The sequence below is a fragment of the Primulina huaijiensis genome, chromosome 12 (assembly GCF_012295235.1).
Source record: "Primulina huaijiensis isolate GDHJ02 chromosome 12, ASM1229523v2, whole genome shotgun sequence".
NCBI classification, from domain to species: domain Eukaryota; kingdom Viridiplantae; phylum Streptophyta; class Magnoliopsida; order Lamiales; family Gesneriaceae; genus Primulina; species Primulina huaijiensis.
The window spans coordinates 18,736,782-18,808,870 of NC_133317.1; the positions used below are offsets into that span (position 1 = coordinate 18,736,782).

General features: G+C 36.6%; 3 protein-coding genes and 1 long non-coding RNA gene across 11 annotated transcripts; 3 read left to right on the top strand and 1 right to left on the bottom strand.

Moving 5' to 3' along the window:
* Nucleotides 1-28,881: 28,881 nt before the first annotated feature.
* LOC140990443 (WRKY transcription factor 22-like) lies at nucleotides 28,882-30,910 on the top strand. 4 transcript variants are annotated; one of them, XM_073460129.1, is made up of 3 exons: nucleotides 28,882-29,543; nucleotides 29,619-29,735; nucleotides 30,377-30,910. In XM_073460129.1, the coding sequence occupies exons 1-3, from the start codon at nucleotides 29,101-29,103 to the stop codon at nucleotides 30,906-30,908; spliced, it is 1,092 nt and encodes a 363-aa protein (XP_073316230.1). In that variant the 5' UTR covers nucleotides 28,882-29,100; the 3' UTR covers nucleotides 30,909-30,910. The 4 variants fall into 4 exon arrangements, with proteins under 4 accessions (XP_073316230.1, XP_073316231.1, XP_073316228.1 ...); XM_073460130.1 differs by having other exon boundaries at nucleotides 28,885-29,543; nucleotides 29,622-29,735; XM_073460127.1 differs by having other exon boundaries at nucleotides 28,886-29,543; nucleotides 30,365-30,910.
* Nucleotides 30,911-32,123: 1,213 nt separating this feature from the next.
* Nucleotides 32,124-34,253, top strand: LOC140990720 (probable NADH dehydrogenase [ubiquinone] 1 alpha subcomplex subunit 5, mitochondrial). Its single transcript, XM_073460555.1, has 2 exons — nucleotides 32,124-32,511; nucleotides 33,758-34,253. Exons 1-2 carry the CDS (start codon nucleotides 32,193-32,195, stop codon nucleotides 33,952-33,954), a joined length of 516 nt encoding a protein of 171 aa, XP_073316656.1. The 5' UTR covers nucleotides 32,124-32,192; the 3' UTR covers nucleotides 33,955-34,253.
* On the bottom strand, nucleotides 33,757-34,780 carry LOC140990721 (uncharacterized). Its single transcript, XR_012177687.1, has 2 exons — nucleotides 34,159-34,780; nucleotides 33,757-34,051 (listed from the first exon to the last, which is right to left on the bottom strand). It is a non-coding gene; the product is annotated as an uncharacterized lncRNA (long non-coding RNA).
* Nucleotides 34,781-39,633: 4,853 nt separating this feature from the next.
* On the top strand, nucleotides 39,634-44,048 carry LOC140990444 (uncharacterized). 5 transcript variants are annotated; one of them, XM_073460135.1, is made up of 9 exons: nucleotides 39,634-39,767; nucleotides 40,145-40,291; nucleotides 40,579-40,852; nucleotides 41,216-41,366; nucleotides 41,630-41,852; nucleotides 41,942-42,033; nucleotides 42,520-42,655; nucleotides 43,245-43,576; nucleotides 43,721-44,048. In XM_073460135.1, the coding sequence occupies exons 1-9, from the start codon at nucleotides 39,727-39,729 to the stop codon at nucleotides 43,969-43,971; spliced, it is 1,647 nt and encodes a 548-aa protein (XP_073316236.1). In that variant the 5' UTR covers nucleotides 39,634-39,726; the 3' UTR covers nucleotides 43,972-44,048. The 5 variants fall into 5 exon arrangements, with proteins under 5 accessions (XP_073316236.1, XP_073316233.1, XP_073316232.1 ...); XM_073460132.1 differs by having other exon boundaries at nucleotides 39,640-39,767; nucleotides 40,043-40,291; XM_073460131.1 differs by having other exon boundaries at nucleotides 39,663-39,767; nucleotides 40,022-40,291.
* Nucleotides 44,049-72,089: the final 28,041 nt, after the last annotated feature.

Sequence of the window (72,089 nt, forward strand, 5' to 3'; positions counted from 1 at the left end):
TTTGAGAATTATTTTATTAGAGATTTTATGCTTTATTTTGAAATTTAGTATTTGAATTATTTTAAAACTGACGTATAATTTTGTGGGTGAAGATTTATGTATTTAAGATTTTTAAATATTGGCTTTTATGTTGGATGTTCTTGAAGTTAGAAGGAAATGTTTATAAAAAAATAAAAAATTTCCTAGTATTTATTTAAAATTTAAAGTTTAAAGTAAGGGACGTTTCATTTGGTATCAGAGCGAAGGATCCCGAAAAGGTTGTGTTACTGTCACTCCGAGAAGTTCAAGAAGTCACGCCTCAAGTCTGTGAGTTTTACTGCTTAAAATGTTATATGCTGAATTATAAATGTTTCTATGATATGTAAATTAGGAGGCTAGACATATTTTAAATTTAAATGCATGTTGGTTACATGGTTTGGACGGCATGTACAGTGATGTCTCCCAGACGTGCTATTCCCATGAATACTGAAAAGGAGATGCGTGATGAGGTACCTTGACCACCCTCGGATGCTGCTGCATGGTGCTCGATGGGATTGCTCGTTTATTGGACTAGCATGCTGGGAATGCTGCCAGGGGTCGTCCGGATGATATTTACATGTAGTTTCGGAGGATGGATCCGAAGGATTTTTCTGGTACTATTGATCCCTTCATGGCTGAGGGGTGGATTAGGTCGTTGGAGGTGATATTCCGTTATATGAACATGGTGGATGCTGACAGGGTTCGATGCGCCATTTATTTACTGAAGGATGACGCATCTCTGTGGTGGGAAGGAGCTGAGAGGGGGGTGAATCTGAATACCCTCACATGAGAGGACTTCAAGCGGATATTTTATGAGAAATACTTTACTGCTGACGTGACGTCTAGGCTGAAGCAAGAGTTCACGAGTCTCTAGCAGGGGGAATTACCTGTTGCGGAGTTTGTCAAGAAGTTTGATAGGGGTTGTCACTTTGTGCCTCTAATCGCTAATGATGTTGCTGAGAAACTGAGACACTTTCTGAATGGTCTTAATTCTACTGTGCGTCGAGATGTGCTATTGGGAGACCCAGCGAATCATAATGATGCTGTTACGAATTATAATCACTTAAAGATATTGAGTGGGAGATGCAAAGAAAGAGACCCCCTCCATCACAGCAGCAACAGCAGACCAAGAAGCCATTTTTGGGACCACCAAGGCTGCCAGGACAATAGAAACCACAGGTGCAGCCACAGAGAGCAGCTGTCCCGAAGACTGATGAGAGGCCGCTTTGCAAGGAATGCAAACGCCGACACTTTGGAAAGTGCATGTGGGGCACCTACAAGTGCTTCAGGTGCGGAGGAGACGGTCATAAGGCTATTGATTACCCGAAGCAAAAGCAGCCCGTGACTGGAAGGGCTTATGTGATGCATGCTGAGCAAGCAGATCCAGACACTACGCTTATTACAGGTATTTCGGCTATTTAAGCATTTTATAGTGCTTTATTGCTCGGATTAATAAGCATGTATCCTAGGATTAAATTGAGGAGGATTGAGAACTTAGGGACCGAACTATGTCGATCTAGAAACTTAAGGGACTATTACACAATTTTCGAAATTATTGAGGGTAAATTACCATAATTCGAAATTTTGAGGGCCATTTGGAAATTTTTGAAGAATATAAAGGCGGTTTTGGCAATTTTTGAAAATAAAAAGGCCATTTTGCAATATGTTCGAGACATTAGGGACTAATTTGTTAATATGGGAAACTCGAAAGGGCCTAGATGATAAGAAATTTTTGAATCTTATGGCCTTGTTTGAGTATAATGCGACTATTATTACAGACAGAATATTGTTAGCAGGTGTAACTATCTACACTTTGCTAGATTCTGGAGTTACGCATGCTTACATATTTGAATCCTTTGTGAAACGATTGGAAGTCTTGCCGGAGGACGTGGAGTCGGGATTCAGAGTCACAGTGACTTCGGGTGAGCATATGATCTCTACAAGCATGGTTAAGGATGTGGAGCTCAAATTGTAAGGTCCAAAATTAAGAAAACGTAATCCAACTGCATGCGAATCTAGGAAACATGAACAAATGAGTAATTAACTGATTTTAATTGCTAATTGATTATGTGACATGCATGCTTATATGTTAAATATGATTTTATTATCATCATGCATAAAATTGTATTTTTAAGGAATATTCAAGTTGCGATCGAGGAACGGAGACCGAGGGCTGAAAAACGTAAAATATTTTATTAAACAATTATTTTTAATTGTTTAAAATATAGTTGATGGTTTTTCATATTTTTGAAAATAAAGAGTGTTGAGGTGATTTTATACGCCGGGACGTAAATTTTATCGGTGTTGAATTTTCAACAAAAATACGAACTTTTTGACAATCCGACTAATAAATTCACAAATTTATTTAAACAAAACTATTTTTAATATTTTAATTAAGCACTAATGGGCCTAATTAATATGCTTAATGGGCCTAAGCTTAATTAATGATTTATTTACTGTATAAAGTGTTAAACCCATCCCTTAACCCACACAATTCCTACGCCACTTTGCAAATTTCACACACCAATTCTCCCTTGTAACAATATACACGACACACACCTAAGATTAATCAAGGAAAAGTTTGAAAAACTCAAGAGAGTTTCAAGCCAAGGTTGTCGTCGTTGTTCTTCGTAACCGTCAACGAGAAATCGTGCGTTTAAATCGCAAAAGCACGTCATATTCTTTCCTTCAAACATCCATCACACCATAGTATTTATTTAATTATGCTTTTAATGAAAAACAAGTTGCACTTTGTTATATTTTCGTTTTTGCATCAAACATGAATTTTAAAGCATGATATGTAAACCAAAAACATGATTTTTATGATCTAAAGGGGCTGCCATGATTAGGATATGTTTGAGGAATGTTTTTACATGTTTCAAAGAGCCCTAAAGCACACCAAAAACGTTACAAAAAAAAAAGAACAAAGCTGAAATCGTATGAATAGATCAGAAGTAGGAACCGTACGTGAGTGGGGTTGGCTTGTATAAGATGCTAGGGCTCGTGCTTTGCATGGGTTAGTGGGGCTCGACCAGGGCTCGTCCAGGGTCAGGGGTGGTCTCGGTCTAGGGTTGGGTTGGGTCCTAGGGTGGCTAAGGTTTGAGTTCTAGGCTTGGGGAAGGAGCCCACCCGAAGTGGGACTCCTCCCATATTCATGCGCAGAATCTGTTCGGGAGAGAATAGGGGCTTGCGGCTCGGTCTGGGGGCAAGCTAGTTTGTTCATCAGGGTCCAAGGGTCATGGGCAGTGGTCGGTCATAGGAGCTCGCTGCTGGCTCGAACCAAGAGTGCAAACCGTGAGGATGACAGCAAGGGACGCTCATGTTTGTGCTTCTGGTTCAGGGGCTTCGCTGCTAGGTTCTAGGGAGTGGGCTGGTCTGGGTATGATCTGGGCATGGTCCATGGGTTGTTAGGGACAGGTGGGCTCGGTGGTGGCTCGGCTGGGAGAGTCCTAGTTGGGTTAGGAGTCCTAGACATACAAGGAAGCACACACACACAAAAACAGATTTTGGGGTCAAATTCCAGCAAGTTTTTGAGCTGTCCAGGGCTGGTTTTTTGGGCTGGACTTGCTCAATAGGGTCCCTAGGTGGGTTGGCTAGGTTTTGGCTCAAGGTGGCTTGGGCGTGGCTCGAGTAAATTAGGAGATGGCTCACTGTGTATGATAAGGTGTCAATTTCGAATTTTATTAGACAAAAATTGAATCCATGGATCCACGGGGGTGGCTCATAACTTGGAAGGGTAGAATAAATCTTAAAAATGTTATGTTAAAAAATTGGGATCAAAATAACGAGTTTTGGATTTATTCGTGATTTAATCGCCGCCCGAAACGCTAATTAACGAATTAAATGAAAAGCCTAGTTTGAAGCTTTATAAAATTATGAAAAATTATATTTAAGCTTAAATAATTAATAAAAGTCTATGTTTTAAATTTGGGAATTTTATATTAAGTTTTGGTTTAATTCGGGATTAAAACGCGTTAATACGTCATATTTAAAGATTAATCTAAAAGTCATCGATTTAAGCCAAATAAAAATATGAGAAAATTCATGTAAGCTTTAATAATTATTTGGGACATGTTAGAGTCAATGAAGTTAAGAAAAAGTCAAAATCGAGGAATTTTACGTCTAGGGGTAAAACGATCTTTTTACACCAAAAATTAGTAAACGTCATGGCAGTGCTCTAAATGCTGTTTTTATGATATTTTGATTATTTTGAAATGTTTATGAAATGTTACATGATTAAATTATGATTTTTAAATGTCTATGAGATTTTTATGATTTAAGGAAGATATTTAAAAGACATGTTGCTTGCTTGGGTTCAAAAACAAAATTATATGTTATGCATGATTTTTATAAAGTAATGAGAATGTAAACGTTGAAGGAAGTGAAGTAATTGTGACTAATTCGATAATGTTGGAGATATCGTAAGGGTGACGGTCCTAGTGGGAGCCCGACGATTGTATTTCCATTATTACGAATATGAGGATATGAGGTAACAGTATGAGGTAACGGTAAGAATGAGAATATCGTGAGGGGAAAAGGCCCCAGAGGGAGCCCATTTATGGGAAAAGGCCCCAGAGGGGGCCCCGACGATCGTATTTCTATTTGATGAGGATAGGCCAGGGCCTAGTTGATCGGTGAGAGTGTTGCTGGTGTCCCCCGCCATCCAGTACTGCGGTTTCATGTAGATGGATCCATCGACTTTTTGAGGTTTGAGGAAAGTCACAATTAACGATCTGAATTCAACAAAGGAAAGGAAGAAAGAAAATGTTTATGATCATGTTAAAGGTTTTTATGTCATGTTGAGGAAAAAGGAAATGTTAAGTTTATGTTTGCATGTCATGAAAATGTTATTTTTACGTAAAAGTATTTTCACTGTTATATGCGATTTTATAGGTATTATTTGTCATAAAAATTATGGTGTGTTGAGTCTTTAGACTCACTAAGTGTGATGGATGGATGTGAGTTTGAGGGAGGACTTGATGGGTGATTTTGCTGGACTGTGGGTGCACACAACCCGAGGACCAGCGCTTGTACTTTTTCCGCATTTAAGATTTATGATTCATGATTTGCGCTAAATATTTTAAGACTATTTATTTATGCTTTTGAGAGATTTTTGAGAGGTTTAGTATGGGCTATACTTTTCAAATTTATGGCTTTTTAGGTTTGATGAAACATGCGACGATTTCATTTTTATGACTATTTCACTTGATTTTTAAAATACTAGTTGGTTAATGTTTTCTTTTAAGGCGTAAAATATTTTATAAAAATATTTCATGTGGTAAATGTACATGGCCGAAAATTTAGTGTTTAAACAAAAAAAATTTCTAGTACTTTTTAAGCAATAAAAAGGGCAGACGTTTCACAAATTACAGAAGAATGTTGATCGAGCGGACCTTTTTGTGTTGCCGATGCCTGAGTTCGTCATTATTTTGGGCATGGTTTGGCTCACACTGAACAGAGCTACTATCGATTTCCAGCAGAGGTCAGTATCTATTAGACCATCCAACGGTCCAACGAGAAATTGTTCATATTCGAGGCTACGCAGAATTGACAGATGTCGCACATTATTTCTTGCATGCATGCAAGGACTCTTATTCAGAAGGGCTGGCAAGGTTTTTTTGCCAGTGTTATATCCATGCCCGACGCTGGCAGTTGATCAATAAAAGATATGGAAGTTGTCAGGGACTTTCCGGATGTGTCCCTTAACGATGTTTATGGCATTCTTTCCACTCGAGAGAGAGGTGGAGTTTGCTATTGAGTTGATGCCGAACAATGGATGATAGAGAAAAAAATTCAAAAAACAGGTATTGTGCCGATCTTTAAGGCACCGCATCGTCTAGCACCTGCTGAGATGAAAGAGTTGAAAGATCAAATTCAAGAGCTGCTAGACAAATGAATTATTCGCCCTAGTTTATCTCCATGGGGCATGCTGATGTTATTTGTGAAGAAAAAATATGGGAGTACGAGACTCTGCATTGATTACTGAGAACTGAATAGGGTGACAATGAAGAAAAAGTATCCGTTGTCGCGAGTCGATGATGTTTTTGATCAACTGCAAGGATTTTCGGTATTTCAAAGATAGATCTCCGATCAGGATATCATCAGCTGAGAGGAAAGGAGACAGGTGTGCATAAGATGGCTTTCAGAACGAGCTATGGGCATTTTGAATTTTTGGTGATGCTCCTTTTGGACTGACTAATGCTCCATCCATATTCATGGATCTCATGAATCGCGTGTTTCAGCCATACCTTGACCAGTTTATCATTGTCTTCATCGATGATATTTTGATATATTCCAAGAGCCGAGAAGAGCATGATCAGCACTTGAAGACGACTTTCAAAGTATAGCGAGATCGAAAATTATATGCAACTTTCAGCAAGTGCGAGTTTGGGCTAGAGAAGGTGGTATTCTTAGGCCACATCATTTCGAGAGAATGAATAGAAGTCGACCCATCTAAGGTCAAGGCAGTTAAAGAGTGGCTGGTACCTAAAAGTATAACGGAAATCCGTAGTTTCTTAGGCTTAGTAGGCTACTATTGCAAGTTCATCAATGGTTTTTCGTCCATTGCAGTACCCTTTACCTCTTTGACAAAAAAGAATGCAAAATTTGTATGGGGACTGGAGTGTCAAAGCAGTTTTGATCAGTTGAAGCGGGAGCTCACTACCACGTCATTTCTAGCTATGCCGACAGAACAAGAGAAGTATCTAATGTATACCGACGTTTCGAAGCTAGGATTGGCCGTAGTTCCCATGCAACATGATTGGGTCATCGCATATGCATCTAGACAGTTGAAAATCCACGAGAAGAATTATCCGACGCATGACCTTGAACTTGCAGCAGTCGTATTTGCCCTTAAAATTTGGAGAAACTAATTATATGGTGAAAAATGTAAGATATATACGGATCACAAAAGTCTCAAATATTTCTTCACTCAAAAGGAGCTGAACATGAGACAACGAAGATGGCTAGAACTTGTAAAGGACTACGACCGCGACATTAGCTATCATCCTTGAAAATCTAATGTAGTTGCGGAAGTTTTGAGCAGAAAAGCGACAGTCTTGGCTCAATTAGCAGTATAGAAACCTCTGCATACGGAAATTCAGAGGTTCGAACTTGAAGTTTATGTTAGGGGCGAGGCCCTTAATCTCACTTCTTTAACAGTACAGTCTACTCTGCGAGTTAGAATTCGAGCCAGGCAGAGTAATGATGAGCAAATACAGAAATGGAGATAGCGAGATTAGTCTAGAGGTCGGATGTTGTACACAGAAGAGGATGGCATTGTCAAATATCGAAGACGACTATGGGTTCCTTGTGATACCCTTGTCCCACATCTTAAAAATTAAAGATTTAAAATGAGTTTATAATGGCTTACAATAGACTTCTATAGCAACTTAGGTTAATCATTTTCGTAAAGCGAGGACGAATACGAAGCAGTTGCTATAGGGGCCCATTGTGCAGTCACGCAGGCGCGGGCCCGGGCTTTGAGCGTGACATAATGGTATCAGAGCCGGTCACCGGCATGAAACACTGGGAAATAAGTGCTATGTGGGGGCAAAGTGCTACGTGCATGAGAACCACCTCTTGAACCTGCGGGGCAAAGTGCTACATGACGGGAGCCACCTCTTGAACCTGTAGGAGCCACCTCTAGATTATCAGCGCTGGTGGATCGGGGAGTTAGGCCGCGACAAGGACGTCGCCTTCTGAAGGAGGAGTGATTGTGATACCCTTGTCCCACATCTTAAAAATTAAAGATTTAAAATGAGTTTATAATTGTTTACAATGGACTTCTATAGCAATTTGGGTTAATCATTTTCGTAAAACGAGGACGAATACGAATTAGTTGCTATAGGGGCCTATTGTGTAGTCACGCAGGCTTGGGCCCGGGCTCGGGGTGTGACATTCCTAGTGGAGATTCACTTAAAGTTGAAATTATGACAGAAGCCCATAGTACCCCCTATTCTATACACCCTAGAAGTACAAAGATGTACAAGGACTTGCAACTTTTATATTGGTGGCCGGTTATGAAACGAGATATTATGCGCTTCGTATCCGAATGCTTGACTACCTTGACGTGTCAACAATTGAAGGCAGAGCATCAAAAACTAGCAGGAATGCTCCGACCACTCCCCATCCCCGAGTGAAAATGGGAGAACATTACAATGGACTTTGTGGTAGGTTTACCAAAGACGGTAAAAGGATCCAATGGCATTTGGGTAATAGTGGACCGTCTTACTAAGTCAGCACATTTCCTACCAGTAAAGAAGAATTTCTCCATGAAGCAGTATACAGAGCTGTATATCCGAGAGATAGTCAGACTGCATAGAATTCCAGTTTCCATAGTGTCAGACAGAGGCACACGATTCACTTCATCATTCTAGAAGAGTTTGCATGTAGCCTTGGGGACCAAGCTACTATTCAGCACAACATTTCATCCCCAGACAAACGGTTAGCCTAAGAGAGTCATACAGATTTTAGAGGATCTACTCCGAGCATGCATGTTCAATTTCCAAGAGAGTTGGGAACCGAAGTTACCTCTATTGGAGTTCACTTATAACAGCAGCTACCAGTCATCCAAAGACATGGCTCCATACGAGGCACTCTACAGAAGGAAATTTAGATCGTCAATCCATTGGAAAGACGTAGGAGAAAGAGCTATGATGGGACCCGAAATAGTTCAGCACACCACGAATTTAGTCGACAAAATCCGAGATCGGATGAAGACGGCTCAGAGTTGACAGAAAAGCTACGCTGATAAAAGAAGACGGGATCTCGAGTTTGCAGACGGTGACCACGTATTTGTGAAAATAGCACCTATGAAGGGTGTTATGAGATTTGGCAAGAAAGACAAACTCAGTCTGAGATTCATCGGACCATTCTAGATACTCAACAGAGTGGGAGCACATCGAGTGGCGTTGTCACCTAACCTCGCAGAATCACAATGTATTCCATGTATCGATGGTCTGTCGGTACATGTCGAATCCCTCACATGTACTAAATTTTGAGCCACTACCTACAGCTTACACCAAACCTGTCTTATGAGGAGAGACCTACTCAAATTTTGGACAGACTGGAGAGAAGGCTATGGAATAAGGTGATAAAGATTGTCAAAATCAAGCGGCTGAACCACTCGGAGGAAGAAGCCACTTGGGAGACCGAGACCGAGACTGAGATGAGGAGTTGTTACCCGGAGTTGTTTGGCAAGTCATAATTTCGAGGACGAAATTTTATTTAAGGGAGGAGGATTTGTAACGTCCAAAAATCAGTCCACGTAAACCGCATGCATGCAAATTGTTTAAATTGCTTATTTATTTTATTTAATTGATTTTAAATGCTTAAATGATATATTTTATGTGATTAAATGTTTAAATTGCATGATTTCATAAAGTTGATGATTTTGTCCGGATATTTGATATTAGGCACGGGAAAGGAGACTGATGACAGGCAAGATGAAAATATTTTAAGGGTCGACAAAATGATTAAATAGGATAAAATTTTCTAAAAATGCTAAAGTCCAAATTATTTGACAAGTCGAACCTTATTTTAACCGGGAAGCCGATTTTAGTCAAACAAAGGATTTTTCAAAACTATTTGAAAATAATTTAAAAGGATTAAAATTATTTAATACAATTTTCTATTAAAAAGATTCTACAGTTTTAAAAGTATTTAATACAATTTTTAAAACTATTTGAAAATACTTATATATCGCTCTTTAGCAAAGAGTTGAAAGGATTGGTTTTGCAACTATCGTTGTAGCTACTTCTCCAGATTCTTAGCTTTGGGGTTTTAATCAGCCTGCAGCAGACTGAAAATCATCTACAAAGATGCACAGCTAAATTGCTCGCTGAACAAGATTTCAGTTGCAAGCCTACTTGGTCAGCTGTTCTTCAGACGAAACTCATCCATGTTGGGATGTTGGTCGATTTAATCACCAGCTGAATTCCACGTGAGCTTAGTCAGAGTCTGCTCGACCAGTTGAGTAAGCACAAAGGTCAAGTTCAAAGCAGTTTAACTCGTTTTTCTAGAAAATTGAACTCACAACCGATGCAGCATTTGAAGCAGTCAAGACAACCAGCTGATGGTATATCCAGTTCTGTCACATAAACTGACCGATATCTGATGTTGTTTAAAATATGCTATTGTTGTAGCAAGTTTCCCTTTATGTACTCAAATGTAAATACAAAGAAATTTATTTAAATAAACAACATTTTTATTTAGCTGTGTTTCATTGTGACTGAATGGATATTTCCAGATTTCTTGTTTACGATGCTTGAATGATTATAACCTTTGAATGAATGATTAGATAAGTATCTTTCAAATACGAGTTTACAATCAGTCTCTGAGGGGGAGTTTTTTTCCTCTATTTCTAAATTGTTTTCAAAACTTCTTTAATTCAGTTCTTGAGCGGGAGCTTTCAACAATGTTTGAATGTACTAACCCTTGAACTGAATATATTGTGCTTAACTGCTCAAGTTTTGTGATCATCAAAAAGAGGGAGATTGTTGGAACTTTTCAAGTTCGTAATCTTGATTTTGATGTTAATAAAATTTGTTATTTTGTGTTACTAATAATCTACCTTAGTGTGCAGAAGTTAGGATTGGTCACGAACTGTTTACATCGCAAACTGAAGACTCAACTGATCGCACAAACTGAATCAGTCTAACTGTTACGTCAATTGAGCAGTCCAGCTGATTGTCCAGTTGATAGGTGGTTCAGCAGGAGAACCTCAGAAGCCTGGCCAGCCGAAGGAGTGTTCAACTGATGAAAAACCCAGCTGATCAGTTCAACTGAACGAGAGTGAAATCAGTTCAACTGACGAGTCAACTGATTTCACCAGCCCAACTGAAGATCAGTTCAGCTGACTAGTTTGAAGCATTAGTCAGAACCTTTCAGTTGTAGATGAATATAAACTCTTTCTAGTGGATTTTAGCTATACAAAAAGGTACAAAACCATTGTCCAGTCAAAGGACAATAATGGACGTTGCATCTGAGCATTAAAGACAAAACGTTTCAGAAGGGCAATCGGAAAGTCGAGACACAAAGTCCAATAAACGAATTCAAGATGCAACAGATACAATAATTGAGTCTCACTGTACGATCAGTTTTTCTGCGTATATAAAGAGAAGATCAGTGAAGACTCAATATACAGAGATAAGAAGCTTCAACGCAAATAAGAGAGAAAAGAAAGGGCACGCACATTGAAAATTAGCTTTCAGAAGCAATCAGCCCAGAGGGACACTTCAACGTGTTATCAGCATAGTGTAGAAGCTTATTTCCCTCAATGTGTGAGAACATCTTTGTTCAATTCTCACACACAAACACTCTCACCACCACTCAAATACAGTCTTGCACAAAGACGTTAAACTTGTGTATGTAGTCTTTGACACATAGACGTTAAAGAAGTGTTGGCTGGAAGGTGGTGCCTTCAGTCGTAGCTAGGAGTTCAGTTTAGGCAGTAGTGTAAGTCCTAGCTGAGTGGGTTTGTACAAGCAGTTATATAAATCAAAGTCTTCTGATGGATCTTACCCGTGGAGGTAGAAAGGGTGACGTAGGAGCAGTTAAAGTCTTCGAACATCCATAAACATATCTTATGTATTTAACTGATAAACTACTGTTTTCAAACTATTTGGATTAATTAGAGTATCCGTCAGTTCAGTTGTCACCATAACTGAACTGATGAATGAAAAAAATAATCTACCATTTTTCAGTTATTCAGTTTACATAAGTTAAAATGTTTTCTTATATAACAGTCTTCTTCACGAAGGATTACTTCGAGTTTCTTTCGCTTGCTTTTAAACCAAATTCGATTTAATTCATCGGTGTTAATATTCTTAGAACACGAGCTATTGCAGCTCATTGGAGAATATACTGTTCGAAATATCTTCAAAGGCATTAGCACACTCGATCCTTCACTTATTTAAATATTTTTAAATGCATGCTTATGACATGAATATGTGCTTTTATTTTTAAGGAAAAATATTTTTATTAAATAAGTATTTTTACTTATTTAATGTATGGTGAAATTTTATGGAATTTTCGAAAATGGGCTTTTAATTTATTTTTACGCATCGAGCCATATTTTGAACTGATATTCAATTTTAGTAAAACGGATGACTTTTTCAGGGTTCATGTAATATTTCAAAAACGTACTTGAACGAAATATTTTACGAGTGGCTTTTTGGGTTTAATGGACCTATTTTAATATATTTTGGGCCTAGACTCCTACACATCCTCATTAATTTTATTTATGGGCCCAATATACACTTATTTTAATATCAAACCCTATCCCCGAAACCCTAATCTCCCAACCTCATATGTTCGGCCGCCCCTCACCTCGTCAAGGAGCTCCCCACATGAGTCGCAGCAGCTTTGTCACGCCATCTTCAAGGAAAAATCGTGAGAGTTGTGATCCCGTCCCTCCGGTGTTCATCTTTCTTGTCATTTCTGTGAATCTTCGAGCGTTTAGACGCAAAGGCACACCCTATTCCATTCTTTTCTAAGGGAGAACCAATCGATTCATGTGCTTGTGGCTCGGTTTTTTAGAGTTCGGGTGGTTCATGTGTATTCGAGAAAATGGGGTTGAAGGTCATGGCTAGGACAGTGCAGGAAGGTTTGGTTTTGGTCTAGGATAGGTTGGTTCGAGCTTGGTCTGGGCCAAGTGAGTGTAGGATGGCTTGGCTTTGAGGTGAAAAATGGGGTTTTCGCTCGCAATATTAGCGCCGCAACGCTACCCTTTCAGCGTCGCAGCGCTTGATCTTCGGTTCTTGTAGCGCCGCAACACTGATGCATGGCGCCTAGGCGCTTACAAGCGCTGCAGCGCTACTCAGCCAACGCCTAGGCTCTAGTCTTGCACTTGAGAGTTTTGATTTTGATAAGCATGGTTCGTTTTGGGTGTTGATATGTCAATGTGTCTAAGGTTGTTGATGGTTTAATTGGATCTACAGGATTTGGTTAGGAGCCTTTGAAATATGGTTTAAGTTTGGTTAAGGTCGGACTAAAACGGAGACTGTAGTCTAAGTTTTAAGCGAATTATAGAAGTTAAGGTTTGAACTCGAGTTTACGTCTAAGAAATGGTTACAATTATGGTTTAAGGCGTTTGATAAGTGTGATTGGGAACCGATCATTTTTCCAACTGATTACGTTAGCAGTCCTGGCATTACCCTAACAACTGTTTATGCATATTTAAAATGTATATGTTGATATTGAACATGAATTTTTATGTTAATGTTAGAAACAAATTGCATGTTTGATTTTAAGAAAAGGTATATATATGCATGAGTTTTACAAGTGATGAAAATGATGACATGTTTTCGAAAGAAGTGAGTTGGTTGTGACTAATACGAACACGAACATGTAAGGCGAAGTGAAACGTCTGCTTAATCGTTTTGCTTAAAAAGTACTAGAAATTGTTTTTTTTAAATCTCTGGTAATTCGGCCATATACATATACATATACATAAAATACTTTTGTACCATTTTAAAATAAAACATCCAACTAGTATTTGAAAATGTAGGAGAAATAGCCAAAAAAATGAATTCGTTAATCGTTTTACAAAACCTAAAAAGCAATAAAAATGAAAAGTGTAGCCCATATTAACCCTCTCCAATTTTTAACGTAAAATCATAAACTTAAATGCGGAAAATAGAAGTGCTGGTCCTCGGGTTATATGCACTTTCAGTCCAGTCAGATTAGGCATCCAAGCCTCCCCCAACATTATTATCATACTCACCTGCATCAATCACACCTAGTGAGTCTAAAGACTCAACACATCATATCCTTGATAACGAGTAATATGTAATACATGTCACATACAACGGTGAAAAATACTTGTACTTAGAATATCATTTTCATCATAAAACATAAACTTTAAACATAAACATTTTCCTAAACGTGTACAATCATAAACATTTTCATATTATCATAAGCATATACATATCATCCTCAACATATACATATTCATATTCATGTTCATATAAGTGTTTTGTTGAATTCAGATCGTTGATTGTGACTTTCGTGTTCATATACGTGTTGGGCGATGGATCCATCTACATATAACCACAAAACTGTGCGGCGGGGACACCAGCGACACTCTCACCGGTCAACTGGGCATTGGCCTTACGTATTAACATATCATCGTGTTCATATATATATCCGTATCCAAGGAAATACGATCGTCGGGCTCCCACTGGGACCATAACCCTCACGATATCTCCAACATATCATCGTATTAGTCACAATCCTTTCACATCCTTCAACATGTTATCATCACTTAATAAAAATCATGCGTATACGTATCGTTTTTATTTTTGAAACCAAGCATGCAACATATCTTTTAAATGTCCAATACTTAAACCATATTAATCCATAAAAATTTAAAAATCATAACTTAACATGCAAAAATTCATAAACATTTGAAATCATCATAATAGCATATAAAACAGCATTCAGAGCACTACCATGACGTTTATTAATTTTTTTAGGTGTAAAAAGACCGTTTTACCCCTGGATGTATATTTTTACGTTTTTGAATTTTTCTTAATTTCTTTGACTCTAACATGTCCCAAATAATAATTAAGCCTAAATAAAAATTCTCATAATTTTATTTAGCTTAAATACTAGACTTTTTAATTAATTCGTAATTAGTCGTTTTGAAAGCATTTTAATCCCGAAAAATTCCAAAATTTAATATAAAATTCCTAAAATCACAATTTAGATTTTTTTATATTATTTTAGTCCTTGTGAACTATGACTCGACCCCCATGAGCCGTGTTTCGATTATTTTATCTTTTCAAATCCTTAACTTGATCTATTTGTTTCGACCCCTAGCCATGGTCTGATTTTCTCGAACCACGCCCGAGCCAAGCTTGACCAACCACTGACCAACACCCTTAGGCACCTCACTGGACCCTAGGAACTCACGGAAACCGCCCCTAGCCCCATAACCGAACCACATCAGCTTTCCCATGAAGTGGCCGAGAAACCCATGTAGACAAGGACTCATGTTTAGGTGCCTAGGACTCTAACCATCGACTCGGCTCTCAAACCAGCCTCTCCAGCACTCACCTAGGACCCTTAGGACGCACCCTAGCCCAGCTTTTGAACCCCAGGCCGAGCCCTTGACTCCTGCGCAAGCGCTGAACCCTGCGCGCGATGCTTCCCAACTCTCGGGTGGGAGTCCTAGCTCCTTCCCCAGCCCATGACTCGAGTCCTAAAATGGCTAGGACTCTATCTTTGACTCCCCCACGGCCTTGGCTAGCCCTGGAACCAAGCCAAGCCATATAGACCCAAAAACCGAACCATGAACCCTATGACAGCAACGTTGTCCACCTGCTTGTGTCTTTCGGTTTGGTGCAGCGTTTGTGTGAGTTTTAGGACTCAAAAAATCGTGTAAAAGCATGCTTGTTCGATTCCTAACCCATGGCAATCCCTTATACCTCATACAAACATGTAGAAAAAACGAAAATAAATCAACACATCACTTGTTTTCCATAAAATTCATGCATAAAAACTTATTATGGTGTGATGATGTTTTGAAGGAAAGAATAGGCATGCCTTTGCGTATTTAACGCACGAAAAACCGTTGACGATCGCGAAGAACGGGGCAAGACCTTGGCTTTGAACTTTCCTTGCAAATTCTCGATTTTTCCTTGCTTTTGATGTGTGTGTGTCGTGTGATGCTAGGGAGAGATTTGAGTGTGAAATTCTGAATTTGGGGCGTGGGGTTATGGGGTTTAGGGTGGGGTAAATACTCCCTTAAATCATCTAACAAGGATTAGGCCTATTAAGGGTTTAATTGGGCCCATTAGTCTTTATTTAAATTATAAAAATACCTTTGTTTAGAATAGTTTGTGAATTTATTAGTCAAGTTGCCAAAACATTCGTATTTTTGTTGAAAAACCAACACCGATAAAATTTACGCCCCGGCGTATAAAATCACATCAAAACCCCTTATTTTCAAAAACATGAAAAATCATCACTCATATTTTAAATAATTAAAATTAATTATTTAATAAAAACATTTTAGTTTTTCAGCCCTCGGTCTCCGTTCCTCGATCGCAACTTGAATATTCCTTAAAAATACAGTTTCATGCATAATGATAATAAAATCCTATTTAGCATATAATCATACATGTCACATAATCAATTAAGCAATTAAATCAATTAATTACTTATTTTTCATATTTCTTAGATTTGCATGCAGTTGTGTTACGTTGTCTTAATTTTTTGGACCTTACACCAAGGCTCGGTGGACGAGTAAAACTGTCGCTGATATCTCCGTCGTCGGGTACCGCGGTTATACGTAAATGGATCCATCGACTTAGAGCTGATACGAAAGTCACATCAAATGATTGGAGAATGAATGAAAATGCAGAATGCCTAATTTCCTAAAAATGCACATGCATGTTGATGTTGTCATGGATGTTGTAACATCCAAGGCAACATCCGACAGTGATCAGAATCCACACATGCTGAGAGATTTCTAAGATTGGAGAATCTCTCGAAGTCCAATGCTTTTGTGAATATGTATGTCAATTGGTTATTTGTCCTAACAAATTCTATACGGATCAAACATTTCTCTACTAAATCTCGAATAAAATAATGTCTAATGTCAATGTATTTTGTTCGAGAGCGTTGTACTAGATTTTTTGAGATATCAATTGCGCTTCAATTATTACATTACACAATGAGAATGGGATTTCATTCCACAATCCAGCCATCTACTTGTTTCGTCCTACGAGTTGCACTGTTATGACTCGATGTGAACACCCTCCTTAACGACAACTACAACAACAAAAGACATCCAAAATACCTCAACAAAAAGGACATTAAGGATTAGATTGCACTTTCTTCCACACGATTAAAGCTTAAATTCACTTCTTTAATATTTATTTTTCTCAAGTTTGAATCCAGCACCTCTTGGTCCACTAGATCAGACCTGGAGTAATGTATTCAAGTTTGTCGGATATGGTAGCCAAAAAGTTTACTATGGTGATTCCTCAGATGAAGGCGTTGTTCATGATGATTATCGTGGCGACCCGTAATGGATTATTGGTGTTGGCCGGTCCATCATCTGTACGTACTGAGCTTCTTGCCATTTTCTCTCCCGCCTATTCGCAATCGACCATTCATATTTTGAAATCTTCCATCACTTATTGTCTTTAAAATATTACATCCCATCGATTTTTAGGTAACGTTTGGTAGATATGATGGGATTAATAATATGTAGACAATACAATGGATTATAAAGTGGTATCGCATGAGATATAATACCTTGTATAAAAAAGATTTTTGTTTGCTTCCATTGTTAACCTCGTGATTGATTGAGAAGGAAAAATATACTTTCTCGTTTTACCCTTGATGACTATATTATTTACAAATTTCCTGGATATACACAACACATGATCTCTCTCGCAGATTTAAAAGCCCAGATCTATGGATTATACTATCGCTCTCCCTCGATGGTTTAAATTTCTTCCATCTCAAATTTGAAGCGAATCCCCCTGATATTTGTGGCAAACGATCTGGTAATGTCATAATTTCTATTAAATTTGTATTTTGGCAACTGTTTTTCTTTTATACCTCTATTATTCGTTTTCTCGAATTCACATCGTTACCAATGGGTTTTGGGGTGATCTCCTTCTCATTGTTACTAAAAAATTTATTTTGCAGGTTTGTGGCTGATTTTACCCTAGACAACCCAGAAGTTTCATTTGAAACATAAATCGAAGGGCACAACCAGCTACTTATCCAAAATTACTTCGATGGTGATTTCTTGTTTTGTTTGAGTAATTACAATTTTTTGCAATTCTATTTCTGCGTTTCCTTATTTTTTTTCAAAGAAAGCCCATTTCTTGTTACGTTTTCACCAACACTTTCGTACATATTTATGTACTATGTACGTGATATACTTGTCTTCTTTGTTTTTCAATTACTAATTATGTCACACGATGTACACGAATGCAACAATATGTTTTGTTACAGTTGTTTGATTTCTTCAGATTATTGTAGTCGTCAATGTTCTTAACTATTTGCAAGTTTAATTAGTAATTGAATACATTTTGGTGTAACATATTATCATGTAATATTCTGTTCTGTTAAATGCAGACCAAAACCTATGTGGTTTTCGTCGGTAGGAAGCCTGGAGTGTACGATAGATGGTCTGAGGCAAACGCCCAAGTTTGTCGTTTCCCTGGTACGTGTTACAAAGGTTATGAAAGTAGGGCAGCTGCAGAGGATGCATACAACGCCTCCTTGCCAAAACCAGTTGATGTCAACAATTTGAATGACTCTAATTGCTCAAGTTCTACTACTACTGAACCTTCTACTACAGAAACAAATCAAACTAAGACATTAGCCGACCTAGTAAAGGAAGTATCTGATTTAGGTCGTGAGAATCACAAGCTAGGCATGAAATTGGAGAAGTTGTCTGAGGAGATAGGAAAGTTATTGGAGGGAATGGAAAATGGTTCTGTTAGTAGATAGTTTGGAGTATTAAGCTTGGTTCGGATGTTTTTAGTTATTATTCAATCAAAGTTTGAGTAGTCAATGTTAGTCTTAATTTGAACACTTTACTATTGAACTTGTACATACGTATGTATTCCCAACTGTGGCATGTAATGCTTTTTTTGCCTGGGTTTCGAAGAAGCAGAAGTGTTTTCACCAGCTGACGAACTGATTTTGAGTTTTTTGGGTGTCACACATAGGTTGCATATCCAGGTATGTGAAATTTATTCTTTACTGTGAATAAATGGTTGTTAGTAATTAGTCATTTGGACTTTTTTGTGTAATGGATACTAATTGATTGCAAATAAATGGTTGTTAGTAAATTGGTTCTTCTTCCAATCATTTGAATATATGTAATAAAAATACAAATATGTTGATCATTTATATAGTTTATGTACTTTTGTTTGTTTACTGCAGTTTCTGAGATATTGGCCGTGAAATATGTATAATAAATGAGTGTGCATATATAAGCCAATTGAACTTAAATATGACTTTAGAATCTTTTGTAGGTGTTGACCTACTAAAGATTTCCATCATTACCATATTTATAAAGATTGTGTATTTAATGGAAGTGGTTGGTGACTTGAACTCATTAATTTCTTCTTCTTATATAAGTGGATCATATGTATTGTGTAATTCTCAATTCCAAAACTTTGTTTGTACGTGTCTTCTGTCGATCCCAATGTCTGTCTAAACCAAAAATGGTTCTCAAGAAACTGTGACTAGCAAGTACGATGTGCCTTTTGTTGATCTCATTTCTGATGATGAAACGTTTGTGTGCAGTGAAGATGATGTATATGGTACTGAACTGAAAGCTGAGGAATGTGGCTTTCTCCAAGAAATTGTTCGGAAGAAGCAGAAGTTGTTTCACACACCAAAAGTAACTGAGTCAGACACTCCGAAGATGAATGCACATGTCCGTTTCAATGTTGATCTCGGCACTAGTACAAAGAAAGAATGCATCTACTTCGAGAAGCATGGAGCAAAGAATGTTGTTGTTGTTGAACTCTCATCAGATGATTCAGCTAACTAAATGTACTCCCTACATTGAAATGTGCACTTAAGCAACCATCCTTTTGATGTTTTGGAAATGTAAGGTGATAGTGTTTATTTTGTGGAAAATATTTGTTTAAGTGCTGATAACGGTGATGTCTCTATGGAGTACTTTGTATTTTGCTTCCAAATATATTTAAGTGGGTTGAATGCTGGTAACAAGTGAAGATATTGTACTGTCTAATCTATGTTGGTTTACATTGTTGGTGATATGTGAAGACATTGTACAATCTTAATGGCATTGCTGGTGTTAGGAATCGAAATGAGAATCTTAAAAGTAATTGAGATGATGAATTAAAAACTCAACATTACACAAATTTAAAAAGACGTACAATGTTTTAATAAATGATAAAATAAAGTATATTTGATACACGTCAAACTCACATTACAATGGCTATCATGTTATAACTTATTGCTAACGATCAACCTTGTACTTGTACAGAGGAATAAGTGCATTTTAAACAGCATTATATACTATATATTTTTTTATTATAGTACTCACAGTTATTAATTCATTCTTATTAGATGTTCTAGTTTCGAAAAAAAATCAGTTCTTGAACTTAAAAGCAACTTAATGAACTGTTGCAGCCATCACCACAGTGCACTATAACTTTGAACTCAGCAACTGCCCCAGCAGCGTCCGCCCATATCACAAAACACAAGGTAGAAGAGAAGTAACGGGCACATAGCTAAAAGCAATAATAATCAAGAAGAAAAATTGCTGTAGTTTTGAAAGAATCAACAAAACCACTGGAATGAGTTACTATTCCATCAAAAGATTATATTTTTTTACCGTCAACAGACAGTGTCAATCTGCTGTAGTTTTGAAAGAATCAACAAAACTAGTTTACTGACATAGCCCTCGAACTGTGCGCTCAAATTATATATCCGGAAAGCTCACCTTCGATCCCCATGCCCAAACCCACCTCTAGGATTACCTCTCCTTCCTTCATATCCATCTCCTCTCCTCCTTTTATACGGCGGAAAGGGAGGTGATGAATTAAAAACTCAACATTACACAGATTCAAGTATTTTATTACACAAAGAAGTGCACACGCATATGGTTGATGTATCTGGTTTATCCAAAACTGAAATCCACCATACATAACTTGATGTATCTGGTTTATCCAAAACGCAAAAGATAAACAGTTGGTTCATCAAAAATTTAAAACACATCAACCAAAAACACCCTAAACCCGTTACCATTACTCACCACACAACAATCTTTTAACAAAGCAAATCCTTGCACGGTCACCTAGTCGTTTGAACAGTGCCAGATCATTATGATTGTTGAATAGCAACTTAGCGGCAACCACTTGTTCGTCCTCTGAAAGCTCAGTCAGACTTTGCAATGCAGCAAATACCGTATCTTGAACATCTGAAATTTTCTCCTCAGAAGACATTTCCTTGATCAAGTGTGACATCGTATCTTTCGTTATGTGAGCGAGGTTGTTGATTGCTTCGACTATGGAGTCATCATGCTCATTTATTTGTTTCCTTTTCTTACTCTTGGAACTTGCACCTTCAACTGATTTTGACGTAGGCGTATGTGCTTCGGATATGGAATCATCAGCACCGTCGGTAGTGTTAAAAGTACGATTCTCTCCAAGGAACTCTTCATAAGGCAGTTCGTTACCCAATTTCAGAACTTGTTGCAGCACATTCTCAAAATGCTTAGATTGATCCCCAGTTGTTCGATCTTTTCCGAATATTTCACACCAGTTACTATAGTGTGACCACTGTTTATGTCGCATAGATCATAAGCTTGGTTTGTGCTGCAGCAGATGCAATTACAATGGTTCAGTGAATGAGTTACTTAACTGAAGGTCAAAATACGTGGACAACATACCTTCACAATAGATTCCCATGTCTCATCCGTAACATCGATCGTGTTCTCAGTGTCATTCCATCCGACTCCATTTTTGGATAGCAAAGTCACCAAAATACTATGTATTTTCTTCCACACATGAATTTTTTAATTTATATGAGGATTACCACGTAAATTAGTACCTGGTATTGCTGTCTGCATTGCGTTCTCCAAAAGACTCAAGTAACCCGTTTTAAAACCATTCTCACTTTTCCACCCCTTCGTGATAATCTCTTTAAGCGACTGTATTAACACGCCTTCCTCATGACCGGTCCAACTTCTCCGTGTCTTATCCACTTTCTTACACCGCCCACTACCACTCGCAGAAGTTGCTACACTGTCCATGCTTAAAGAAAATCTTCAAGTATAAAGTCTGCCATGATATCAAAGTAGTAAGTATATATGATATTCATTACCAGAGTAGAAGGCAGTAGAATTTAAGAAGGAATGTTTATTTCAAAGCTTCTCAATCAACCAACAATGTTCATGACACATAGTTCACACAGTATCATTCATCAACAAAACAACTAATAAAAAGGCACAATAATGAAACAGATAAAAGATGTCCAACTACAGACTAGACTAACAATGAATCTTTAGAATACAAATAAAACATAGTTAATTGTAGGTGTTCTACATTGACATTGCGAACTCATATCTCCAACTATCCCACCCACTGGATTACTCGAAAATGCTTATATAATCATTCTGTGTATCATGTACGGGACTGCCAACATCGTAATCATTTTCATCCAATGGATCATCTGGCATTTGATTACGGATGAAATTGTGTAATAGTATGCACGCAAGAATTATTTGGTTTTGAACCGCTAAAGGGTAGAACGATGGACTTCGAAGAATAGCCCATCTCTTTTTCAGCAAACCAAATGCTCTCTCGATAATGTTTCTTGCTTGCGAGTGTCGCCAATTGAAGAGCTCTTTGTAATCTTGTGGTGCGGATGTTCAATTTCCCCAAGCATCCCTATGATATCTTACTCACCTGTGCGGAGTAAAAAAATCCCTCGATATTGGCGTACCCATTATCACAAAGATAATAACAACCTGCAAGATGTTTACATGTGATACATTACTTTTTGGAAAAACCCGGAAATCAATAATGTATAACGAAGCGAGAAGACAATTTTCGACAAAATTTAACACCGAAGTTTTTAACATATTACCTCTTGGAACTTTGAAGAGATCATCCTGAGTTAACGCATCTCTTAATACTCTTGCGTCAGCCGCAGATCCCTCCCACCCAGTAAGAGCGTAGACAAAGTTCATATTGCGGTCACAAACCCCAAGCACATTTACTGCAATAGTTCCTTTTCGTGTTCTATATTTGGCTTTCTCTCGAGCAGGAACGTGTACACCGATGAGTGTTCCATCCAATGCACCTAGAAAACCCTGAAACAAATAAGAGAATTAAGACTTTTAATTGACTAATATATTTATGAAAGTAATGGATATAACCTCATCAAGGCACGCATAACATCATGAAAATGTGAACTGATTGTCTGTCCACTTCGCATGTAATCATGACTAGTCACCCGATTTTTTTTATGATGCGCCAAAACAGACAAAAACATTGCCACCTTCTCTTGCACTCGGACATATCGAGAATCTGTTAATCCTCCTACATTCATTAGAAGATAGCACAACCTTCCGAAGGCATTGCGATTCATTCTCAAATTAACCACACACTGAACATCCCCAGCATCAATGATCATATTCAAATGGCTTAATTGAGCATTGATTCTTTGTGTCATTGTGTACGATACCGGTGTTCGACGACGGACACGACGTCGCTGGCCAACCATTCTCGTACGTTGTCGGATTAGAAGACACAACAACAATAAATTTTGAAACAACAGTTGTTGTACCACAAGAACCAGTAGCATGTTTCTACGTTTCATGTCCATCTTGCCACAACACTCAACAAATGAGAACACATTCACATTTAGTCGCACAATTAAGAGTACAAATAAAACATTGATACAACATTTATAAAAAAATATGGTTTTGGGCACTTATGGACTTATATGCAAATTAGAAAGAAAGCCATCACATTACAATGTAAAACTGTTCGTACAATGTTGTTATTGAAAATGAAGGAATCAGCAAAAAACTAAAGAATATGAAACATCAATGAGTATTTGTGTTAATCACAACTAATTAACAAAAAACGTATTACAGATTAGCACTTGATAATTTAATTCCTTGTATTTCAACTTCAACATAGAAGGTAATATGAAGAGAACAAATGATATACCAATATAATTGAAGGTGCTATTCACTGGTGTACCCAACAGCGAAGGATCAAATATGGAATTGAAAGTGGCTAATGCTCTTCAAATTGAAGAAAAAATGCTTGTACTACTGCTCCCTTTCACTGATTTCAATAGGGCTGAGAAAATAAATTATTTCAGATGAAGCTGAAAGAAAAAATCACATTCACGACAAACATGATGAGAAGATGAAGTTTGCAACAATTTCTTTAAAATATGAAAATTATCTGTTTAGAACTTAGATTCACGACAATCTAACAATACTTTTGTTTAAAAAAATGCATTTCAACAATCACTCACCTTGTAGAATCTGCCATTAAGCCCATCCGAGAAACCCATAGCGGCGGCCTCTGATACAATGACTGAAGATTATTGTTATTCGCAGCTTATATCTCATTTAGGGCAAAGGGCAGTTTTGGAAAAATAAGTCGTTGCCTTGGGCACTGTACAAAATGGGACTCATAATACCTCGCCGAAAGTGGGATCTATGTCAGGCGTTTTCACAATTGAACAGTGTCCAAATCACGGGAATTGGGTTATCCCTGATGCACTTATCAGCGAGTCAAACAATTGATTGGTAGTCATATCCTAGGCTAATCCTATCTACCAAACGTTGTGTTAGGGTAATATATACCTGATTTGTAAATTAAATAATCTATAAATAAATATATTATTGTGACAAAACACGTTTTATTAGATCAATGAGCCATCGATCAACATCTCAAAATTCTCGGGGGCTTTAATTTGTCGCTCAAGTATCAATGCATCTATTTATTTCTACCTCAACTTGCCAAATTAGGATTGCTTACTTGCTATCTCGTACTTACTGATATATTTTGGGGAGTTTAATTTTGACGTAATTCTTCTCTGCGTTTTGTTAAGTTAAATAAAATTCATATCTTGTTCGCGAATTTTCTTTTTTCTTTTTTTTTTTTAAAAAAATAACGTTGAAGTAAAATAACAAATTCTCAAGGGAGCAGAGCAATACAGAGGGATATTTTGTGTTGAATAAATCTCTTGTGAGACGGTCTAACGAATCTTTATCTGTGAGACATGTCAATCCTACCGATATTCACGATAAAAAATAATACTCTTAGCACAAAAATTAATACTTTTTTCATGGATGACCCAAATATGAGATCCGTCTCACAAAATACGATCCGTGATACCGTTTCACACAAGTTTTTGCCTTTTGGTGTTAGCATGAACTCAACCGCGTTGAAAGTTTTCACAAAGTTATTTTTGACCATATCGTTGTGTTTGGAACAATTTGTTCAACTATAACTTAATAATAAACCCTTCAAATTGGTCATTAGATATTACGTTGATTTCTCAATTTTTAATTGATAAATTAAGTGATCGTGTACGAAAAAAAAAAGTATTTGGAGAGATATCCAAGATTGTGACATGACATGCATTCTTTGTTCCTTGTAGACACTGTATAGTGTGTTTAATTAGTGCTATAAATTTTCTTCTTTTGTTTTTTTGGTATAACACATTGTGTGGAACACCTAAGATAGCTCTGTCTAGTGCCATTCCATGAATCATCAATTTTCCTATTGTATTGGAAATCTAAAGATTTCATTTTGGAAAATGGTTATGAAATAATGGGTCAATTATTCCAATAATTAAAAAAATTGAAATTCTATTAAAAAAATATATTAGTTTTGTTATCCATGTAAATCTGAAAGAATAGATTCAATATATTTGCTTGATCTCGTATTTCGTTCAAGTTTTACGATAATTGAAGCTAAAAAACAAATATGTTAATCTTATATTTCATTTATCTTCCAATTCCATGAGTCAAGCCGCGTGATTTGAAAATTACACAAAATTTTTTAAATAGATTTGTATAAAGGATTCAAAATTTTAATCCACAAAATGCCTCCACACAACAAATTTTATCTGAGTCAAATCACTGAAGTCATAGTAATTATAGATTCAAAATTCAAAAGTAAGAGTAAAACTTAAATATAAGTAATATGCAAAAACTTGTGTGAGACGGTCTCACGGGTCATATTTTGTAAGACGGATCTCTTATTGGGTCATCCATGAAAATTATTACTTTTATACTAAGAGCATTACTTTTTATTGTGAATATCGATAGGTTTGACCCGTCTCAAAAATAGAGATTCGTGAGACCGTCTCACAAGAGACCTACTCTAAGTAATAAATGCAATCCCTCCCTCTTCGAGAAGCAGTAAAAGATTATTAATTTGAGATGTCATTCTTAGACAATTTTAACTAATTGTTTTCGTTTTGTGCTTTTCGTTAGATGACCACAAAATTAGTTAAACCTGTTTCACATGATTTGAGGTCATGATATATCATCGAACATAGATTACACTAGCTTAAATTACTCTCCAATATTTTTTTTAACTGGAAAAGCCATTAATTAATTTTATCGTACTTCAAGAAATCAATGAGAATTTAATTTCGACGCTTTAAATTTAAATAAACCAAAACAGCGAAGAATGTATATGCATTGTCGCCGAAAAAAAAGCTTCGACTGTTTTCAACAAAGATGAATAGTTAAATATAGATGCAAACGCATATACATTTATATGATGTATTAAGCAAGAAACCATGTATGGCTTTATGTAGCTTGAACTCAAACTCTTGGCAAAAACTTGTGTGAGACGGTCTCACGAGTCGTATTTTGTGAGACAGATCTCTTATTTGAGTCATCAATGAAAAAATATTATTTTTTATGCTAAGAATATTACTTTTTATTGTGGATATCGGTAGTATTGACCCGACTTATAGGCGTTGAAGCCTATTCTATTTTCCTAAAACATTACTCTTTTTCAACTTCTAATGTTATTCTAGACTAGAAATTTAAAGATTAGTAATTTTTTTTATGAAATCGTGTAAAATGATATATATGTTATTTTTAAAAATTATTTGAAGTTTTTTTATAATATATATACAACTCTTTAGCAATGATTTTTTTTTCCTTAAGTCTAGATAGTATTAAAACATTTAGTTATCGAACATAATCTATAATTTATCTACTATTTTGCACATACACCGCAAATACGCTACCATATTAGTATATATGAATGATGTTCCACACCTTGAATTCACATGCACAATCTATTTGATAGATCGCATTATTATAGTGCTATATACAGTAATGACAATTGACAACTTAGTTATAATATATTATATGTATAGTAAGACTAATAATAGAATGATTGAATCAAACTCGTAGAAGTAAAGTTGTAATCGGAGTAAGAGCATGGTTTACAATTTCAGTATTTTGTAACAAAAAGTAAAACCAAACCGAGGCATGTAGCACGTATATTTTCCTTAAAACAGATTCGTCCACTCCGGTATATGCTCCGAGATTTCAACCGTACGTTTGTTTCTTAAGATACAACGGACAGATCCGCGGTGATGTTACATAAATCACTACGCTGGTGAACGAAATAGATCTGAAATTTATCAGTGGAGAATGCAGGAACACAGGCGCAAAAAGCAAGAGCAGAATGCATAAATGTAGGAGAAAGTTGATTTTTTCGGTGGTGTCTTATGGCCTTGACATATCTCCTATTTATACATGCTGATAGCAACCAAATAAAAGACCAAAGGTTGCCATCAAGAGGCAGCCTAAGCACCAAAGGTTGCAATCAATAGAGCAGCTGAAGCACCAACAGTCAGGTCATATGAAAGATCTCAAGGGCATGTGAAAGCTCTCTTCCGAGGAAAATTTTTTGCAAAAAGTTGCATAGTCTAGCTAAGTGATTTTTGCCTTGATCGGCCTGACATTCGACACACCCAAGTCATGTTCGTACACTTGCACACAAGTCAAGCTTTTTCCGGTTCAAATCAAGCTCATGATTTGCACCCCTTGCGCCGTCGTGCGCGAGAGAGAACCTCTTAACCAATCATTCTTATACTTCCATAAAGTATAACATAATATAAACTCATCTATACCACTTTATATTTACGATGTGGGACAAACCGAACTTCTCAAATTTCCATTCACTCACATGGAAAACACATAAACCCAACACTACCATCTTCCTAATTATATATGTTTCTTTTTTTCGATTATCTCAAATATATAATTTATTTTGTTGCATTTTTCTTGATTTTACTAATATCCTCATATTAACTAAATCTTAAGAAATCGTGCAATCATTTTTTGAAAGAATTAAATAGGGATAATTAGGAAGTTTATTTGTAAATTTGTTTTCTAATGATTTTCTTAACTTGTGTGGAAAAACATACAAACTTATATATTTGAAACGTAAAGAATATGTATCACATCCAATTTGAATGCAAAATCGATTAGTTTATAAGTTTTACGGTAAAAAAAAATACTAGCACTAAAATTTTTCTAGTGTGGATGGTATAATAGATCAACTTCCCAATTAGATCAAGAAAATTAAGTTCATGACATCTAACTCTTTACAACAAATATTTGAAGATTCTATCCAGTTAAAGTCCGAATACAAACCATTGGAAGCAAGTTTTATTGGCAATAATGAATTATGTCAAATTGTTTAAAAATGGACCCCATTTAAAGAAAAGGAAGAGCAATAGTTGCATTCAAAATCACCCCATTGACATTATTCCAAAGTCAATATTAAACAAAGCAAAAATCCTGGGACGGATCGATATTATGAGAAAATATATATAATTACCAGAAGCGAGAAAAAAAAAATCTTTCTTCTTTCTAAAAATTGAGTACAAAATGTAATTTTTTTTATTTTTGTATTTTGGATTGTCTTAAAAAAAAAAAAAATCTTATGAGACCGAATCGCATGAGTCAATTTTTAGATACGAATCTCTTACCTTACTCAATCTATAAAAAAATATATTTTTTATTTCAAAAATATTTCGTACTTTAGATTGCGGATATGGATTGAGATGACTCGTCTTACAGATATAGATACTTGATATTGTCCCTCAAAAAACTTACTTTTTATTATATAGGATGCATCGTGGTCACTAAAATTATTAAACCCTAGAAGCCACTTGCTTTTTTGCCTAATAATAGAGTGGGGCAAAACATTTGATTTTCTTGTATGTGAATTATTAACAAATCTTGCACTAGAATGATAAAAGGAAAAAAATATCAACTCCAAATACTGCTCCCCACTCTCTGTATATCCACGTCTTTATTTATAGTTTGTTATAGAACTATCAATATCATCAAGTAAAAACCCTATGTTTACACACACACACACACACATATATATGTATATGTATATGCATATGTGTATATATACACACCAAAAGTCAGCGCCGGCGTAGGCCCCTCCTGTTCTTTAATTCCCTCTAGCCAATAACGGTGAAATCCAAGTAAATCGATCATGAAAATAAGAAGCCCTTGATTTTCTTCTTTGGCTCGTTTTGATTCCGATGGATGATGACTGGGATTTGCATGCGGTGGTGAGAGGCTGCGCCACTACCGGAACCACCAACACCACCGCTAGCGCCGCCGCTGACAGCCCTTTTCCTAGTTCTTCTTCTTTTCCCTTACATAATGATGAAAAGTCATACGGTTTTTCTGATCTAGTGGATGACAGAGACGACCCGTTTCAGGGTTTGCATGAAATATACAGGAAATTTTGCGTTGAAGAAGAAATCTCCCCACCCGCCGCCGTCTCCTCCTCTAGTTTAGTGCCCACTCCGGAGGCTTACAACACACAAGAAATTCTGCAGATGCCACCTCCCCAGATGAATATGCAGACACAAGTGAAGTCACAGTTTAAGATCAATAATCCTGTTTGCGCTTCTTCTTCTTCTTCTAATTCTCTCAATATTCCGTCGACTAATTCCCCGCCAATCCAAAATCGTAGAAAGTGTGATCTTTTTCTTAATTCTGAAATCTTACGTGCAAAGAATCATGATTTCAAATTTTAATTATGTTAATGAAGCAGGAAAAATCAGATGGCGAAAATGGTTCGTGAGATTGCACAGGAGGAGCTCTCGGCTGACTCGTGGGCATGGAGAAAGTACGGTCAAAAGCCAATAAAAGGTTCCCCATATCCAAGGTTGTCTTCGTTTGCCTTCTCCACATTTAGAAATCCAATAAAACTTTTCATTTCCCATTCCCCTCTTAAATATTCTTTTTGGTCTTAATTTTTTTTTCTTCCCAAAGTATAACTATTAATACAATATAATATAGTTCATTAATGAAGCATAAAAAATCATTTAAAATTATTTTTGTTGGACAAAACAAAAATTGTTAAATAGTCGAAATATATTATTATAACTTTTGATAAGATGATAAATATTAGTTATATACTTAATTTTAAAAGATTATATTTCTTCTAAAATTCTTTACAGAAATATCTCCAAGACAATTAGTTAAGTATACATGTAGATTTATATAACTTGTCACTTCATATCCTAACCAACTTTTAATCAAACACATTCAGTTTATTATTTTTATAGATTATTTTATATTTTGAAATTAACTAGAAACTAGTTATGAACATTTTCAAACATGTTTTTTTTTTCTACTTATTTTAAATATGACTGTCTTATTTATGCAACCATATATTAAATGTCAGAATAGATTTATAATGTTAAAAGTGGACTATTTGCTTATCTATTTTTCTGTAAATATATTATATTATTGATTGAAAAACATTGCAATTTGATTTCCAAATTCGTACAGAAATTACTACAGGTGCAGCACATCAAAAGGCTGTGCAGCTAGAAAACAAGTGGAGCAAAGTCCAAATGATTCAAATATTTTCATTGTCTCGTACACCGGCGAACACACTCATCCCCGGCCAACTCACCGGAGCTCACTCGCAGGAATTATTCGGAACAAGATCTCACCGGCAGCAACTACTGCCACTAACAAGAACATAACTCCTTTATTGCCAAATGCCTTGCTCTCTTCTTCATCGCCAGGCTCTGTATCGGGCTTTTCTCCGAATACTCCGTTGCCGGCAGGCGAAGCCGTGGCTCAAGAAGATGTTGTAGCGGCTGTGAGGGGGGAGGGGGATGGCGGAGGCTATGAGGATGAGGAAAACAATGCTGATATTCCTTCTGATTCGATGAACGATGAAGAAGATTTTTTCACAGTTTTTCAAGATTCTGATGATCATGACTTAGGTGGCTGTGGCGGTGGAGGTGACTTGATGTTGTCACCGCCATTGGCTCCCACCGCCGCGGCCACCTCTATATTTCGTGTCGTCGGTGATGGCGGTTGAGTAGTATCGACCTCAGTCCATTAATGAAGTAATACTTATCTATTGAGATGTGATGAAACATTTCTAAATTATACATCTTATAGATGCGTGACTATTCATTGATGGACACGGTGGACGGTGGGTGAGCAGCATATAATATGACTGTATCTAAGGGTATATCCCTCTCCATCAAAAGAAATTTTTTATAACATAATTATAGAACTACGTTATATGATCAATTTTAATTTGGTTGTGTTTTTAATGTTATTCGAACTCCGTAGTTTATTAATGTAAAGCTAGCTATGTTATTAAAATTACAGAAATCTTGTAATAAAATTTGAAATGGAATGAAAATGTTAAGATTAAATTTTATTTTTATTTTTTGAAGAGAAGTTTAAGTTTTATTTTAGTCATGTTGAAGTGAATAAGAAACTCTGGACAATTAAAGTAGGAAAAAAATACAAAATGTATATTTGCTTTTTGGTCTTTTATATTGTCAAATTTCAATTTTAGTCTTACATGTATGTATATTATTTTGCAATTTTACTCGTGTATGGAGTGTTACATTTCACATTGTCGTTGAAGAATGATTAAAATTTCTAAAAATTGAAATATATAAAAATACTATTGAAATTTGACGGTATAAAATCCAAATTGACTAAGAGAATTAAAATTATAATTTTTCCATTTTAATATCACCTCAAAATATTTGATATTAATAATTTCTTAACTAATTTAATGTTTATAAATATATATATATATATATATGTATTATTTAGAGATCAAACTCAATTAGTATAAAGATTTCTTACTTACTAATATAGTACAAATTATAGTATATACGCATGGTATTGATATAACATATATTCTATCCACATTAATATTATAATATATAAGGAATGTAGAATAATCCGTCAAAAGGTTATTATTATATAAAGTCACAAAATATCACCTACAAAATTCAATTTTTTTTTATTTTATAAAATGCTATAAATTTTAAATATTTAACAAATTTATCCTACTTAAGTAATAAGTCTTCTAAATTATATATAAAAAATTATAATATTTATCGAAAAAAAAAACTTTACATAATTTAAATATTTGTTTTAAAATTAATCTTTCCGAACAACATTTCAATTTATCCCACAAAATTTATTTATCTATTTCGGCCCATTTGTGTATTGGGCTTTAATATTTGAAGCCCAGTTCAATATAATGTTAAAGGCCATAAAAAGTCTTGCCCGATGAACACATCGAGTGAGTGATTCAATTTGCAGTTGAGCTGAATCCACTGAGTTTCTCAAAATGTTTCTCCGACTAGTGGCGCGGCCGTTGTTGATGGCGGCAAGAGTGAAGGAGACCACGGGAATCGTAGGCCTTGACGTCGTCCCGAATGCTAGAGAAGTGCTGGTCGGACTTTACAAAAAAACCCTAAACGAGATTAAGGCGGTGCCGGAGGACGAGGGGTACCGGAAATCCGTGGAGAGTTTCACGCGCCATCGCCTCAAGGTCTGTCAGGAGGAGGAGGATTGGGAAGCGATCGAGAAAAAGCTCGGATGTGGCCAGGTTGAGGAGCTGATCGAAGAAGCTCAGGATGAACTCAAGCTCATCGGTCACATGATTGGTCCGTGCTATTTTTGTATATATATAATTTGATTTTATTTTAAAGCATTTGGCAAGATTTTTGTTTATTTTTTTGCGCTTTTTCTCTCTTTTTAAGCCGTCGTGTGAAATTTTAGGTTAATGGAATATGTATGCGTCTGTGAGTGATTAGTTTAGAATTAATCCCGGGGAAATTTCTGATACTAGCTTTGAATAAATTATAAAAAAACTGTTAGGAAACCATGTTTTCAATATCTGAGAAACATTGAATAAATGAACTAGCTTTGACTATGATATTGTCTTATGAATCTGCTTAATCTTGGTCTTCGATCCCAGCACTGCAACTTTGTTTTCTTTTCATTTCTAGTTTGATGTTTTCTGGTAATATGCTTTATAAACTTGTGAACTCCTAGTGTATTGTGATTCATATTCAGTTAACACATCTTGATCCTAAAGTGTTTATTTGGAAATCATATTAGTCTTTGGCCGATTTTCCAAAACAAACCAGGCTCAAGGATTTAATTCTCTAAACAAACCTGCAATGATTTTTAGTCCAGTTGATATCTTGTGCAATGACGACGGATGGAAACTCCAGTTAGGAGATTCGAGACCATGACTAGTTCCCATATTAATAGACGAAAAGGGAAACCATAAAAGACTTGGATAATAACAATAAAGCACGATATGCATTATCTAAATATGGATGAAGATATAATAGGAGATTGCTCACAATGGCGTAGGAGGATCTATATATCTAACCCCACTTAGTGGAATAAAGACACGTGTGTTTTTAATCTCTAAACTCTAGTGCTCGATTCTCAGCTTTTCTAATGAAATTGTTATTTTTCTTTTGTTTTTCCTCACATATTTGCCTAAGGATTTGGCATCAAGAAATGGCTTTTCTTTAACATGGATGATTATATGTCTAGTACAATTCATAATTCTTCAAAGTATTTAGCTGGACTTAAATGCCATTATTTACTTAAACATAATATTTCATGTTTTTCATAGTTTCTATCTCGTAGTTTGTGATGAAATGCCTTATGGTTTGTATTTGGATCAATGGATTTAAAATCTATAATATAACCTACAAGAAATTCTAAAATTTTAAAAACTTACTGCTGTATTCGATGCTGTTTTTATGTTGTAACCCATGTCAAGATCAGTGGAAGAATTTATAATATTTTATTCTATATTATTTTCTTCTGGACCAACTGAATCGCTGCTTTTCAAGTTTAGATTACATGAATTTTTTATGCTGGTCGCAGAATGGAACCCATGGGGTATTCCCGATGACTATGAATGTGAAGTTATCGAGAACGATGCTCCAGTGCCGAAGCATATTCCCTTGCATCGACCCGGTCCTCTCCCAGAAGAGTTTTATAAGACGTTGGAAGCTGTTGACACTGGCACTTTAAATCAAGCTATTTCAAGCTCAAAGAAAGAGGATCCCGCTATTTCATAATGCTTCGGTATCTTTTCATGGATTGGCAATCACCTTCACCTGTTGCAGTCTGAATTTTTCCTTGCAGTGTGATAATCGTGTTCTCTTGTTTACTTAACTTGGAACATCTGTTTCTTTTTTTTTTTTTTTTGATAAGAAACTAATATATTAATAATAAATATTAAAGGTTTACAATGTGAGGTGGATGAGTGATCCACGATCCACAACTCGAACATCTGTTTCCTTAATCAATCAGAGTTTGATCAGGTTGACCAAAGCTCCTGTTCTAGCTAGTAATTTAAATTTGTGCTTTTCTTGAACTAATTTAGTTCATCGCAATAAATATCCTGATGGAAATAAACCAACTTATATTGAAGTGTCACTTTCCTGGTGCGCCAAATCAAAACTATATTGTTTTCTTCTTTAATTCCGTTGAATTTAAGCCTGGCGGCATTTGAATTTGCATTATGTTTTCCAAGATGTAAATTGCCCTTAAGATCACTATTGCAAATGGGGAATCACCATCCTGATTTGAGTGAAGTACAATTGCTTGAAACATGGACTCAAAAGTTTGATCAAAGAGGTTACAGGAGGGGTGGCCGAGTTTAGAATTAACTGCGACCACTTGACCAAGCAATGCTGGCTGTACGTAGGTCTGGTCATAGATATGTTGGAGTGCTGTTTTCTCGTAGTATAGACATAGTGGAAGTTTTAAAAAATTTTGTTTTGACATTCAAAACGTTCATTGGGTGTCGTATGATTTAAAACATTCATAGGGTGTTTAGATCTGTTTATCTTTGTATATTTAACATTGGATACCAAATCAGTTCGAGATAAGTAGAGTTAGTCTTTCTTGTAAATCTCTACGAACAAATCTTTCGTTTTGCGTACTAATGATCTTAAACAATTTTGCGTCGAGAATGAATCGGAATTTTAGAGATCTTGCAGCTATGAGGCCGTGGAAGCAACCGTCAATTTTTCTTGTGAAAAACTAAGGTGGCCGAAATTCTTTGTGAAAGGAGACGAAGCAAAATTTTATTTGATAAAATTTTGTCTGCCAAAATCTGCGTGTAAAACTTGTGTTATATCATATGACACTCAATGAAATATTATAAGTTTGATTCCTGATCACATCAAGAATCTCGCTCATATTAGAATTCATAATCCTAATCTCATTAATATTCATTTTTTCATTCATTAATTAAAATTCTCATATTGTATACATATAATGCAAAGTCAACTTTTGATAATGCATTATATACACACACACACACACATTTATACATGCATATACACATATGTACATGTATAGATATATTTAAAATTAAATAATCATTATTTATTATTTTAATTAATAATCAATTAATTAATCAATTCTACACCCTTCTAAAATATTCTATGAGAATCATGTCCATATAATAGTAACTACTACTAACATTATGATTTATTAGTAAATTCTAAAATTACTAAATAAATAATTGTGAACTCATTACGACCTTGATCGATGCAGATAATGCTGATGTACCGAGAGTACAAATCTTGTTCATGTAATAAAAATTGAAAATTTTAAATATCAAAATTTTCATCGATCCATTTTCGGCCGTTGCCATTTTTGTGAACTCTTTCACCAAAACCGGTAGTTCCACTCTCCTCACTTAATCATCAATTAAGCTTAACTTCTTCAACTTAAATACATTGAATCCACTTATAAACTATTTTCTAAGCAATATACTTGATCTACATCAAACTACAACGTCAAATTCAACTCCTTGAACTTGACTATCTCAACGAAAATATAGAATCTGATACTTGTGTGATCCTCAATTGTTCATATATACAGGTAGTCGTGAGTTCACAACTTCATATGATTCAGCATAACATTTATTCTTATTCGAACTTACCCTAATTTGCCTAATTCTTTTCATCAATACCTTGATCAAGAATGTCGGAATTCATGTCTGATTGCACCCATCGGATCATGTTAAGTTTGTCTAGTAAGATCACCTCATGATCCCCTAAGTATCACTAATAGTGCTTGCAAGAATCTTATGTTATGATTAGCATATAGTATGGTCCCTTCAACTCATATATTACGATTGAATCTACAACCATTGGTACATTGAGAGTTGCAAATGAATTTGATAACGATGTGATATATTTTTGAGTAATAATAGTGACATAATATGTGGAACTGAGGAAAAACCTTTCCAAAATGCACATATCTCACTCTGACGAAATATTTCTTACACTATTAACTCATCAAATCACATAGGATATCTTCACTTGTATGCAAATGATGAATCCCAACTAAAATGTATTGAGCCCTACGTCTTTCGAAACTACACCCAACCTCGCCACCTGATGACCCTCAATAGAGTCGGTAAACGGATCAAAGCACATGCTAGTACGTGAAGCCTCTACGTTGGTCCGGACCAAAGGGCTAATGATGTACAACCATAATCGCGAACAATTCTACTCGATAAGTGATAAACAACTGGATAGTTCGATGGAGGGTTGTTCAATGCATCATCAAATGATCACTCATCTGTGCCCATAAATGTTTCGGGAACCGTGAAATATTTTTTTGTTTATGGCATGCGGTTTCTGGAAAAAATTTATATGGTTAGAAAAATTTACCTGAAAATGATTTAAACATAAAATCTTATGATAAAGAAAAACTTGCAATGATCTCATTATTGGAGTACCATTTTCTTGCACTCAAGGCACAACGAAAGTGTAAAAATTTTAGTTTTGACATTCAAAACGTTCTTTAGGCATCGTACAATTTAAAACATTCATAGGGTATTTAGATATATTTACCTTTGTATATGTAACGCTGGACACCAACCAGTTCGGGATTAGGGTAGTTGGTCCTTCTTGTAAATTTCTATGAACAGATCTTTCTCATCTGATCGCCTACTCAAGTCCACGATCGAAGATTGGATTCCTTGTTTAGATCGCACTAGAGATCTTAAAAAAATTTGCATCGAGAATGGATTGCCGCAATTCCAAAGATCATGCGTTGATGTGGCCGTGAATTTTTCTTGTGAAAAACTAAGGTGGCCGAAATTCTTTGTGAGATCAGGAAGAAAAATCTAGGTTGACAAAATTTTGGTTGCCAAAATCTGTGTATAAAACTTTTGCTATTTCATATGACCCTAATAAAATATTTATTAGCTTTGATTCATGATCACATCAGAAATCTCACTCATATTAGATTTTATAATCCTAATCCCATTAGGATTCCTGTTTTTATTAATTAATTAAAATTCTAATGTCGTGTATATATANAATTATGAATTCATTATAGCCCCCATCGATGATCAGACAGCATCGATGTACCGATGATACAAATTTTGTTCATATAATGAAAATTGAAAATTTCGAAAATCAAAATTTCCACTTATCCATTTTTGCAGCTGCTTATTTTGCGAACTCCTTCACCAAAATAGAAAGTTCTACTTTCCTTACTTAATCAGCAATTAAGTTAACTTTTACAACTTTCATTACATGAAATCCACTTATAAAATCTTTTATAAGCAATATGTTTTATTTTCATCAAACTACAAACGTCAAATTCAACTACTTGAACTTGTCTATATTAACGGGAACATATAATCCGATACTTGTGTGACCCTAAATGGTTTAGGGATAAAACTATTCGTGAATTCACAATTTCATGTGATTCAACATAACATTTATTCTTATTCGAGCTTACTCTAATTAGCATCATTCTTTCATCAACATCTTGAACAAGAATGTTAGAACATATTTCTAATTGCACCTATTGGATCATAGTAAGAGCGTCTAGTAATATCGCCTCATGGTCCCCTAGGTAGCACTGATAGTTCTTGCAAGAACCTCAAGTTATGGTTCGCATACAATATGGTCTCTTCAACTCATATATTCTGAACAAATCTGCAACCATTAGTATATCGAGAATTGCATATGCATTCGATAACTATGTGAAGTATTTTTGAGTAATAATAATGACATGACATGTGCAACTGAGGAAACATCTTTTCAAAATGCACATGTCTTACTCTAGGAAGAGATTCCCCTCACCATTAACTTATCTGTTCACATATGATATTTTCATCCCTAGGCAAACGATGAATTCCTTAGTACAATACATTTGTTCCTACATATTTCGAAACTACACCCAACCTCGTCACATGATGACCCTAATAGAGTCAGTAAATGGATCAAAGCACATGCTAGTACATAGAGCCTTTACGTTGCCCTATGTCAAAGGAATAATGATATACAACCATAACCGTATACTATTCCACCCGATAAATGATAACCAATGAAAGTTCGAGGGAGAGTTGCTCAGTGCATCATCAAATGATCATCCATCTGTATGAATGGACATCTTCACGCCCTTATCAATGAAACATAACGTTTACATGACATATGCTAGTCTCAAGCTCAAGCAACTTTTATCTTTATTTTAGGCAGTTGATTCGACTAGGAATTCGTTTAAAATATACAGTACACTTACTAACCCAAATTATAAGTTGGTTTGCTGATCACCTAATATTGGCTAAATATCGATTCTCATCAAGTCTGCACACACTGAACTTCCCTTCGGCCACTCTTTCTAACAAGATAACGTTTATTGCATCTTAACTCAAAGCGGGAAGCTCAGTCTTATAATCTTGCAAGAAGGAGCATAGAACTCTACATACGAAGTGAGTCCTTTTCTTTGCCATTTCTTCTTTAAAAAGCAATTGATGATGATTTGTAAGGTTGTTTCGTGATATCCTATTCGATTCTATCTTTTATATTTAGTAGTATTTTTCTTGATTTTTAAAAATATTCTCATATTAACTAAGTTTTGAAAAACATGAATGATTTTCTTAATTTGTGTAAAATATAAACAAAGATAAATAGACGAGGAGATCAGTAAGTAATTTTTGAAGAAGAGACGTAAATATTAAAAACTTCCAAGCAATTATTCCAGTTCTTGAATTCATTTAATTAGTTGAGAACATATCTAAAATAGTGTATAAACCCAAATAAATGACCTTATATTATTTCATTAATTATATCTTTGTTTATAACTCCAAATAATATTTTACACAAAAAATGAGCTAGCATGAATAAATTTTTTGGAATATAGTAAATAATAATTAATACTAGCGATTGAGGCACACGTGTTGCGTGTAACATAATATTAGATATTTAAAATATTGTTTAATCAATTTATAAATAAATATTTGACATATGTAATTTGATATGAATATTATAATTAGCGTGTTCGTACACATTGTTGTGTATGACAAAAAATATATTTCTCTATTAAACTTAATATCAATAAAAATATAATAATATTATGATAGAAAAAAGAAAGATTTTTTCCGTTAAAAATACTAATCGTAAGATTTTTTTAAATTGAGAAGTTTTCAAATGTATTGGTACGGTTAGAGCTTTCATTTTTGAGGAAGATTTCAGACGTAAGATTGATGTGGTTGGAATTATTATAATTTATATGTGGTGTTGAAGAGAAGGGTAAAAAAAGAAGAAATTTCGGTGTCCTCCTGAAGCAGTTTTCTAACCCCACTCACACTTAATAATATAGTATAGAAGTATAGATATAGTATAGATAAATATAAAAATTAGAAGTCTATTCACCAGACAGATTTTTGTCCATATTGGGCCAATTCTCACCCTAAGCCCAATATTTAGAAAAAGCCCAATAAAGTTCCACTCTAGATGGAGTCGACCAACTCCATCTGTCCACCGCTTCATTAACCCGCATAAACTCAGAGTAATCTCTGCTTTGCTGCCATGGCGTACGTCTTCCCCGCCTCAACCTCCGTCATTCTTGGGTAAACAACTTATAGGCGTACACATGTGTGTGCAGGAAACTTAGGACCGCTCAATTGTTGCTTGGTTTGGGTTTAATTGTTCATTTTTCGATAATCATTATATAATTATCAAATTTAATGTTTCATAGAGTTGTATGTTAACTTTCTGTGAAAAAAATGGTTCCACGAGTAATCGAACTGGTTTGATTTTTTGTGGAGAGTATGCCATGTACTGGTTTAGAATATGTCGATGCTTTATGCTGATATTTTATTAGTCCTTGTGTTATTTTCTTCAGATTGAATCAAATGTTTCTGAACTCTGAGTTGGACCCACTTCAACGGCAGAAAGTTTTTGTGTATTCTTTCACGCACACTAGTGTTCCGTTGCCAAAATCCAGTGTCAAGCTTTATATGGTGCCATTTAAATTGTTTCCTGTACTGCGCATGTCAAGAAGCTGTGCCATGGATAAATCATTGGTGTTTGGTGATGAGCACCCTAAAAATCTACTGATATCTGGTGTTTTGGGTCCAACAAAATCCCAAAGGTACAATTGTGATTTAAACAAAATTAGTCCGTAATTTTGGAAGAATAAGTTATTTAGTAGTTAAATTTTCATTTTAAATGCTTTGGCTTTTTAACTGTTGGTGACTTGGTGTTGGTGGCATCTATCTAAATTGTGAAAATTGTATGTTGATTCGAAAGGGCCATGGCCATGATTGGACCATAAGTAGATATTAGCTTCTCAGCAGTTGTGTAATATATGAAAATTTATATCTATTACTCTCTTATAGGTTCCTTTCGATGCTTGCATGTTTTCATTCTTCTTAATAGGTTTAAAATGCTGGATGACTCCGAATTTAACTCACCGGGCAGCACAAATGATCTTGAAAAGCAGCTTCAGGATTTCTTTAGTGATGTTAAGGCTATGATAAAAATGGGAAAGGAAGAGGACGCTGTAGATTTACTTCAGGCAAATTATGAAGCTGTTAAGGCACAGGTCGATTCAGGGGATCAAGGTATAAAAGAAGCTGCTCTTCTTGATGTAATAGCCTTGGGGTACATGGCCCTTGGAGACTTGAGAACTGTTGGGTCCCTGATGAATTTGGTAATGTACCTGGTTGTTGCATTTTTGGAACAGTATCTCAATGGTGTTTCTTAAATTTTTTGTTACCTGTGATATCCGTACTCTTTAACACCCTTTATGATCATAATACAAAAACTGTTATTTATAGGTTCATATTAATTCTTGATATAAGTTAAGAGAGGAATATCTGTTTCGTGCGGAGATTTGTATGATAGGATGATATATAAATCTTTTCTTGATGACGGTGTAACTGGTTGTTCTTTCATTGGTGCTGTCTTGGTGTATTCTTCTGAGGATGCAGGCTTTCTAGGAATTCAATTAATTGTTTATTGCATACACACAGTTTATCATGTTGACTTGGGGCTCTGTTCTATGTGATTCAAGCTGTACAAGATTGTCAATGGATTGAAAGACGAGGAGCTGCTTCTTGATTCAATACTCGTGCATATGGGAAGTATGCACGCGAAGTTGGAAAATTTTGAGAAGTCTATTTATTTCTACAGAAGATCCCTGGAAATTATGGAAAGAAAATTTGGTAGGTTTGACATTTTATTTTATACGTGACCATTCCATTGTTGAAGATGAACTTGTGCTTTCGTGTGGGTTTGTGTGCATGCATAATATTTGTTTTCTTAGTGCCTTTCAATAGGATATGGCATTTCTGTTTTATCATCATTCATCATCCAATTTTTAATTTTCCGGGCGTTAATTCTAGTTGCTGCTTTTCTTTAGTCTGTAAAATTTTCTTAATGATCTGTTGAAAGTTCCATCCGTTTAGGTTCACTTTTTACTCTACAGGACGTAACAATTCATTACTTTGCACACCATTGTTGGGAATGGCAAGAGCTCTGGGTTCTGATGGAAGAGCCACTGAGGCGATAAAAACATACCAGCGTGTTATTATGGTATTGGAATCTAGCAGGGGTGAGGAGGGTGAGGAATTGGCAGTGCCTCTATTTGCTTTGGGTAATCTTCTAATAAAGGAGGGGAAAGCATCGGATGCTGAGTATCCTTTCAATAGGTAACTACAGCTTCTTAGATGTACAGCTTTGTTACCTAAAAAGCTTTTGAGCTGATTTATTCACCATTACTTTCTTCCCATCGTCTCAGAGTTTTAAAAATATTTACGAGGTCATATGGAGAAAAAGATGGAAGAGTTGGAATGGCTATGTGTTCTTTGGCCCAAGTGAAATGCGCAAAAGGTAAATTTATCAGTTACTCTATTCGTTTTACACAAGCACTGAATTTTTAAAGAAAAGCAATGTGCTCGTCCAAATGATGTGCTCTTCCAATAAAAGTTTCAGATGAAGAATTGCACAATGATGTCTCTACTATCTAGTAGTATTTGATCCGCTATCCTTTATGGCCATATAATAAACTATTCAAGTAATACAGTCGAACTCGATTCAAGCTGTGCATGAAGACAAATTTGTTTGTTGGACCAAAATATGGGATCAAAGAGATTCGAGTGAAAATTGCAATCAATTTTTTTGTTTTGATTTTTAACTTTACACGTGATTGCTCAGACAAGACTTGATCCAGTTAGATTCAATGCAGTACTTCATGTTGTGGCACCACTAAGTACTTTGTAAAAGAGTTCCTCAATTTTTAAAGCTCGGAGTCGTGATAAGGTTGTCCTACCTTTTCATTGTACTCTTTCTTTAGCTTGTTGTATGGGTATTCTGCAGGAGAAGTGAATGATGCCATTGATTTATACAAGACTGCCATTAATATACTCAATGAATCAAAATACATGGCACTGGATGACAAAGCCCTGGAGAAGATGAGAATCGACTTGGCTGAATTACTCCATGCTGTAGGAAGGTAAGAATATGCTATGACTTGTGCATGTAGTTTGATTATTTATCTTAGAGCCTCCTATAAAGCTATTAAGTGGTCCATCACTTCATTTGCATATTTGCATCTGTTCACAGGCTTTTCCTCGTTCATCTTGTGCCTTTTGATTTGAGTACCAATGGCAGAGTAGGAGGGTTATTACTTGATATGTGTCTTCCTGTAAGTTAGTTGGCTTAAGGGCTGTCCTTAATAACATTGAACTTTTATTTATTCGCTTTTTGAACTAAGTTTCTTCTCTTAGCATGAGATTATCTGTTGGGCCCTGCTAGGACTTTTAAAATCACAGCTTAATGGATCCTTCCTGTAGATTCACCTTTTTTCATTTGATTGGTACCTGTAGAATCAACTTGTTTTGATGACAGTTGGATAATGTTACATCATGTCAAGCGGCTCTAAATGTTGTTTACATGTGGAGAATTATCAACGTTTTCCTGCTTATTTTAACAAGTACAAAGAGAAGCTCAAATAGAATAAACGATCTAGCTCGTGTTGCCTGTTGCTCAAAAGTGAAGCTTTTTTGGTTTTCACTATCCTGAACATGCGTTTTTGCTCTCAGACAACAAGAAGGTCGTGCACTGCTAGAAGAATGCTTGTTAATATCTGAGAGATTTAATGGAAAAGAACATCCTAGCTTAGTGCCCCACCTTGTAAATCTTGCAACCTCCTATTCACGCTCGAAAAACTTCGCCGAAGCAGAGCGCTTGCTGAGGATAAGTTTACAAATATTAGGGAAGAATGCACCCCCAGACGATCCATCCATCACCTTTCCTATGTTAAATCTTGCAGTAGTTCTCTTCAATCTACACCGTGATGAAGAAGCTGAAAGACTTGCCATGGATGTTCTACACTTTCGCGAGAAGGCGTTTGGTAAAGAATCTATACCAGTTGGTAAGTGTATATTGCCTGATTGTTTCTGTTTGTTCCTCCTTTCGCCCTTAACACGATATAATTTTATCATATTAAGTCTTTTAGTAATCTTGATCGCGATTGATTCTGTTTTTGACATTTTTGTTCCATTTACTGATGCCGCAGGCGAGGCTTTGGATTGTTTGGTGTCTATTCAATCCCGACTAGATAAGGACAATAGTGAGTCAGTGGAGCTGCTCAAGAGGCTTCTAAAAATTCAGGAGAAAGCGTTTGGCCCAGAAAGCATGGAGGTTATCGAAACACTCAAAAGAATTGTACATTTCTTAAACAAAATGGGGTTGGAAAACGAGAAAAATCCTCTGCAGAATAGATTGTCAGTTCTAAGAAACAAACACAAACAGAAGATTATGTATTAGCATCCCTTTCTTACGTTGTTTCTGTTGGCCCCGCAGTTGGAATTTCGATACGAGTAGAAAAATCGAATTGAGGCAGCGTTGAAAATGTGAAGTATCACGAAATAAGTAATAGATTGATGCATGCGCAAATATACTCATAAGTAATAAAGCCTGGCTTGCAAATTACCAAACTAAAGTGTTTTTTGGTCTAGTCGATCATCAGTATCTAACCTCGCATGTATAGGATTATTTCCGAGATTTCCAAATTTTTCGACCGGTTCATTTGGGTGAAAGGATAACAAGACTTAGAGACAGCATTCAAGGATGAATAATATGCATCGGCTGACTCAGTGACAGCAACCGCGGTAGGACAGATGGGATGAGTGCCAGTAACCACGGTAAGACAGAAGATAAAGCAGAAGAAAGGGGTAGTAGAAACACAATTTTTTTACAAAAAATCAAGCGGTTCCATGAAAAATAACAACCCAAATACCAGCAAACAATCTTATAGCTAAACATTACAGAAACAATTGTTTTCATGCGCAAAATATATCACACGGATTCACAGTTTCAACAAAATCAACTGTACTAGCACAGAATATCTGGCTTACTTACAGCCTCCAAATCAAACTAAAGTACATGCAGAAAAAAGAAATTTGATATGCTCTTCTCGTGTCATGCACCAGTCGGGGAGATGCATGCATGGTTTGAAAATTTATAGTTCCCGAAACCAATCGTGATTGAGAGCATCCTTCGCTTTTATTCTCTCTCCCGGATTGCAAAACAAAAGCTTGCTCAGTAAATCAATGCCCAATTTGGAAAGCATTGATAAATCCCTGCTCAACAGATTGTGGCTGCTCTACCAACTTCAATCTGCTTCCAGGAAGGCTTGAAAATCCCGGCCAGTTAATATCATTTAGGGTGCTGCAAGTATCTTCTGAAGCTGACTGATCTCGGAATTCCCTTTGGAAATCATTTCTTCAAGAAACAGTTCGGTCATGATGCAACCGACCGCCCATATATCGACATCACATGAGTATTTCTCTGCCACAAGTAGCAGCTCCGTTGCCTAAATTATACCATAAAGTGGCGACACGGGAAGAGTAAGAATTTAATGTCCTTTCAAAGTGTCGTGACAATCTGAAATCGCAGATCGTCAATTGACCCTTGTCATTCATAAGGATGCTTGAAGGCTTCAAGTCCCTGTGCGTTATCTCGTTTTCAGGAAGAAAGTTGACAACCTCAATCAACTATTTCATCAACTTAGAAATTTGTATTAAATACCAGCAGAATTTAATTCGTCCAGAAAAATTCTTGGACAGAAAAGCGAAACATAGAAGAGGGGTAGCTCACTGAAGAATGGGACTAATGGGGTAGTGCGGAAGCGTCTTCTCTTTTGAGTTTGACATAGTTAGGTGTAGCCAACTTTCGTGGAGAGTTGAGTGTGAAAAAAAAAATAATTCTTTGATTCCAAGATATAATTTATTCTTTAAAATTATCTTTTTCTTATTGATAACATTTTGTTAAAAAATTGTTTAGAGTTTTGCCTTTCTAGACTTTTATAGAGATTGATTTTAGATTTAATTTGATATGCTAAAAAGTGTTTATTTTCTTATAAATTCTATCTTACCATGATTTGTAGGCATCTAATCAAGAAAACAAGTCTAAGAAAAAACTTGTCTATAAATATAAGGAAAACATGATGCGAAAACGAAAGGTGATAGACGCGGGGATATAGAGAAAAGAATTAAGTCACATAGCGTCACCCTTTGAAAATCGTAGGTGTTTTAACATGTTGCGGTGGTTGTTGGAAACATCTGAAGACAACACTTATGAAACTGTTGATTGAAGATTTAGTTTTGTTGCTCCAGTTTTTTAGTATATCGTTTTGCATTCTTTGGATTCGTTTTAAGTCTGGTTATTTGTTTTAGAATGCAATTTGATTCTTTAACATGTTAAAGAAGATAGTTTTTCATAGATTCAATAGCGTTGGTTTTGTAAATTCAAGTTCTTTTTCTAGTGATTTTTTTTTGCCATGAGGCATCGCACAAGAATTTATATTTGATCTCTGAGTTATTTATTTGTGTGTTATATTATTTCGCCGCATGTTGTCACTAGGTGTTACAACATATGGGATAACATTGATATCTGATACACACAAAGTTTGTATCATTTATGTTAAACAGAAATCCCGACAAGTTGTATCAGAGCCTCCACTGGAGTTTACTAAGTGAGATTCTAGTTATTTTTGTTTAACATATACAAATTAATGGACACGTCACTTACAAATAATGCACTACGACCACCTGTCTTGGATGGATCCAACTACAATCTGTGGAAGGTCAAGATCATAATATATATTAAGTCCATAGCTGAGAGAGTACGACATTGAGTTGTCAGCAGGTGGACTCCACTGAGAAGAATAGATGAAGATGGTGACAATATGACAAAGCTAGAAAATGAATGGATAGCTGATGAAGTACATGTCTCGAACCACAATTCAAAGGTTTTAAATGCCATTTTCACTTCAGTAGATCTAAACATGTTCGGTTTTGATTACCAACTGCATATCTGCTAAGGATGCATGAGAAATCCTTCAAAAACATTGTGAAAACTCTGAAAGTGTGCGAATGACAAAGCTGAGAATGTTAAAATCTAAATTTGAAAATCTGAGGATGGAAGAAACTGAAACAATCATTGACTATGATCGCCGCCTTAGAGATATTTCCAACAAAGCATTTTTAGCCTGGGAGATCCAATTTCAAAATGAACGTTTGGTTAGCAAGGTACTTATATCTCTTCCAGAACGATTCAATATCAAGATTTGTGCAATTGATGAATCAAAAGAAACAACTCAAATCTCATTGGAAGATTCTTTTGAGATGAATATGGAAATGCAGAATAATGACAAAGATAAAACAATTGCTTTTCAAGTATCTAATGATTCATACAATGATCTTCTTCAACTTTCACAAGAAGTCAATTAGTCATATCTATGAAGACTCTATCTCTTATATCACGAAGAAGTTTGGAGATTATTTGAAAAGAATAAGAGATAAAAAGTAGACAAGACAACAATCTAAGTTTCCTAATCTAACTACTCCTGAAAAAATTCAAGAGTCTCATAACCAAGGACAAATTTGGAAAATGAATGAAGGTACGGATCAATTTAATTCCAAAAGATTTGATTCCGTGTAATGCAAAGAATGCAATAGTTTTGGACACTATGCAAATGAATGAGCGAATGGATTTCGCAAAAATGAAGGACTGAATGTCTCCTTGAGTAATGAGAAATCTAATGAAGAACAAGAATCAAATGAAGAAGAAAATCACATTTCGTTGACTGCACTTTTGGAATAAAAACGCTGGTTACAAGTTAATCCACTAGTTGTTGCCTCCGGTATTGCAACACTGGCCGGAACACCTCTCTTGAATCATTGTGCTTTAATTCTATAACTTTAGAAATTTAAGTGCTCAGAAAGAATTGGAAGTTGACGATGTAGAAATCATCCTAGAAAGTGTACAAAAGCTGTATGAGGAGTTTTATGCTGACTGGATCAAAAGAAACAAGTTGAATACAACTCTTTCAAAAGAGAGCTAAAGTCTGCTGTTGCCAAACTCGAAGTGATCTTAAGAAAGAAGTATTTGGAATTGTGTAAAATCAAGGATGAGCTTAAAAAGGCCACTGAAACACTTGCCGAGTTCAACTCGAGTACATCCAAACTTGATTCCATACTAATGATGTGAAAAGATATAAAGACTATATTATGTTTCAAAAACAGTGTGTTTGAAGTTAGAGGATCGTTAAAACTAACTGTATTTGTGAAATAAATCATGGGTACATTGAAACTACCGCCAGTTACCTCTACGACTAAGAGATCTCTATCAAAAGGGCAAGATGTTGCTCAAAAGCCGAAGTGAAGGAAACATCATTTTGTGTGTCACTATTGTTTCAATCATGGTCATATCAAGCACTACTATTTCAAGTTTAGGAAAGACCACATGTACAAGGAAATAAATCGGATGTTGCCCAGAGTGTTGCACAACACCTACACTATACCTCCAACCAACGACCTGCAGTGAAGAAAATTTGGGTACCAAAAGTAAAAATTCACTGTCATGTTATTAATACATCATTAAAAAAATAACATTGCAGAGCACTGATACTTAGATAGTGGAAGCTCACTGATACTTTGATAGTGGAAGCTCACGCCACATGACATGTTCGAAAGAACATCTCACGGCCTATGTTGACCAAAAGAGTGATGCAACAAAAGAGTGGTAGAACGACATATGGAGGAGGAGCAAAATGAATGATTGTTGGAAAAAGAACACTGAATATTGAGGGACTTCCCAAGCTTCGCAATGTATTACATGTCGATGTGGACTGGACTCAAACTTGATAAGCATTAGTCAATTATGTGATGATAATTTGCATATTAAGTTTAAAAAAAATTTGTTTGAAGTTTTTGATAATGCTAAATTATGTGTTATGACATGTACAAGTTCTGCAGATAATTGCTATAAATTAGGAGAAGAACTTACATGCAAAAATAAGTGAACTTGATATTTGGTATCAAAAGTTGAGTCATGTAAATTTCAAAACCCCGAAGAACCTCTTTAAGCATGATGTTGTATGAGGTACACCCAAATTATAATCTGAAGTACCATATGTTCGTGGTGATTGTAAAAAAGGTAAGAAAAATCGAGTGTCACACCCTGTGTTGCAACACTTCGGAACAACATACTAACTTGAGTATGGAAGTGGAAAGCTATGGAGATAAAAAAATATTCTTTTGTGTGTGTCGGTGACTTCTCACATTTTACATGAGTAAGCTTTATTAGAGAAAAGTCAGACACCTTTGATGTATTTAAAAATTTAGTCACAAGGATCACTAACCTTCATAACTTGAAGGTAAACAGAATCAGGACCGACCACGGTAAGGAATTTTGAGAACTCTTTATTTTCATCTTTGTGTAATAAGAAAGGTATATCACATGAGTTTTCTGCCCCAAAAACTCTACAACAGAATGGTATAACCGAATGCAAGAATAGAACATTACAAGAAATGGTTAGGGTAATGCTAAGCTAAAAGAATATCTCAAAGAGTTTTTGGGCTGAGGCCTTAAACACTGCATGTCATATTTCAAATCGTGTGTACTTAAGAAGTGGTTCAACTATGACACCCTATGAGATAATCATGGAAAGGAGACCGAATATTAAATACTTTCATGTTTTTGGTTGTATATGCTATGTCTTAAATGATAGAGATCACCTAGCAAAATTTGATTCTAAAAGTGATAAATATTTGTTTCTTGGATATGCTACAAATAGTCATGCTTATCATATGTTCAATCTAAGAACAAAACCATTATGGAATCTATTAATGTTGTCTTTGATGATTCTGTAGGTCTCAAAAGGAAAATGGTTGAGGATGACAAAGATGACCTACTGGAAATTCCCATATCATTGGAAAATCCAGGTGTTGCTTCGGATGTTGCCACACCCAACACAACACGGGACCCTATAGTTACTGAACCCGAGGATGAACATCAAATTGATGATGATGCAATTGATGATGGAAAGAATATTCCAAACAAAATTCAGAAAAATCATCAATCGTCACAAATTATTGGAAATGTGCGTGGAGATTTACAAACCCGAGAGAAAAAAAAGTTGATTACCGCAAGATGGTCTGGTTGGTATGCATGAGTTCCATGTACTCACATGTTAGACATTCCTGTTATATATCTAATTTCGAACAAAAAAAGTTGATGAAGCATTGAAAGATGAATTTTGGACCAATGCTACGCATGTTGAGCTTGATTAGTTGTCTGAAATGATGTGTGGTATTTAGTTCCACCTTCTGACGATGACGACATAATTGGTAAAATGAATTTTTAAAAATAAGACCGATGAGTCAGGAAACATCATCAGAAACAAAGTAAGGTTGGTTACTCAAGGGTATACACAGGCAGAGGGGGTTGACTTTGATGAGATCTTTGCTCTTGTAGCTCACATTAAGTCAGTCCGACTATTGCTAACTATTGCATGTTATATGAATATTAAACTTTACCAAATGGATGTTAGTAGTGCATTTTTGAATGAAATTTTGAGTGAAGAAGTATATGTTAGACAGCCTAAAGGATTCGAAGATCTATATCATTTGGATCATGTGTACAAGTTAAATAAGATTCTCTATGGTTTGAAGCAAGCACCACGTGCATGATATGGTAGATTAACTGAGTATTTACTTGAAATTGACTTCAAACGAAGTGAGGTTGACAAAACCCTCTTAATTAAAAAGTCGAAAGGTGAAATACTTATCTGCAAAGTTTATGTGAATGCCATTATTTTCGGTGCATCATCTCAAAAGCATACAGATGATTTTGTCGAATGTATTTCTTTTACATTTGAAACGAGCATGGTAGGACAGTTAATTTTCTTTCCTGGATTGCAAATTAAGCAAATGCATGATGTTATTTTTCAGTGTCAAAGAAAAAATGAGAAGAATTTGATTAAGAGATTTGTGAATGAAAACACATGAAAATACCTATAGGCTCAAGTGAAAAACCGTGCAAAGATGATGTTGCCGAAGGTGTTGACAACACCCTCTACTGCAACATCATTGGTAGTCTTTTGTATTTGACTGCTAGTCATCCCGATATCATGTTTAGTGTACGTTTGTGTGCTAGGTACCAAGCAAATCCGAAGTTCTCGCACTTAAAATCTGTTAAGATTATCCTACAATAAATAGCAGGAATCACATCTTTAGGATTGTGATACACTCAAGAAACCAACACCAACTTAGTGGGATTTTCTGATGTTGATTAGGCTGAAGATTTAGATGATAGAAAGAACACTACGGGAGGATGTTTCTACCTTGTAAATAACTTAGTTTCACGGTATAGTAGGAAACAAAGCTACATGTCATTCTCAACTGATGAATCTGAATATGTGGCAGTTGGAAGTTGTTGCTCACAACTTTTATGGATGAATAAAATGACAAAGACTATAGCCTTAATAGTGAGACTCTCATTGTGTACCGTGATAATTCAAGTGCAATTGAAATTTAAAAAAATCTAGTATAACACTCTCGAACAGAACAAATTGATATTAGACATCATTTTATTCGAGATTTAGTAGAGAAAGGTTTGATCCGTATGGAATTTGTTGGGATTAATAATCAATTGCTAGACAAAATCACAAAAGCATTAGATTTCGAGATCCAATCTTAGGAAATCTCTTAGTATATGTGCATTCTGATCACTCACGGATGTTGCCTCGGATGTTACAATATCTAAAACAACATCTAGCATGCTTGTGTATTTTTAGGAAATTAGGCATTCTGCATGATATGTGATCTGACTAAGTCACTAAGTAGTTGAGGAATAATCGTGTACCCTATGATCTTGTCTCAAGTGAAAAAAGACTTGAGAAGATTGAGTAATTAAATTTAAAAAACAAGAAAAAAAAGAGGGTTTTGTTTTGTATTAGAAGAAAAAGAATGGAAAAAGCTACCTAGAAGAGTGCAATGAAGATTGTTCTTTTAGTGTGGGAGCTCCCTTTTCTGAGTCTAAAACAGAAATCATAACAGAAGAAAATGGAAAAAGATGCTTAGAGGAGTCCAAAGAAGATCGTTCTTCTAGTGTGAGAGCTACCACTTCTGTATATATATGTGGTTGAATAGCCTTTGTGTGTGCAGGAAAATCAAAATTCTTTATGAGAACGTGAAGTGTTGTCAAGAGATTGCCAACATCAGTGAAAACATTGTCTCCTAGAAACTGACATGATCCACTTGTACTTTTGCATTCTAGTTTACATCCTGCATAATCTTCATCTGAATATCCAACTAAATTGAAAGTAGAGTTTTTAGCATACCATAAGCCCACATTTTGTGTGCCTTTGAGATATTTCAATATATGTTTGCCAGCTAAGTAATGTGATTGTTTATGATCAGCTTGAAATCTAGCACACATGCATACAACAAACATAATATCAGGACGACTAGCAGTTAGATACAATAATGTACTTATTAAACCTATGTAGAGAGTCATCTCAACTGATATTCCTCATTCCTTTTTGTCTAGTTTAATCGATGAACTCAGGGGAGTAGATGCTGCTAAACATGTTTCCGTGCCAAATTTCTTGAGCAGTTCCTTCGTATATTTGGTCTGACTGATATAGATAGCAGTTTCCAATTGCTTCACTTGCAAGCCAAGAAAGAATGTCAGTTTACCCATCATACTCGTCTCAAATTTTCCTGCATCAGTTTAACAAACTTTTCGCACAATTTGGGGTTAGTTGACCCAAAAATAATATCATTAACATAAATTTGAACAAGCCTAGTATAATTTTTCTTTGTGAATTGGAATAGTTTCTTGTCAACTGTTCTTATAATGAAGCCATGATCAATTAAAAATTTTGATAGCGTCTCATACCAAACTCTAGAAGCTTGTTTAAGACCATATAAAGTCTTGTTAAGTTGATAAACATGGCCAGGAAGTAAATGATTTACAAAACCTGGTGGTTGTTATACGTAAACTTCTTCCTATAACTGAAAATTTGGAAGGTACTCTTCACATACATTTGATAAACTTTGAAGTTCTTGGAGGATGCGTAGACAAGGAATATTTTGATTGCTTTTATTCGATCAACTGGTGAAACTTCTGCTATTCGTTTTCTTAAAACGTGCTAGAAATTTTTTTTTCAAACCTCATATAGCATTCGGCCGAACCATAAAATATTTTGACATCGTTTAAAAATCAAAGGAAAATAGTTTGAATCATAAAATCGTCAAACGTTTTATCAAATCTAAAAACATTATTTGAAAAGTATAGCCCATACTATAACATCTCAAAAATTTCTCATAAACATAAATAAATAGTCGTAAAAATATTATTGACATAAATCATAATCATAAACTAGTGCGGAAAACTAGCGTCGGTCATCGAGTTAAGTGCACCTTCAGTCCAGTCCGATCAACTATCAAGACCTCCATAAACATAATCGTCCTAATCACCTGCATCAATCACACCTAGTGAGTCTAATGACTCAACACATCATATTCTTGATAACAAGTACTACATATACAGATCACATGCAACAGTGAAAATACTCGTACTTAAAATATCGTTTTCATGAAGATGCATAAACTTAAAAACAATAACATTTTCATGATGCATCAACTTTAAACATAAACATTTTCATAAACTTATTCATATCCACATAAACATATTCATATTCATATCCATATCCATATTCGTTTCCATATTCATATTCATATTCGTATCCATATTCATATTCATATTCATATTCGTGTTTGTTGAATTCAGATCGTGATTGTGACTCGTATTCTTAAACGTATTGGGCGATGAATCCATCTATAAAAACCACAGTACTGGACGGCGGGGACACCAGCGACACTCTCACTGGTTAACTGGGTCTTGGCCAACGTATTAACATATTCGTATTCGTATTCGTATCCGCATCCAAGGAAACACGATTGTCGGGCTCCCACTGGGACCATAACCCTCACGATATCTCCAACATGTAGTAGTCACAATCCCTTCTCATCCTTCAACATATTATCATCATTTAATAAAAATCATGCATATACATATCGTTTTATTTTTGAAACCAAGCATGCAACATATCTTTTAAATGTCCAATTTAAAACTTAATAATTCACGAACATTTAAAAATCATATTTAAACATATAAAAATTCATAAACATCCATAATCATTGAAAACAATCATCTTAGCATATAAAATAGCATTTAGGACACTGACATGACGTTTACTAACTTTTCGATGTAAAAAGACCGTTTTACCCCTGAACATAACATTTTTTGTTTTTGACTTTTTCTTGATTTCTTTGACTCTAACATGTACCAAATAATTATTTAAGCATAAATGAATTTTCTCGTATTTTTATTTAACTTAATTCGATGACTTTTAAATTAATTTTTAAATATGACTTTTTAATGCGTTTAAATCCCGAATTAAACCAAAACTTAATATAAAATTCCCAAATTAAAAAATTACACTTTTAATAATTATTTGAGCTTAAATATAATTTTCCATAATTTTATAAAGCTTAAAACTAGACGTTTCAATTAGCTCGTTAATTAGTGTTTCGTGCGGCGATTAAATCTCGAATAAATCCAAAACTCGTTATTTTGTTCCCAAATTTTAAACATAACATTTTTAGTATTTTTTCCACCCTTCCAAATCATGAGCCACAGCCGTGGACCCATGGATTCAATTTTTGCCTTTTAATTTTTGAAATTGACACCTTATCGAACACACCGAGCCATCTCCTATTTTACTCGAGCCACGCCCGAGCCACCTCAAGGCAAAACCTAGCCAACCCATCTAGGGACCTTTTTGACCAAGCCCAGCCCATAAAACAAGCCCTGGCCCGACCAAAACACTTCCAGAACTCGACCCCAAGTGCATGCATGTGTGTGTTTGTAGTGTCCATGTTGAATTGGGTTTCCTAGTTGCCTAGAACTCTTCCAGCCGTCTAACCACTGACCCCTCATGACCCTAACCTTCCTTGGACCACGTCCAGACCCGGCCTAGATCAACCCAAGCCTTGGAACCCAAGCAGCAACCCACTGATCCTAGACAACAACTTCACACACAACCTTTGCTGCCTGCGCCTACTTCACGTTCCTCGAACCAGCAGCCAGCCCAACCATCCCAGCAACTGGCTTGACCCCTTCCCATCATCCTAGGACCCTAAGGACCTAGCCTAGCCCAGCCCTAAGCCCCCTGGCCGAGCCTCTTCTTCCCTGCACCAGCAAACCTGCGCTACTCCTTACATGCTCTCGGGTGGAGTCCTTCTTGGTAAGGACTCCTCCCAGCTCCTGGTTTTCGAGTCCTAGCATGGCTAGGACTCTTCCCTGACTCATACCATGACCCAGCCCTGACCCCAGACGAGCCATGCAAGGCCTATCCTCTTATTCCCCAAAACCGAGCACTCCAAGCACACCACCACCTGTTTCAATTCCAGCTTCTGTTATTGCTTTGTGCAACATTTTTGGTGGATTTCTATGACTCTAAAACTTGTGTAAATCATCCTTAATTATATCCTAACCATGACAGGCCTTTTAGCAACCATATAAACATGTTTTTGGTACAAAAATCAAGCCTAAAAAATCACTTTTGATGCATGAACGAAAATAAAACAAAGTGTCCCTTCTTTTTCATGCAATTTCAAATATAAATGCATAATATGGTGTGATGATGAGTAAAAAGAGAATATGGCGTGCCTTTGCGTTTTAAACGCACGATTAACCGTTGACGATTGCGAAGAACGACGACACGATCGACCTTGGCTTTGAAACCTTGAAGAACTTGATACTTTTTCCCTTGATATTTGTGTGTGTGCCGTGAGTTGGTGTGCAAGGGAGAGTTTGTAAATTGTTGGGGTGTTGGGCGTGGGTTTGGTGTGGGGTTATGGGTAGATTAGTATATTATATACTTAATTAAATCATTAATCAATCTTAGGCCTATTAGAAAGGTTAATTAGGCCCATAATGCTCATTTAAAATATTAAAAATTATTTTGTTTAATAAAGTTTGTGAATTTATTAGCCGGGTTGTCAAAACGTTTGCGTTTTTTTGTTAAAAATCCAACACCGATTACGTCCAGGCGTATAAAATCACCTAAAAATTCCTTATTTTCAAAAATATGAAAAAGCATCAATCATATTTTAAATAATTAAAAACAATTATTTAATAAAAACATTTTCTATTTTTCAGCCTTCGGTCTCCGTTCCTCGATCGCAACTCGCATAACTTTTAAAAATTACATTTTAATGCAATCGTGTAGGAAAGTATATTTGAAACATGTCAATATCCAAAACATAATTAATTAATGCAATTAAAATAATTTAATTAAAATACACAAGGAATTTAGTAATTGCATGCATGTGGTTCGCGTTCACCTTTAAATTTTCGGGGCGTTACAACTGGAGCATACGTTTCATCGTAGTCAATTCCTTCTTCTTGCCTATAACCTTGTACAGCTAGCTTTGCTTTGTTGCGCACAACTGAACCTTCTTCATTCAGTTTGTTCACGTACACCTATTTTGTACCTATAATTGTTTTTGAAAGAAGTCTTGGAACTATAGTTCAGACACTGTTATGAGTAAACTGATTTAATTCCTCTTGCATGGAATTTACCCAACTGGGATCAGCTAGGGCTTCATCAATTTTCTTCGCTTCTATTTGAGAGATAAAAGCAGAGTGTAAAAATAAATTGAACATTTGTTTTCTTGTCTTCACCGGATCAAATGGGTTACTTATTATCAAATCATGTTGATGATTTTTACTCCATCTGTAGTCCAGTTTCAACTGACCAGTCTCTTCTGCTTCAGTTGGAATGACTTCAGTTTGGGTTTGAATATCATCTTGACGTTCCACATATTGATCATCATGAACTGCTTCCTGTCCAACTGATTGATCCACCACTTCAGGTTTTGTGTTTGAAGGAAGTTTCTGACAATGTGAAATTCATCTTCACTATCATGATATATGTTAGCCGATTGGTTAGCTCAACTGGATCTGTTGGCTTATTAGTTAATATAGTTTCATCAAAAACAACATTCATTGATTCTTCAACATTAAATGTACGCTTATTAAACACTCTATAAGTTTTACTAACTGACAAATACCCAAGAAATATAACCTCGTCAGATTTAATATCAAAAGCAGTTATGTGGTTTTTACCATTATTATGAATGAAGCATTTACACCCAAATATTTTGAAGTATGAGACCACATTTTCTTTCCATGCCAGATCTCATAAAGTGTTTTCAAATGATTCTTATTAATCATTGATCTGTTCTTTGTGTAACACGCTATGTTAACTGCTTTTGCTCAAAAAATTTGAAAAATTCCGGATTCAACAAGCATAGTTCTAGTTGCCTCCTTAAAACTACGATTTCTGCGTTATGCTACATCATTATGTTGTGGTGTACTTGCAGCTGAGAACTCATATCTGATTCTCAAATTTTCAAGAAACTGAGAGAGTGTTTGTTTGACAAATTCAGTTCCATGATCGGATCATATTCTATCAATCCCAACTGACATTTCATTTAAAAGTCTTTTGAAAAGTTTTATCAGCTGTGTAGCAGTTTGATCTTTTGATTTTAGAAAAACTTCCCAAGTAAATATTGAAAAATCGTCAACAATCACCAAAGTGTATTTGATTCTTCCTAAACTTATGACTAGTATTGGACCGAATAAGTCCATATGCATCAGCTCTAAGTATCAGATAGAATATTACTTCTTTTGTTTTTAAAAAAAGATCTTACTTGCTTCCCAAACTGACAAGTTGAGTATATTTTGTCTTTTGAAAACTCAATTTTTGGCAGACCAGTTACCAGCTCGTGTTTACTCAGATGTGCAATGGTTTTGAAGTTTAAGTGGTTCAACTTTTTATGCCATAACCAGTTTTTAGATTGATTTGAAGCTACAAAACGAACTAGTTCATTAAATTGATTATTCCAACTGACCTTATATGTGTTGCCACATCTATTGTCTGCATAATAATGTTACCATTTATGTTTTTAACAGTGCAAGCATGTTTATTAAACTCAACTGAATAGTTATGATAACATAATTGACTAATGCTAATTAAGTTATATTTCAGGTTGTCAACAAGTAGAATATCATCAATAATAATGTTACCATGGATAATCTTACCCTTACCCACGGTTCTATCTTGTGATGCGTCTCCAAAACTAATTTTGGGATTTGAATACTTGATCAGTTGTGATATCAAATCTGCATCTCCAGTAATGTATCTCAAACATCCACTATCTAAGTACCAGGCTGAATCTTTTGTCAGTTTACCTGCAACCTGTTTACTGTTGGATTTCAGTTCGACATCATTAGCTATGAGGCATTTCACCTCTTCTTCATCACTGGAGCTTCTTGAGCTCTCAGAGTCTGATGCGTCACTATCAGTTTCTGCCTATTTGGACTTATTTTTTTCAGCCACTAAGGCTTCATGCTTCTTTCTAGATGATTTTTTGTCATCCTTAGATTTCTTTCTGTTCTCAAAGGGCTTCTTTCTCTTTTCAACTGATCTCTTGTTGTCCTTCTTTGTCTTGGGATAATAAGCTATAAAGTGACCAGTTTTGTCATAGTTGTAGCAAGCATTCAGTTCATCCTTGGATTCATTTTTGTGATAGTGTTTCTGGAATAATTCTTGGTTCCTCCTCATGAACCTCCCGAATTTTCTGACAAACAATGACATTGTGTCATGGCTTACTTGTTCAACGATCTTCTCAGCCAAAACGGTTGGCTCTAGTTTCAGAGCCCTTAGGACATTTGTGACGGGTGGAACGGGTTGTTCAGCCTCTCTTGTCTGCATCTCGAATTCATATGCTTTTTGATCAGCAAATAAGTCATGAAGTTCCACTTTGTTTAGATTTTTCGTGAAACATTTACTTATTTAAAATGCGAAAAATATATATATATTTTTAAAAGCTCACATTTCGAAAGTCCCATTTAAATATTTTGCATGCATACAATTCTACTGAAAAATATGTCATTTAAAAATAATCGTAAATATATGACAGTAAAGATAGAGCAGTTTAAAATAGCCAAGATGTAGAACCCGATAAATCAGACTACGTATAAGTCATGCATAATTACTATTATTTAAATTAAAATGATTTTTATGCATGAGGGTTTAAATTTATTTTTTTAAATTTTTGTTAAGTCATGATTATTTATTTTACGCAGAAGTTTAGTTTTCATCTTTTTAGTTAAATACGACAGGCCGTACTGGAGTTGGAGGATTGAGATAGAATTTAATAATAAGAAAATATTCCTAAATTTGATTTAAGTCAAAGAATAATTTATTTTAATGTAAAAAAATGTTTAAGGATTTATTTAATTAATCGGAGTTAAGTTATTAAATAAGTTCTTTTATGTCCAATAATTAATTAAAAGCCTAAATTAAAATATGTAACCAATTGAGATAAATTAATCTAGGCCTATTTTATTTAAGAAATTGTACTTAACATGTTAATAATTTATTTTAAGACTTAGCCATGCATGCAAGAAAAATTGCTACCCTAAATTAATTTATTATTTCACTAAAATACATAATAAGTGTTTACAACTTAAGGATTTAAAATACATTATTTAAGCAACATTTTTTCCTTGCATTTAACTATCAAATTTCGGCCACCCCCTTTAAAGATTTAATCATGTTTGGCAACTCTCCATTTTTGATTCCTTTCCTTATCCCTTCTTGGTAGATAATTCTCTCATTTTTTAATCACCAGCAATTAATAATTAAGCAATATTTCTACCTTACTTTGGCTAGGCAAAAAAAAATCGGCCATCACCTCCCCTAAATCCCCCTCAAATCCCATAATATCACCTCATTTCCTTATCTCCCAAAGAATCAAAGATAGAAAGATTTGTGTGCCATTCAAATCCCCATTTAATTAGTAAACTTCCCCATTCATTCCCTAGCCATTCTCTTCCCCCATTCCTTCGAAAATTCAGAAGCAAAACCACAGCAAAAATCGTGAGAAGCAACAAGAAAAATAAGAGAGAAAAGTAAGAAAGAAACTCCGTCTCCGCCGCGCCGTGTCGTCGTGTTGTTTTTTCTATTCAAAACAAATTTCCAGGCATGTTTATACGTTTCTTTTCTCCTCAATCAAGTCATGTTTCTTTTCTCCTCATTCAAGTCATATATACACTTCTAAATCATATTATGTCCATGAAGCACGAAACCATCAGATTTGACAGCACATTTGTTTCGAAAAACCTGCACAGATTTCTCGGCCGTTCCTTGTGCTCCACGGGTTTGTGTGTTTTTGATGATTGCAGGGAGTTGGTCGGTTCCGGGCACTCAAGGCTGCATCTAGACGTGTAATAGAGTGTGTTAGGGTCATGTTGGTTCAGTGGTTTCAGCCCATGCACGCAAGGAAGAGACTTGACAGCAACCACATCAATCGTTGCGAGTTGAGTCTTGATTTTCGGATTCTTGGTTGTCTAAGGCAAGTGTTCGAATCATGGTTGGTCCAAGGCCGGTAACCATGGTTAGAACCTTTCCTTAGCATGTCTAGGACATGACCAAGATGGCTTTTCAAGGCTTGGGTCATGGTCCCATCGGTTTTTAAAACAAAACGTGCAAGTGTCCTTCGGTTTCTCTTTTCTGATTTTGTGTGGGTGAGTCTCGAATTTTGGGTGTTTGGGTGGATCTTGGTTGGCTTTTTAGTCCTTAGCCATGGTTCACACAATACCTCATGATGTCTAGATTGAGCCATGGTTGATCATATGGCCACTGGAATGATGTAAGACAGCAAGCGAATCGATACATCACAGTACAGATTTTCGAGTTCTCGGTTTGGACTTCGGTTGTTCCTAGGTGGTTGCTTGGATTGCGGTTGGCCTAGGGCCCTTAGCCATGGTTCAAGCCACACCTCAGGATGTTGGGAAGAGGCTCTGGTCGGTGGTTCAAGCCTCAATGATCATTAGTCTCTTAAACGAATTCAGCAAGCGTAGCTGCTGTCATCGCGCATTTGACAGCAGCATGGCTTCGGTTCAGAGGTGGTGTTTGAGTTCTTGGTTGGCTTTTAGCCTATGGCCTTGGACTGGACAGTACCTCAATGATTTAGAAAGGCCATTTTTTAGGCCGTTTGTGATTTGGTTAAGTTTAAAAGTCGTACGAGAATTTACGGTGCAATGTGCCAAAATGACTCTCGAGAGAGCGTTTCATGATTTTGGCCTCCATTCACATTTTTCGTGTATTACAGCCCTAGGGTCATGTTTTCCAGTATTTTAGGTGTATTTTAATCATGGCTAAATGGTGGTTCAATTTCGGTTCGGGTCGGTACGAAGCCATGGTTGAATACTAAATTTGTTGGGCGTAATTGTCTTGTTTTTGGTTCGGTTATGAAGTGTTGGTCAAGTTGAGTTTATTTGCATGTTCCTCATGTTAGAATTAGGTCGCAGCAAGCCTGGGAACGATCCAACTCATTCGTTAAAAACAAGGTTATAATTATATTACGTGCATCAAATATAAAATGTTTATTTTTTAGATATATGCGATATGTCTTGTGGCGAACTTACGATTATGGGATTGCTTCACCCGGTGACTTACGACCGGTTTATGATTATGTATGGGTACGCATATCCAGTCCAAGGGCTGTGACGATCTCTACCACCCAGTATACTGTGGTTTAGTCTGATCGGGCGCTTACGTTCATGTTATGTTACGGGCCACTTGCGTAGAAACATTATCTCTACATAAAAATTACGATATGATAATTTATGACAGGGCTCTACCGAGAAACTCTTTTACGTACGATTTGTTTTGATATGAACGTATTTATAATTATTCACGACACGATTTTTACCTTACGTTTTATGATACGATATTTTTATGTTGCATGCGATTTTATGATATATTTACTTGCTATTCACGATATATGCATGCTGAGTCTTTAGACTCACTAGACTTGATTGTTGTAGGTACTGATGAGGTCGAGACCGAGGGCGGGGACCAGTGAGCTAGCTTGGGTCAGCAGTAGTAAGAACCCGAGGACCTCACTTTTTATCATTTACTTTTCATGTTCAAACTCAGCTTTCTTTTTATTGAATTATTTTTAAGATGTGATTTTGGACACAATGTTTACTTCCGCTGTTACTTAAAAATTAAATCTTTTTATCAGTCTATTTTATGAACGATGCATGTTATTTATTTAAAAAAAATTTAAATAATTCCGCAAATTTACAAATACGTCATACGGGCCTTTATAGTTGGTATCAGAGCCTATGTTCTTGTAAAGGGTTGTACTACTACTGACCTCGAGAAGCTGATGAAGTCACGTCTTCGGTCTGTAAGTTTTACGTTTACGCATTTAGTTTAAAGCATGAAATATTTTAACAGCATGTTTTCATGAAATATTTTGTGTCAAGATTATGATTAAGCAGTATTTATTTAAATTTAAAGAAATAATGGAATTATGCAAGTTGGTTACGTATGGGTTGTATGTATGGAACAGTATGCCTCCTAGACGCATTCCTGAGCGCATGAGAGATGATGAACATCGTCATGAGGACGGTGAGGATCGTAGGCAGGAGAGAGATTTACCACCACCCCCTCCACCGGACATGAACGCCCAGATGCTAGCCGGAATGACTCAGTTCTTCACAGAGTTTGTAGGGAACAATGCTGGGGTAGCCAGGCAGGCGGGGCCTAAGGCTACCTATGAGCGGTTCATGAAGATGAGACCGAAGGAGTTCTCAGGAACGACCGATCCTATGATTGCCGAGGGCTGGATTAAGTCCCTCGAGGTTATTTTCGAGTTCATGGAGCTTGTTGACGAAGATAGGGTTCGTTGTGCAACCTATCTGTTTGGAGGAGACGCCCGCTTGTGGTAGGAAGGAGCATCTGTAGCCTTGAATGTGGCTACTCTGAGCTGGACGCGCTTTACAAAGGTATTCTACTCTAAATATTTTACTGACGAGGTGCGCTCCAGATTGACCAAGGAATTCAAGACCCTGAGGCCGAGAGATATGACTGTTACGGAGTTTATCCGTAGGTTTGAGAGGGGTTTCCATTTTGTACCCCTGATTGCAAATGATGCTGGAGCCAAGTTGAGGCATTTTCTGGATGGTCTACGGCCGATCTTGCGCCGTGATGTTAGGGTGGCTGGCCCTACTACCTATGACGTCGCTGTCTCCAGAGCTCTAGCTGCAGAGCAGGATCAGAATGATATTGAGAGAGATCGCCAGGGCAAGCGACCAGTCCAAGTGCCGCACCGTCCTCCTCATCAGCAGCATCAGAACAAGAAGACTTTCCACGGCCCGCCCAAGAACAGAGGACAGCAGCAGGGTCGTGTAGTCCCGAGGGCCTCGGAGTATCCAATCTGTGCCATGTTCTCGCGCCGCCATACTGGAGTTTGTAGGTATGGTTCGGGAAAGTGCTACAAGTGTGGTAGTCCTGACCACTTGCTGAAGGAGTGCCTTCAGGAGAGTCTGCCTACCTAAGGCAGAGTTTTCGCCCTCCATGCAACGGAGACAAACCCAGAGACGATGCTCATGACAGGTATCTTAAAGCTTTAAGTTTGTATTTGAAATTCAATGTTTTGGGAGTCTGGGTTAAGGTTTTGAACTTAGAATTTGTAATAGGATTGCATGCTCTAATCAGTGCATTTTCGGGAATTCAGGGTAAGAGAACTTTGACCTTCGCATGTCTATAAGTTTAGTTCTTGTAATTATTGGGTTCAGCTTGACGTTCCAACCTTTCAGGGGGAATTTTTATAGCTGGTTCAGCTACGAACGCCTTGATCGATTCAGGGACGACTCATTCATTCATTTCAGAGATCTTTGCGAATTTCCTCAAGGTCAAGACAATTGGGCTTGATGTAGCGTATTCAGTAGTATTGCCTTCGGGAGAGGAGCTGACAGCTACTAATGTGGTCCGAGACATAGACCTCGAACTTCATGGCAATCTTGTTTATGCGGATCTTATCGTATTGCCGATGCCAGAGTTTGATATCATTCTGGGTATGGATTGGCTATTAAAGAACAGAATTTTGATTGATTTCCAGCGGAGATATGTGCTAGTTCGACCGCCGGGGAGAGAGCAGTTCTTATTCGAACCAGACAGGTACTTTCCTTTACTGCGTATTATACCTTGTGTCCAAGCTAGGAAGCTCATGCATAGAGGGTGCCGCGCGTTTTTAGCAACCTTTGTATCTGTTCCCGAGGCACCCAGTCAGTTAGCCTTCGATGTCCTAATTGTTAGGGACTTTCTAGACGTGTTTCTTGATGACGTCTCTGGCATGCCACCTATGCGGGAAGTGGAGTTTTCTATTGAGCTTATGCCGGGTACCGCATCGATATCAAAAGCACCGTACCGATTAGCACCGGTAGAGATTGTAGAACTTAAGAAGCAGATACAGGAACTTCTTGACAATGAGTTCATTCGCCCGAGTTTTTCATCATGGGGCGCGCCGGTCTTATTTGTGAAGAAGAAGGATGCGTCGATGAGGCTCTGTATTGATTACCGGGAGTTGAACAGGGTTACAGTGAAGAACAAATACCCACTTCCTAGGATCGAAGATTTATTTGATCAGTTGCAGGGAGCTTCGGTATTCTCCAAGATTGATCTGCGTTCTGGTTATCACAAGTTAAGGGTGAAAGACGTCGATGTTCTCAAGACTGCTTTTAGGACTCGTTATGGCCACTTAGAGTTCCTTGTGATGCCGTTCGGTTTGACGAATGAGCCAGCGATTTTCATGGATCTCATGAATCGCGTATTTCAGTCGTATCTTGATCAGTTCGTGATAGTATTCATAGACGACATTCTCGTCTACTCAAATAATCACGAGGAGCATAGCAGACATCTGACCACAGTTTTGCAGACCTTACAGAAGCACAAGCTGTTCACGAAGTTCAGTTAGTGCGAGTTCTGGTTAGAGAAGGTGGCGTTCTTAGGCCACATCATTTCTAACAGCGGTATTGAGGTAGACCCAGCGAAAGTTACAGCAATCAAAGATTGTGTTGTGCCGCAGAATGCATCCGAGATCCGTAGTTTCCTTGGGCTAGCAGGGTATTATCGGAAGTTTATTCATGGATTCTCCTCTATCGCAGTTCCACTCACGTCATTGACAAAGAAGAATACAAAATTTGTGTGGAGCGATGAGTGTCAGAAGAGCTTCGATACTTTGAAGCAAGCTTTTATCTCAGCACCAGTATTGACTATGCCGTCAGGGCCCGGAGACTTTGTTTTGTATACCGATGCTTCGAAGTTTGGTTTAGGCGCATTGTTGATGCAGCATGGGAAGGTGATAGCATATGCTTCTCGTCAGTTGAAGACCCATGAGAAGAACTACCCTACCCACGACCTAGAGTTGGCAGCCGTAGTATTTGCCTTGAAGATTTGGAGGCATTATTTGAACGGAGAGAAGTGCCAGATCTTTACCGACCATAAGAGCCTTAAGTACTTCTTTACGCAGAAAGAGTTGAATATGCGTCAGAGGCGTTGGTTGGAGCTAGTGAAGGACTATGACTGTGACATTAGCTACCACCCTGGCAAAGTTAATGTAGTTGCGGATGCATTGAGCAGGAAAGTAGCAGTGATGGCTCATTTGGCGATTCCGAGACCTCTTCAGTTTGAGATGCAGAGGTTTGACCTAGATACATATCCTCGAGATAGAGTTCCCCGTCTATATATTTTGACGATTCAGTTTTCTCTTCTAGACCGAATTCATAGTGGGCAGCCAGCAGATGAGCAGTTGGCGAAGTGGAAGCAGAGAGATGAGGCCAAGGGCAGTATCTTGCATACAGTTAGCGACAATATTGTGAGATATCGAGACAGAATGTGGGTTCCTAGCAGTGATTCTATTCGAGCAGATATTTTATCTGAGGCCCACATGTCGCCGTACTCTATTCACCCTGGGAGTAAGAAGATGTACGAATATCTGCAGCTATTGAATTGGTGGCCCGGAATGAAGAAGGATATCAGACGTTTTGTATCCGAGTGTCTGACATGTCAGCTAATGAAAGCGGAGCATCAGAGACCCGCAGGTATGCTCAAGCCTCTTCCTATTCCCGAGTGGAAGTGGGAGAATGTTAACATGGACTTCGTGGTCTATTTGCCGAAGTCAGTCAGAGGGTCAAATGCTATCTGGGTGATTGTTGATCGTCTTACCAAATCAGCGCACTTCTTGCCTGTCAAGATGACTTTCACCATGATTCAGTATACAGAGTTGTATATCCGAGAGATAGTCCGACTTCATGGTATTCCCTTTTCGATAGTGTCTGACCGAGATCCTAGATTCACTTCCTCATTTTGGAAGAGTTTACATTCAGCTATGGGTACGAAGTTGTTGTTTAGCACAGCTTTCCACCCACAGAAAGATGGTCACTCAGAGAGAGTTATCCAGATTTTGGAGGATCTTCTCCGTGCATGTGTCATCGATTTCTCAGGGAGTCGGGAGTCGGAGTTGCCATTGGTAGAGTTCACATATAACAACAGTTTCCAGTTGTCTATAGGTATGGCTCCATATGAAGAACTGTATGGTCGTAAGTGTAGATCGCCTATTCATTGGGATGAAGTAGGGGAGAGATCAGAATTGGGTCTGGAGATCATCCAATAGACTACCGATGTAGTAGTCAAGATCCGTGATAGGTTGAGGACTACTCAGAGTCGACAGAAGAGTTACGCGGATCAGAGGAGGAGAGATCTAGAGTTTTCCGTTGGCGACCATGTTTTCGTGACGATAGCACCTATGAAAGGTGTCATGCGGTTCGGAAAGAAAGGAAAGCTCAGTCCGAGATTCATCGTACCTTTTGAGATCCTCGACAGGGTTGGGACGTTAGCTTATCGTGTTGCTCTTCCGCCGAATCTGGCCGGAGTACACAATGTGTTCCACGTCTTTATGCTGAGGAAGTATATGACGAATCCTTCGCATGTTTTGAGTTTCGAACCGTTGCAGCTCACTCCGAACCTGACTTATGAGGAAAGACTAGTGCAAATCTTAGACAGGCAGGAGAAGAAGTTTCGGAACAAACTAGTGAAGTTAGTGAAGGTCAAATGGCTTAATCATTCGGAGGAGGAAGTTACGTGGGAATCTGAGCCAGAGATGAGGAGTCGGTATCCCGAGTTATTCGGTAAGTTTTAATTTCGAGGACGAAATTTATTTAAGGGGGGAGAGTTGTAGAACCCGATAAATCAGACTACGTATAAGCCATGCATAATTACTATTATTTAAATTAAAATGATTTTTGTGCATGAGGGTTTAAATTCATTTTTTTTAATTTTTGTTAAGTCATGATCTTTTATTTTACGCAGAAGTTTAGTTTTCATCTTTTTAGTTAAATACGTGAGGCCGGACTGGAGTTGGAGGATTGAGATAGATTTTAATAATAAGAAAATATTCCTAAATTTGATTTAAGTCAAAGAATAATTTATTTTAATGTAAAAGAATTTTTGAAGATTTATTTAATTAATTGGAGTTAAGTTATTAAATAAGTTCTTTTATATCCAATAATTAATTAAAAGCCTAAATAAGAAAATATACGTTTCTTTTCTCCTCAATCAAGTCATATATACACTTCTAAATCATATTATGTCCATGACGCACGAAACCATCAAATTTGACAGCACATTTGTTTCGAAAAACCTGCACAGATTTCTCGGTCGTTCCTTGTGCTCCACGGGTTTGTGTGTTTTTGATGATTACAGGGAGTTGGTCGGTTCCGGGCACTCAAGGCTGCATCTAGACGTGTAATAGAGTGTGTTAGGGTCATGTTGGTTCAGTGGTTTCAGCTCATGCACGCAAGGAAGAGACTTGACAGCAACCTCTTCAATCGTTGGGAGCTGAGTCTTGATTTTCGGATTCTTGGTTGTCTAAGGCAAGTGTTCGAATCATGGCTGGTACAAGGCCGGTAACCATAGTTATAACCTTTCCTTAGCATTACCAAGATGGCCTTTCAAGGCTTGGGTCATGGTTCCATTGGTTTTTAAAACAAAACGTGCAAGTGTCCCTCGGTTTCTCTTTTCTGATTTTGTGTGGATGAGTCTCGAATTTTGGGTATTTGGTGGATCTTGGTTGGCTTTTTAGCCCTTAGCCATGATTCACACAATACCTCATGATGTCTAGATCCAGCCATGGTTGATCATATGGCCACTGGAACGATGTAAGACAGCAAGCAAATTGATACATCACAGTACAGATTTTCAAGTTCTCGGTTTGGACTTCGGTTGTTCCTAGGTGGTTGCTTGGATTGCGGTTGGCCTAGGGCCCTTAGCCATGGTTCAAGCCAGACCTCAAGATTTTGGGAAGAGGCTCTAGTCAGTGGTTCAAGCCCCAATGATCATTAGTCTCTTAAACGAACGCAGCAAGCGCAGCTGCTGCCATCGCGCATTTGACAGCAGCATGGCTTCGGTTCAGAGGTGGTGTTTGAGTTCTTGTTGGGCTTTTAGCCTATGTCCTTGGACTGGACAGTACCTCAATGAGTTAGGAAGGCCATGTTTTTGGCCGTTTGTGATTTGGTTAAGTTTAGATGTCGTTCGAGAATTTACGGTGCAATGTGCCAAAGTGACTCTCGAAAGAGCGTTTCATGATTTTGGCCTCCATTCACATTTTTCCTGTATTACAGCCCTAGGGTTATGTTTTCCAGTACTTTAGGTGTATTTTAATCATGGCTAAACGATGGTTCAATGTCGGTTCGGGTTGGTACGAAGCCATGGTTGAATACTAAGTTTGTTGGGAGTAATTGTCTCGTTTTTTGTTCGGTTATGAAGTGTTGGTCAAGTTGAGTTTATTTGCATGTTCCTCATGTTAGAATTAGGTCTCAGCGAGCCTGGGAACGATCCAACTCATTCGTTAAAAACAAGGTTATAATTATATTACGTGCATCAAATATAAAATGTTTATTTTTTAGATATATGCGATATGTCTTGTGGCGAACTTACGCTTATGGGATTGCTTCACCCGGTGACTTACGACCGGTTTATGATTATGTATAGGTACGGATATCCAGTCCCAGGGGCTGTGACGATCTCTACCGCCCAGTATACTGTGGTTTAGTCTGATCAGGCGCTTACGTTCATGTTATGTTACGGGCCACTTGCGTAGAAACATTATCTCTACAGAAAAATTGCGATATGATAATTTATGACAGGGCTCTATCGAGCAACTCTTTTACGTACGATTTGTTTTGATATGCACGTATTTATAATTATTCACGACACGATTTGTACCTTACGTTTTACGATACGATATTTTTACGTTGCACTGATGAGGTCGAGACCGAGGGCGGGGACCAGTGAGCTAGCTTGGGTCAGCAGTAGTAGGAACCCGAGGACCTCACTTTTTATCATTTACTTTTCATGTTCAAACTCAGTTTTCTTTTTATGTTGAATTATTTTTAAGATGTGATTTTGGACACAATGTTTACTTCTGCTGTTACTTAAAAATTAAATCTTTTTATCAGTCTATTTTATGAATGATGCATGTTATTTATTTTTAAAAAAAATTTAAATAATTCCGCAAATTTACAAATACGTCATACGGGCCTTTACACAATCTCAACCGACAAAATATGCGTAAACATACACGAGTAAAAATCCTAAACATAAACAGCGTATAAAAAAACCAGTGTATAAAAATGTTCAAGCCCTCTCAAAACTCATAAAAACATCATGTGTGGAAGAAATGTGGTCTTCGGGTCTTGCACGCACATCCAGTCCTTCGACTCAGAGTTCTGCACCTCTAGTCCCCTCATAAACATGCTCACCTGCATCACACATGCCTAGTGAGTCTAAAGACTCAACAAACCTATATCAGAAATAACAAATACATATACATAGCACACAGCAGTGAAAATATACTGTAATCAACATACCTTTCATGCACTTAAAAAGCGTAATGCAGACGTGCCATATGAAATCATCACATGTCAAAACAGCTCATCATTCATCATTATACGTCATTCTACATCATTTCTTTTGGTGAATTTAGTTCATTAATTTTGATTGTCGTACATCATTCATTAATTACGATGGATCCATCATACATAGAACCGCGGTACCTGGTGGCTGTCGGACATCAGTGACAGTATTACCCATCCACTGTGCCTAGGCCTCATCATCATCTTTTACATATACGTCTTAAGCATTTACATATACTCCGATAGCCACAAATAATTCTCATCCTTCAAAACATCATCATTTTCATCACTTATCAAAGTCATGCACATGCGTAAATTTTCTTAAAAGCAAGCATGCAACATATATCTAATAAAATCATAAAAAATCGTGATCATGATCCATAAACATTTAAAAACATGATAAAATATGCTCAAGGCGCTGCCAGGACAAAAATCTCGACTCGGGTGAAAAATGATCATTTTGCCTCTGGAAAACCCAAAATGACTATTTTACCCCCATACCTCTAAATTTCGACCCGAAGCTTACCAAACTCCTTAAATCCTCCCAAAACATTTATAAAAGTGCTTCTTAGATGTAAACTCGAGTCCGTTCCAAAACTTAACCGATTCGTTTTAAAACTTGGACCGGGATCTCGGTTTTAACCTGAATCGACCCGAACTTTAACCAAATTAATCCAAACTTACACCATGCCTAAAATACGTCCTACCAGCCTCTAAACCACATTTTCCAGCCCGCTAAAACCCACAAAAATGAGCCCATAAGTTGCTGGAAATTACTGCTACTCCCCATTCGAACCCTAGATGAACCAAACTCGAAAACTAGCGCCCCTAGGCTCTACCGGCTCGCACCAGCCACAAACCAAGCCACCTAGGACCGAGACCAGACCCTACTTGACCTACCTTACCTATCCGCCCCATGCACGCTAGAAATCTCACCCTCTCGATAGACACCCAAAACCACCCAACCGATCTCCCTTTGGTTCGAAACCCTCGAGCAGCCCTAGGGTCAAGACCAGCGGTGTTCAAGCCCCTCCAGACCATGACTCAGACCCATCAAAGACAAGTCCAAGGCCTGGAGTCTCCCTCTCACCGTCGGCTCTCCCCCTTGGCTCGACCACAGCCTAAAACAAGCCACAACTCCACCCAACCTCTCGGCCCTTACAACCCAAGGCCAAAACACGACTCCAGAATGTTTCCCCTTAAATATTACGTGGTTCAGACTTCTAATGACAGTAGCTGACAGTCCCCTTGCAGCAAATTACAAAAAACATGAGTTGGACGTTCAATAATGCAAGAACTTGAAACAAAACAAAAAAATCTCCATGTATAATGCTGGATCGAGAAATCCACATACAATTAAATACATATCAGCATACATATAGTGTGTATGATGTAAAAGTAAAAGTACATGGCGTGCCTTGAAGAATTATGCTCGAAAACCTGAAGCAATGCACGTCGGGGAGACACCGGAGAGGCGGGGCGTGACCTTACTTGAAAGAAAATGGAGGAATTCGAGAGGCTGCTGAAGGAAGTCTCGAAAATGAGCAGCAGCAAGGGGGAGGGGCAGCTGATAATGCTTAGAGTTAGGTTTAGGGTAGCTTAGGGTAATATTTAAATAGTTAATTACAAGATAATGGGCCATTAATTGTATTTTAAAAAGTTTAAAGAAGGTCTCGAGCCCACTAAGCTTAAAAATAAGCCCATTAAGCCCAAACACATACCCGAAAAATATTAATTTTGGTAAGTTTTTGAAAATATCGCCCGAGCCCTCAAAAAGTCCTCCGAAACGTTAAAATTTGCGTACCGATTAAAAATATGCTCTGGAGGGTAAAAATACCCAACAAATGCCATTTCTTGAAAAATACACTTAAAATACCTTATATTAATAAATAAAAATTAAACATGTGATAAAAATAATTTTCCTGATATTTCCCCGGTCTCCGTTCCTCGATCGAGCGCGAAATGCATTTAGAAACCCTAATGCATGAATTTTTAAAACAATCGTGAAATGAACCCTATCATGCAATAATTATGTATCAAATGCATAAAAAATAAATAGACACACCATTTAATTAAAAACCCTAGATTGCACGCATTCAGGTTACGTAAATTTAAATTCCTGGACCTTACATTTTTGATTCTCGCATAGTCATTGTCTTGACATCTAACTCTTTGTAAAAGACCACGCATCACTTTCAGTGCAATTTCTTTATTTGAATATAATTTTCCAAGTGCGTTTAGTTCGTTAATAATGCTACTGAACCGTTCATCGAATTCATTCATTGATTCATCAGATCTCATTCTGATGTTGTCGAATTTCTGTACAACAACTGAAAGTTTATTTTCCTTAGTATGCTCATTTCCTTCACATAACTGAATGAGTTTCTCCCTTTGACAGATTTACACATCTTTATTTTGATGAATGTATTTTTATCCAGCGTCTTGTATAGTATGTCTCTAGCAACATTTTTCCTAGTTGGCTTTTCTCTTGTCTCCACTCGTCCACTCATCACGTGGTTTCTCAATGCGATGAGGTGCTCCATTAGATAGAGCAACAACAATATTTGTTTTCATTATTTTCATTGGTCAATCAATTATGACGTACCACAAGTCATCATCTTGTGCAGCTAAGTGAGCATGCATTCTAATCTTCCAATCATCGAATTCTTCTCTGGAGAACATATGAATTT

Coding starts and splice junctions, on each gene's coding strand:
- LOC140990443 (XM_073460127.1), top strand. CDS start 29,101: ATGGATGATGACTGGGATTTGCATGCGGTGGTGAGAGGCTGCGCCACT. Junction 29,544..29,618: donor CCAATCCAAAATCGTAGAAA/GTGTGATCTTTT, acceptor ATGTTAATGAAG/CAGGAAAAATCAGATGGCGA. Junction 29,736..30,364: donor AAAGGTTCCCCATATCCAAG/GTTGTCTTCGTT, acceptor AAATTCGTACAG/AAATTACTACAGGTGCAGCA.
- LOC140990720 (XM_073460555.1), top strand. CDS start 32,193: ATGTTTCTCCGACTAGTGGCGCGGCCGTTGTTGATGGCGGCAAGAGTG. Junction 32,512..33,757: donor GCTCATCGGTCACATGATTG/GTCCGTGCTATT, acceptor TGCTGGTCGCAG/AATGGAACCCATGGGGTATT.
- LOC140990444 (XM_073460131.1), top strand. CDS start 39,727: ATGGCGTACGTCTTCCCCGCCTCAACCTCCGTCATTCTTGG. Junction 40,853..41,215: donor TTGGGTCCCTGATGAATTTG/GTAATGTACCTG, acceptor ATGTGATTCAAG/CTGTACAAGATTGTCAATGG. Junction 42,034..42,519: donor CCAAGTGAAATGCGCAAAAG/GTAAATTTATCA, acceptor GGTATTCTGCAG/GAGAAGTGAATGATGCCATT.